This window comes from Cajanus cajan, chromosome 3 (genome assembly GCF_000230855.2).
Source record: "Cajanus cajan strain Asha chromosome 3, NIPB_CcT2T_4, whole genome shotgun sequence".
In the NCBI taxonomy this organism is placed as follows: Eukaryota; Viridiplantae; Streptophyta; class Magnoliopsida; order Fabales; family Fabaceae; genus Cajanus; species Cajanus cajan.
Genome location: NC_138519.1, coordinates 62,540,714 through 62,612,802, shown reverse-complemented (window position 1 = coordinate 62,612,802; position 72,089 = coordinate 62,540,714). Strand labels below are relative to the sequence as shown.

The 72,089-nt window shown below is 34.4% G+C and overlaps 5 protein-coding genes and 1 long non-coding RNA gene across 7 annotated transcripts; 2 read left to right on the top strand and 4 right to left on the bottom strand.

The window, feature by feature from the left end:
- Nucleotides 1–17,885: 17,885 nt before the first annotated feature.
- On the bottom strand, nt 17,886–23,031 carry LOC145955826 (uncharacterized). The gene is made up of 4 exons (XR_014432558.1): nt 22,591–23,031; nt 22,027–22,515; nt 21,507–21,920; nt 17,886–21,367 (listed from the first exon to the last, which is right to left on the bottom strand). It is a non-coding gene; the product is annotated as an uncharacterized LOC145955826 (long non-coding RNA).
- A 2,264-nt stretch (nt 23,032–25,295) lies between these two features.
- On the bottom strand, nt 25,296–26,828 carry LOC109790123 (GDSL esterase/lipase At5g45910). The gene is made up of 5 exons (XM_083071971.1): nt 26,591–26,828; nt 26,387–26,476; nt 26,019–26,167; nt 25,631–25,904; nt 25,296–25,537 (listed from the first exon to the last, which is right to left on the bottom strand). Exons 1-5 carry the CDS (start codon nt 26,826–26,828, stop codon nt 25,296–25,298), a joined length of 993 nt encoding a protein of 330 aa, XP_082928097.1.
- Nucleotides 26,829–36,413: 9,585 nt separating this feature from the next.
- LOC109790125 (serine/threonine-protein kinase VIK) lies at nt 36,414–44,112 on the top strand. Its single transcript, XM_020349230.3, has 11 exons — nt 36,414–36,799; nt 36,899–36,973; nt 37,072–37,188; nt 37,892–37,986; nt 38,090–38,210; nt 38,314–38,393; nt 42,325–42,384; nt 42,577–42,698; nt 42,788–42,873; nt 42,966–43,081; nt 43,670–44,112. Exons 1-11 carry the CDS (start codon nt 36,533–36,535, stop codon nt 43,794–43,796), a joined length of 1,266 nt encoding a protein of 421 aa, XP_020204819.1. The 5' UTR covers nt 36,414–36,532; the 3' UTR covers nt 43,797–44,112.
- Nucleotides 44,113–46,417: 2,305 nt separating this feature from the next.
- LOC109790124 (transmembrane emp24 domain-containing protein p24delta9) lies at nt 46,418–49,192 on the bottom strand. The gene is made up of 4 exons (XM_020349229.2): nt 48,816–49,192; nt 48,488–48,697; nt 46,984–47,060; nt 46,418–46,724 (listed from the first exon to the last, which is right to left on the bottom strand). The coding sequence occupies exons 1-4, from the start codon at nt 49,029–49,031 to the stop codon at nt 46,580–46,582; spliced, it is 648 nt and encodes a 215-aa protein (XP_020204818.1). The 5' UTR covers nt 49,032–49,192; the 3' UTR covers nt 46,418–46,579.
- Nucleotides 49,193–53,288: 4,096 nt separating this feature from the next.
- LOC109790120 (rhamnogalacturonan I rhamnosyltransferase 1) lies at nt 53,289–61,693 on the top strand. 2 transcript variants are annotated; one of them, XM_020349224.3, is made up of 9 exons: nt 53,289–53,752; nt 53,880–54,172; nt 56,473–56,540; nt 56,622–56,710; nt 56,799–56,961; nt 58,099–58,388; nt 58,744–58,948; nt 60,652–60,775; nt 61,173–61,461. In XM_020349224.3, the coding sequence occupies exons 2-9, from the start codon at nt 53,920–53,922 to the stop codon at nt 61,220–61,222; spliced, it is 1,242 nt and encodes a 413-aa protein (XP_020204813.2). In that variant the 5' UTR covers nt 53,289–53,752; nt 53,880–53,919; the 3' UTR covers nt 61,223–61,461. The 2 variants fall into 2 exon arrangements, with proteins under 2 accessions (XP_020204813.2, XP_020204812.1); XM_020349223.3 differs by having other exon boundaries at nt 53,291–53,752; nt 60,652–60,809; nt 61,173–61,693.
- On the bottom strand, nt 61,636–65,810 carry LSMT-L (Rubisco methyltransferase family protein). The gene is made up of 6 exons (XM_020349226.3): nt 65,186–65,810; nt 64,785–64,813; nt 64,434–64,645; nt 63,712–63,837; nt 63,011–63,415; nt 61,636–62,191 (listed from the first exon to the last, which is right to left on the bottom strand). The coding sequence occupies exons 1-6, from the start codon at nt 65,668–65,670 to the stop codon at nt 61,973–61,975; spliced, it is 1,476 nt and encodes a 491-aa protein (XP_020204815.1). The 5' UTR covers nt 65,671–65,810; the 3' UTR covers nt 61,636–61,972.
- Nucleotides 65,811–72,089: the final 6,279 nt, after the last annotated feature.

The window sequence follows — 72,089 nt, the reverse complement described above, 5'->3', positions numbered from 1 at the left end:
ACACAACTTCTACCTGAGACAGATCCATGTTTACCTCACTGGAATTTACAGGAACTAAAAAACTTATCTCATAGAATCAAAAAATAAATAAAATAAAAAAATAAAAATAAAGATAAGATAAGATAAGATAAGATAAGATAAGATAAGATAGTAATACTTAGATAACTTAACATACAACCGTCTTGGATATATCTCTACCCTCAACTACAATATGATCATATCACACCCTAAGATCAATCTCACTAACCACATGACATTCACCAATTGATTCCTAAGGTCATCTATCCACATTTCAACATACATGCATATTAAATCATATTAGAATACCTACTTCAAACAATCGATATATATCATTCCTAAGCATGTACGAATCAATCATCATTTACTCCATATAGCATGTACATGAACCAACTTTACCACATAACATCATACAACCTTAAACAACCTCTCAATCCACATGACATCTCAGAATCATGACAAAAATCAATTTTTATCCTTGCATTGCCTAACGATTCAAAAATATCATGACACCATACATATCCCTTCAACAACGATCAAAGAAAATGATACCTAGAGAGTTATACTCATCCAAATGATCTCAAACCTATCTTAAAAGAAAGCTAAGAGAATAAGCTACAACTCCTATGAAGACATAAGATTCTAAAAAGATCATCTTCTTAGCTAAAAATGTCAAAAACCGAAGCAGATATATTCAGCGCTTACAGCTAGACCTTTGATCATCAAAGTAGCAATAACTGGAGTTCTAGACCTCCGTTTTACCTGATTCTAGTTCCATTGGAAAGATAACATCCAAGGCTACAACTTTTGTGAAGACCATAAAATCTAAATCTGTCAATACGGTACTCATACTTGCACAACAAAACTGCAGCGAAAATATCCTCTACACCAAACAGCAATAGTGTATCAATATATCTAAGGCCACAAAAATATATACCTCAACCCTTCCAAACTCACACCTCAACTTCATATTCAAGCTTCCCACTACAATCCTAAACCAAAAAACTCACATATTTAGCACAACAGACTTAGAAAATAAAACTCACATGCTACCTAAACCATAAACGGTTAACATGTCAGCACCAACTCTCAAGGGAATTACCAACATTTTAACCTCTCATCAACGATACCAAAACTCCAATTCTCAGATACAACCCCCTTGGATTCAATCGCTACAACTATAGATTCCAGAAACTCCATTAACCATAAACTCTCGAAAAATCAATGTCTCACCCAAATCTAAGGTCCCAATAGTTTCTAGTTGATTAGCATAATATCTTGTCTACTACTACTCGCTCATATGCTTGCAACACAATTGATACCACCCAACCACTACTTCTTACGTAAGCAAGAAGTATTAAACAATCCAGCACTCATAAGAATGAAGAAGAGTAGTCATAATGATATTAGCTAATATTATCTATCATTCCTCTAATTACAATATAATCTAACAGTATCAAACTCAACAATATCAATACAAGGAGATCATCATCATCATCATTATCAAAGCAAAGCATCATCAAAGTACATAACAAAAAAAACACTGTCAGAGTACACAACAGAATCATGATAAGTACATAACTCACGGCCGATTGGATCGACTTGCTCTGATACCACTTAATGTAACACCCACTACTCCAACATATATATATATATATATATATATATATATATATAATAGTAATAAAAAGAAATATCTTATTGGATAAAAAAAATATTTAAAATTGAAACTACAATTCCAATAATCATGTGAGTAGAGAATTCACATTCATGTACTTAATCCAAATAGAAAATAAAATTAAAAGAATAAAAATTGAATTTTCCAAAATATACACTTTCATGAAACATAAACAACATCATATTCTAATTCTATCTATGTCCCGATGTCACATGTCCTATCAGAGAAAAATCCCACATAGAAGCCTAAGATCCATCGTCCACATCCTCAGCCTCACGCTGCTGATGGTCTCCTGTATATCAAACAAGAGAAACAACACAAAAGAAGGGAGTGAGAAACATCTCACTCTGACTCACGATGTAGGAATGAACACCGGATAGCCAAACACAAATAATACAGTTACCTCATAGTTCAATCAACAACAATAGCTTATCCAATCATCCAAGTCATACAAATAGTAATTTATCATCATTTAATAATAAGAATGCACATGCATGGACACGGACTACATATTATCATGCATGTGGCGCCAGTAAAACATTACATGGCATATTGCCGCTAGCAATACACGAAGAGTAGTCTAGGAGTACATGTCAGGTCACACCCTCTGCGCACTCTCACTAGAAGGATATACTACCAGAGTCTCGTCGGGATAGCTAAGCCGCGCAAGATACATTCTATGCACACAATGGGCGAGACTGGGACTTCCAAATCGAGCTATCCCCAAGGACTAATCCACAAAGCTTTTACACTAGGAGGCCTTCTCTGGCGGTCTATTTCATATCGTACCCTTAAAACATTTATGCAAATGATGCATGTCAAACAAGACTCTATGCATTAACACATCATCATATTTCATGTAACATTATCGTTATTCTCGCTTATCATATTTCATATTCATGTTTCGCATCATGGTTACGTAATTTTCAAAATTTCAAGGCATTCATAAGCATTTTAATTCACAACAACACTCACCCATTTGCAAAACCAAACACATATTCACACATCTCTTTTAATAGGGAATATAACGGAACAGACAGAAGGCAAAACAAAAATATTCCTATTTTGCCTGTTGCTCATAGGGTTCTCTCAAGAACCCATAGAGCGTTCCAATTTATGCAATAAACATTTAAAATAAGACAATTCACGTATATAATTATTATCACAATTAAATTTACTCATACAAACACCAATGCACTCCCTTAGGGTTTCCTATAGGAACCCATAGGAGCACCAAATTCTACAATCATAGCCTAAACAAAGTTTCTATTCATACACGCATATTAATTAAGTAATTGGAACATACAAGAAAAATATGACATGCAACAAACACAGGATTGGGGGCCAATCCCACTATCCAGCATACAATCCCACACCCAGAGCGAGGTTTCTCACTCCCCCCTTACCTCGATAAATAGGGGTTGAAACTGAAGTAGGATCTCCTCCTCCGGGTTCCCCTTGGTCTCCCGAAAGTATAGAAGAAAAAGGTCAAAAGTGAAAAAAATGTGTTTTTCTGGAGTGCTGGAACGCATTTATAGGTATCAGGATTTGGCCAGAATGGCCCGTTCCGAATCCGAAACAGCCCGTTATGGGAACATAGAACATGTACAAAAGCATCTCCCAGAACGGCATGTTCCAAAATCAGAACGGCCCGTTCTGAGTCATTACTTTGTTCTTTAAAATCACATCCGGAATGGCCCATTCCCAAAGTGGTACGACCCGTTCTGGGTTGAAATTTTACCCATGCATGCTCGAGTTGGAACGTCCCGTTCCCAAAGTGGAACGGTCCGTTCCGTGGCTATGAAAATCCAGAATTGCTAATTGATAAATAAATAAATAACATATATATATATATCAAATTAAAATAAAATATTAAAACAATTTAAAACATGATTTTCTTCAAATAATAATTATAAAAAAATATCATAATTAATAATATTATACAAAATAATTTTCGTAAATGATTATTATTAAAAACCCTTAAAAATTCAATGAAACCCATTTAATTAATCAAAATAATTATAAGGAAATAATCTTCATAAATACAAAAATAAATAATAATTATTCGTAGTATTAGTAGAAAAATTCGGGGTGTTACATTTTCCATAAGAAATATAAATTTTTCGATAGATTTATATCTGTCAAGAATTACCGACTGATAAATCTGTCAGAAATTTAAATTTAAATTTTTTGATAGATTTGTATCTGTCATAAATTATTCGTCAAAAGTATAAATTTTCCAACGAATTTGTATCTGTCAGAAATTATCCATCGAAAATATAAATTTTTTGATGGATTTATTTCTCTCAGAAATTACCGACAGATATATCTGTTAGAAATATAAATTTTCCGATGGATTTGAACTCGTCAGAAATTATCCGTCAGAAATATAAATTTTTCGACAGATTTGTATCTGTTAGAAATTATCCATCGGTAATTTGCATTTTTCTTGTAGTGTGAGAGAGTGGAGACGAGTGAGATTGAGAGGCAAGAGTTGTGTGAAAGTCAATTATATATAGGAGTGTTTAGGGTTTCTTATGTTTGATATGTATCATATATAAATAAGGTTATTTTTGTAATTATCTTATAAGTAAGAATATGGGGCAAGAAAAAACCCAAACCTGATCAATGTGAGTTTTTCCATCAAAGTCGAGGGTTCAAACAAGTACTCATGGGGTCAAGTTTGATTATGTGTCAAGTTTTTTTTTTCACAAATAGTAATTATTTTTCATTATTAATATTTTTTTATCATTTTTAATTTTTAAAAAACATTGATATTGTTTAATACTAATTTCATTCTTTAATTAGAGACAAATTTAATGTTTCATGTCTAATATTTGCTCTATTATTGCACCTTTTAAAAATTAAAATAAAGTTCTATTAATTACTATAATATCATTTCAAAATTTTGAAACTTGCACAAAATAATTCATTCGTACAAAAATGTATTAACAATTACACCATAAAAAAGGTAGTTTAAACAATCCTACTATAAATTTGTCCATAATGTAAATAATGTTTCATTTAACAAAATGTAAATAAAACTAATCAAATTATTTTAAGATACTTTAACAGTAATACTAAAAAGTATGTAAACTTAATATTGTTATAAAGTATTCCTCACGGGTAATAAAAATAAGTATTTTTGCTATCATCTAACAAAGTGTTAATAAAATCAATCAAATCTTTTTAAGATGCTTTGACAGTATTTCAAAATAAAATGTAAAATAATATTTTTATTAAATATTCCTCTTGGGTAATAGAAATAAGTTTGCTATCATCGCTAGAAAAAAAAATTCTTGTTTTCCATTTAACCCTACTTTCTTTTCAGCTCTTCTTCCAAGTCTTTGGGTATGTTAATCAAAAGGGTGACACCAATTCTTAGCTCCATGAGAATAATTACTTAAAAAATTTGTAGTGTTATGCATGACATAAAATATTTGATAGTTTATGTGAGAGAAGAAGACAAAGTAACTTGATATATACTCTTAAAAAATAGGTAACTTTCTTTAAAATGTATTATTCACATTGTAAAGATGGGTTTGATTTACTTAATTTATTACATTTGGAAAAGTATAAGTTCCACTTTTTTAAGAATTTGAAGCTGAGTCTACAGTCCATATTTCCTCTTTACCACTATGAATCATAAATGTGATAGCCGTATCTCACCTAAGAAAATAACGCCATAGCTATGGGATTATGAAAAGTCGAATATCCACTTTCTTATGCGAAGACTTTATTTAAGGTCAACCTATTTTTATTTTGTGGCCATTACTATATAAAGATTAGCCACTATTGCATTACTCCTACATTAGTATATAATCTGTCAAACTGTCTGATAATAGCGCTGGTAGATGAGAACTTTATGTTTTTTTTTTTTCGTGTAAATCATTCCACCATTTGCTAGCAAAAGTATCGATCCCACAGGAGTAACATATATAGGTTAGTGACAAGCTAAGGATACATGCATATATTAATAATTAGTGTATATTTGAAAGTTCCCCATTTTACAACCTTAACGAAAGCAACTTGTAGTTTTTGGCTTAATTTATTTTGTGCACTCCATTAATTCCTCAATCCCCATCTGAAACTATTTTTCTTCCCTACGAATGGTTAACCGCCAAAATGCAAAATGCCAATTGTTGTTAGAATTCTGAGTAAGCACAGCCAAGTCTCTACAGTATAGTAAAAGGTTGTCGATTCTCAGAGACTTGTGAAGTAGAACTTGATTTCTATTATACTAAATTGCTACTTGTTGATTCAAACTTTGAATGTTCACGAATGTTAAATATTTGATATGAACTGTAAATTAAACTTAAGTAAATAGAACCAAATTAAATTTAAAGAAATGCATATGTATTAAGCTGTTGGGATTAAATTTCATCAATCTCCCTCCTATGTATTCTTAATGATTCTTGCAAATAATTCCATTATTCATTACCATTGAGTTCTCTATATTCATTCTGAACCAATTCCTTGTCATCAGAAATTCTAAGATATTTAACTCAATGAATGATTTCTCACTTCATTCAGTTAAACGTCTCACATTAAGAATCAGAACTTATTGCAACTATCAGTTCCAAAACCATTCCTAGCTTTCAAAACTAATAGGTGATTCATTTCAAAACTATATTCAGTAGACGTTTTCCAACCAAATTCTAAATCCAAGATCAACATTTAATGATCAGTTTATCAAAGCATTAAGAACAAAATCCAAATCACTAGCACTAAATAATAGATGTAATATATATATATATATATGAATCAAAAAAGAATACATAGGAGTTCAATGATTACATTCAATCCCAACCAAAGAGTTTTAGCTCTCCATAGTAGAAGAGATAACAAGATGGGTAGAAGAAAGAGATTGATCCTAAGAACTTTGTTCCCACAAGCTCTAGGGTGTTGCATTTTGTGTGTCTTCCTCTGTTCTCCTTTTGCAGAACCTTCGATGCCCTTTTTTTTTCTCGATCCTTTTATATGTGCTGGAATTAAAATAGAGCAAGCAGGAGAGAGAAGAAACCGTTTTCGCCTGGGAAATACTGAGCGAATTGGAGAATCTTTCATCATGAAGAAATCCAAAGGGTTGAGCCTTTTTCATCCCTTGAGCGCCTGGGAGACTCCTTCATTCTTAAGTATTCCAAAGGGCTGAGCCTTTTAAATTCGCTAAGCGCCTTAGAGGTCGAGATTGCTCCTTCTTCAGTGGCCAAATCGCTCAGCCCTTTTGAGGTGTTAAGCCCTTTTTCCTCTACTCCACTTAGGTTGCTTGCAACTTAAAAGTGCTCAACCCTTTAAAAGGGCTGAGCCGTTTGCTTCTAGGAAATTCTTTTTGTTCCAATCTCCAAAATCTACAAAACAAAAGGGGAATTTTGATCATAAAAATCATCACTCCATACAATCACTTCAATTAAAGGCCCTTTTTGATTCTATTTATTTTTTCCATAATTTATCACTCTATTCAAAAAGATTATGCTAGATAAGTGTCCTGATTCAGTATTTTCATTAGACAAATTTGACACTTATCAATTGTTCTTACCATAAAAAGGCCAAATGATGAGATTCATGCAATAAGATCAGCTATTGAAGTTATTCTCCCAAATCAGGTTGATTTCTTCTTCCTTTAGAGATAGTCGGGGTACCTGCAAAAAGGATTTCGAAGATCAAGTTAGTCATCCAATATTGTCCAACAAAACTTATATTTACCTGTCCTCTTCAGTTATCATCCGTTTTCTTTTCCTATATAATCGTCATGATTACAGTTAAGTTAATTACTTAATGTTGTGATCTAAACTCAGTTTCAGTGTGCCGAGGTGAGTTTGCCTCAATCATTATGTTGTGGACTCGGCCTAACTATATAGAGATTCATACCCAATATCCTTGTCCAACTAAGTTGTATTAAGCTCGATCACCTTATGAACGAGGTTAGTATATAAGCCCCCCGAGCTCTAAGCGATGTAAGAGTGAAAGAGGTTAATGAAAAGACACATATAATCAAGTTTATTAGAAATTATGCCCTATTTAGTGCTATGAACACCAAGAGATTTATCATAACTTATTTAATGTTATGGATACCAAGAGAAATAATGATTAACAATGTGTACCTTCACGTTTTTTCCGCATTAAAATTGTTGGATTTTTAAAAGGTGACTTTTCATTTTTCAGGATAGTAACCTTGCATCAATGGGTGCAGCATTTGAAGGGTTATTAAAATGTCTATATATAGGTGTCAATAAAGCACCACTCATTGTCCCTATCAAATTTTCGTTCTTCTCAAAATTTTGCTACTCACCATTCTGATTCCAACCATTGCCAAATCTTGAAGAGTCGTGGTCGTATCGCTTTAAGGTTTATCCATTTCACAGGTAGCAACTATCAATATCTTTCCATTTGGTATCTTATTCTGATTGTAAGGAGGAAAAGTAGTAGTAATCCCCCTTCAGCATCTCTTGCCCCTAGATAAACCTAAACCAATGGATAAAAGTAAGAACAAGGTCGAGAAAGAAAGGGATAAAATACCATATGCTAGCGTTAATGAGGTAAATACACGCAAAAGGGGCAAAAACAACAGGAAAGACTCGCACCCTAAAATCCTTACAACTGGGTAAGGATGGGTCAGAAAAGATGTTGGTAAATATGGTAGAAGATTTAATAGTTTAATGGACGTGAGTGTATTGTAGCATAGGTTAAGGTTTTGCCCTGCCCCCTTTTTAGAGCAGATTGTTATTGAACCTTGTTTCCCAATCAAACTGATGGAAACATGCCAATGCTAAGAAGACCAAGAGGTGATACATTAAAGCAACCAAGAGGAATGAGATGATTTTGAAGACCTTTCATACAATTTATATATAATAGTTCTTGTATAGGTTATTTTGCCTTTGTATTTGTAAGGCACCTTCTTTCATTTAATATATGACATTCCTTAAAGAATTTAGGGTAGGCTACTTGGAGACTTTTGCTCCATTTGATCTTGTGTTAAACGTCATTCATTTTGTATTTTCAGTAATAGAAGTGGGGTGACATATAGTAAGGAATATGGGTGCCATTAGTAATTGGGCCAGAGTTGGGCCTAGGCCAAATTTTACATATTAGGCTTGTTTTGTTCCATATTTTCCAAGAAATTGATTTAGCTAAGTCTCACCATCATTTAGTGAACCTAACTAAACCAAATCCAACTTTTTAGAATTGGAAAATTATGGAACCAAGCACCTTGGCCGCCCATCCCTTATCTTGGCCGGATTACTTAGCCTACATGGCATACTTGGGAAGCTTGTGCTACAAGCTTCTAACTTAGCTTGCTTCCCAAGCTTCTAACTTAGAAGCTTGCTCCACAAGCCTTCCAAACCATGGTGGCCGGCCTAGTTAAGCCAAACATGGTTCTCTTGAATCATGGTTAGTTTAGCTTGCTATACAAGTCTCTCTTGGCCGAATTCCTTAGTTTGCATGGAACACTTGGGAAGCTTGTGCTACAAGCTTCTAACTTAGCTTGCTTCCCATGCTTCTAAGTTAGAAGCTTGCTCCATAAGCCTTCCAAACCATGGTGGACGGCCAAGTTAAGCCAACCATGGTTCTCTTGAACCATGGTTAGCTTAGCTTGTTCCACAAGCTTCCTTCATTCACTTATATAAACCTTCCTTCTACATTTGTAATCACTTTTGAAGATTTATGATAAATAGAATTCTGAAAATTCTCTCTCTGTTCAAGAGCCAAACCGTGGAGAATAGCTTCTCCCCTAAGCCTCCTTCAAAAAATTTCCTTTTTTATCCTTGGTTCCTCAAGTTTCTTCTACTTCAAGGAAGAAACCGAACCACTTATGTTGCTTCAAACAAGCTTTGAAGCTTGTAACCTTGCTTCTGCCTTTGAAGAGTCAATCCTCAAGAGCTAGATTGGACGAATAGTTGGAGCTTGAAGAAGATCATCAACCACTTCTCCAAGTACTTCCATCACAAATGGGTGTTTTTAGTAATGTAACATCGCCCCCTTGTGTATACATGTACCAATGTCTTTTTAAGGATTTAGGTGTGTTAATTCCCTTTACTTCCTTTGAGTGTGACTTTCTAAAGAAAATCAACATAGCTCCTAGTCAATTGCACCCAAATATATAGTTGGGGTTTTCTTCGTGCCTACCAAGTATTATGTTCGATTCTGAATATCGAATTAAGTCTGGCAAGGTTTATGTATTTTCATCAGTTGAAGATTGGTAAACCACCTTTTGGTTGGGTGTCACTAAGTGGGAGCTCGAAGGGAGTACTATTTTAAATCTTCTCCCAATCTTATAAAAATTTTAAAGAAGAAATTTTTTAAGTATGTTATGTATGTGAGGATCCAAACTCGGATTCAATTTTTCATTGGAACGGTGAGCCAAAATTTCCCTTCTATTAGCAATCACAACCATTGAAGTTCTCCGGTTCAAAAGGCTTAATTTTAACACCCTCCGAGGAAAAAGATATAGAAAAATTACAATTATTACCTCTACCCTTAGAAAGCAAAGTTGTCTTATCGCTTTCTTGATCAAAAAATCCTCGAGACAAATTAGAAAGTAAGTAATGGTAAAGTTGTTTGTAGTTGAGTAATAATTTTATTTGATTAATCATATGATGAGTTACTTTTGATGTTTAGAGATCATGGGGAAGAGTAAGTGAGGTGAACTAAAAGCCAAGTTCAACACTAGAGAAATAGAAATTCCTGATGCTGATTACCCTTCTCATAAAGGGATAAAATAAAGGACTAATAATCGAGTTAAGGATAAAAAACAAAAAACTGACAACCAGGTTATGGAGTCAAATCGTCAAGGTGAAGTGACTACAAATTTTTCCGATATCCCGAGTCCAATATCGGTCATGAAGATACGAACATGGAAAACATCAACGAACTCGACCAAGAAGCAGTAAGTATTAATATTACCTTAAGTTCATATGTAATTTTGCAAAAGAATATAATTTCTAATTTATTATTAATTATGGAAAATCTTGAAATCGAAAGAAATGACTACTCTTGTTGGTGAATTCAAGAATTTAATGTTAAGTCTGCAAGCGTCAATTGCTCAACTCAAGTTTTCATCTCCATCAACACAAGTAGGACCATCTCAAGTCGAGCAATCTTCTAGGCTAAGAACAGTGCACCATAGGTATGACTACAATCATCCTCTTGGCAAATTGGACCATATAAGTATGTCTCTTGATGTTACTTCACTTTTGAACACCAAGCTTACTATGGAAGCCTTCTATAAAGAGGATTTTTGCATACATTGTTGACAAAGCAATGATCAAAAAAATCGATCCTTTGCAAGGGTTGGATTCTGTGCAAGTGTTTCTACAAAGGTCCATATCTATAGTTGATCATTGGAAAAAGAAGTGGGAAAAGAATGTTGCGCAAGTAAATATATTGAAAGTAGAAAAAGCTCGGTTTGGCACCCTAAATGCTTAATTAATCGATGTGAAGAAGAAACTAACTGAAACAATGAAAGCTTTTGACATATCGGTAAGATCTAACAAATCCTACTCGAAAAAGGTGGAAGAGCTCTTAAACAAGCTTAAGGTTATGGAAAAAGAAAAAGAAGTGCAGGGGAAAGAATACGTGGAACTGGAAATGAAGATAAAAGAGAATAAGCAGAATACCCAAAGTCTGCAAGATGAAATTCAAAGGCTGAGAGAGTAAAATAAAGCTTGCCAAGATGTGATAGCTGCTTATATGAAAAGGATTTTTGATTTAGACAACAAGAATAAAAGATTGAGTAAGGAACTTTTGGCCACATAAATTCATGTCATTGCTAAACATAAAAAGGGATTTTTGAAAGCACTTTGTCAAATCAAGATAGTTTCTCTGAAAATTAATCTTCAAGAGCTTCATGCTGATAAGGATGTGCTTGATGGAAAATTAGTTAATGAAGATGATCTTCCAGAAGATGTTAGTAGCGAAGAAGGAAGCGAGGACCATGCTGGGAAAGATAAAGAATGATTTTATGCTTGTTATCACATTTTGGATTTTCTAGGAATTGTTTTTTGTAAGATTGGAAATGTTCTATATTTGTTTATCAACTTTTCATGATAGTATAATGATATTTGATTTTGTGTTTATTTAACAAATGCTCCTAATTATTGAGTGGATAAAACAATTAAATTGGCTTCATAATAAGGAGAATGAATTTCAATTTGATTATAGGAGTTATTTATGAGAAATTGGTGTATATTCAGCTAAGTTTAAAATCATTTGCAACTTTGTATAATTCAGGTTAACTCTTTGACCAATTAGGAGATAGGTTCAGACTTGGCCAATTTATAGTTAATTAGGAGGTTGGCTTAAACTTGGCCAACTAGCTTAAACTTGGCCAATTTATAGTTAATTTGGAGGTTGGCTCAAACTTGGCCAACTTATAGTTAATTAGGAGGTTGGCTCAAACTTGGCCAATTTATAGTGAATTTGGAGGTTGGCTCAAACTTGGCCAACTTATAATTAATTGGGAGGTTGGCTCAAACTTGGCCAACTGGCTCAAACTAGGCCAATTTATAGTTAATTTGAAGGTTGGCTCAAACTTGGCCAACTTATAGTTAATTAGGAGGTTGGCTCAAACTTGGCCAATTTATTGGGTAAATTATTTAGTCAAACATTTTATGAAAGAAACTAGTGGGGTATGAACAAGTGATTAAAAGAAAACATGCACATACATGTATAGATCCGAGTATATATTAAAATCAAAAAAGGGAAATGCATATATATGTAAGAATGTATGTAATTTATATCCCTTTTCTGACTCAAGGTATGCCTCATTAAAACCTCTTCAACCAAAACCCTTATTCTTCAATACTGGGAAAAAAGATTGAAGTAGGAAAAAGAGTACATTATATGAGTTTACATATTTAGCTGTAATAAAATTTCAAGTGGGTAGCATTCCAAGTTCTGGGTAGAACTTTGCCACCCAACTCGGTCAATTTATATGCACAATTCTGCAAACATTCCAAGATTCGAAAAGGGCCTTCCTAATTCAATTCGGTGCAAACTTCCCTGCTGATGTGTCTTTTCTAGCTTCTCTAGTAGACCTCCAAACTAAGTCTCCTTCATGAAAAGATCTTGGTTTCAATTTGGAATTGTACCTTCTGGAAACACGTAACTTAAAAGCTTCTTCTTTGACCTTGGCATTCTCTTGAACTTCATCCAAAAGATCGAGATCATTTCGTAATCCTTCTTCGTTTTGGACCTTGTTGAAAGTTAGCCTTTGGTAACTAGGCTCACCTACCTCGACTGGAATCATGGCATCTACCCCATAAGTTAACTTGTAAGGGGTTTCTTGGGTTGTTGTTTGTGGTGTACAATGATATGCCCATAACACACTGGGCAACTCCTCAACCCAATTACTTTTAGAAGTCCCCAGCCTTTTCTTTAATTCTTTGAGAATGACTTTATTGGCTACTTCAGCTTGGCCATTTGTTTGCAAATGTTCTACTGAAGTCACCTTATGACTTATGCCAAGTTGGCTAAAAATTTGTTCAAAATTTTTATTCACAAACTGTTTACCATTATCAATGACAAGTGCTTGAGGCAAACCATATTGGCAAATGATTTTCTTCCAGGTAAATCTTTGGATATTCACCACTGTGATTTTTGCAAGAGCTTTGACTTTGACCCATTTTGTAAAATAATCAATTCCCACTACCAAAAATTTAAGTTGACCCTTAGTTATAGGAAAGGAACCAAGTACGTCCATTCCCCTCCAAGCAAAGGGCCAAGGTGACTGCATCGAATGGAGAGTTGTTGGTGGTAATTTATGTAGATTACCAGATTCTTGGCAAGCTTTGCATTTCTGTACGCATGTCTTGCAATCTGACCTCATAGTTGGCCAATAATAACCATCTTGGATGATTCTCATTGCCATTGACCGAGCTCCAGAGTGCATCCCACAGATTCCTTTATGGACCTCCTCAATTACATAATAAGCCTGATCCACATTCAAATATCTAACATCCAATTCCTGTTGCCAAGATCATTGGCCGAGATGGGTTTATCATCATAGCATGGAACAATATTCGTTTCTTGAATGATAGTCTTTGTTGATCGGGGCGTTTAGTACTAGTCAACATGGATAACAAGTTAGCTCTGGCATTCTTTTCCTTAAGAATATGTGCAATTTTAAAATCTTCCAAATAGGATGTGAGTTGAGAAACCATAAGATTATATCTTTGGAGTTGAGGCTCTCAGGTTTAATAGTTTCCTCTAACTTGTTCTGTAATCGACTTGGAATCACTACAATATTTGAGCTTCTTGACACCAACATCTCTGGCCAACTTTAGACTGGTCAATAAGGCTTCATATTCAGCTTGGTTATTCGTGGCCTGGAATTCAAACTTTATGGCAAGTTCAAGCACCATATCATTTGGCCCTTCAAGAATAATTCCAGTGCCACTACCTTTGATATTAGATCCATCGACATGCAAGGTCCACCAGTGATCTTCTAGTTCAAGAGCAGGTGTAAGCTAAAAAAAATCAGCAAGGCATTGGCCTTCAACGACCCCTGACTTTCATACCAGATCCTATACTCAGATAGTTTAATTGACCATGTAATCATGCATCCTACCAAGTTAGTCTTCTTGGGTATCTGTTTGATCAGATAGTCAATTTTGACTATTATTTGATGGCTCTAGAAGTAAGGGCGAAGTCACCGAGATGATATCACCAACGCTAATGCCAACTTCTCAATTATTTGATATTTGTTCTCAGTGTCCTGCAAAACACGACTAATAAAATAAATGGGATTTTTTTTTTTCCATTTTCCTGGACCAATGTAACGTTAATAGCATTATTAGCTACGACTAGATATAACAAAAGCTCAGCTTGATGACTAAGTTTGGGTAAGATTGGTGGGGTAGATAAGAATTTTTTGAAATTGGAAAATGTTTGCTCACATCGATCATCCCAATGAAATCTTTTGGTTTTTTCAGTAAATTGAAAATTGGTTTAGCCTTTTATGCCATCTTGGCGATGAACTGAGACAATGAAGCAAGTCTCCCTACCAATCTTTGTACCTCTTTAAGAGTTTGTGGACTTTTCATGCTTATCAATGCTTAGCACTTATCTAGATATGCTTCAATTCCTCGACAAGTGATCATAAATCCCAAAAACTTCCCACCATGTACCCCAAAAACACATTTTTTGGGATTCAATCTCATATTATGTCGCCTGACCTGTTGAAATATTTTTGCTAAATCTTGAGCATGTTTTTCAATAGACTTGGTTTTAACGATCATGTCATCCACGTAGACTTCAAGATTACAACCAATCTGGCTACTAAAGACTCTATCCATGAGCTTTGGTAGGTGCCTCTTGCATTATTGAGTCCAAACGTCATGACTCAATAATAGTAGTTAGCTTGCTCAGTTATGAATGTTGTGTGCTCTTCATTTGGTCGATAAATCAAAATCTGGTTATAACCAGAGTAAGCATCGAGAAAGCTTAACATAGCGTAACTCGAGGCTCTGTCTACTAATCTATCGATGCTTGGAAGAGGATATGTGTCTTTGGGACAGGCTTTATTCAAGTCAGTGTAATCAACACACATGTGCCATTTTCCATTTGACTTCTTAACCATGACGACATTGGCTAACCAGGTCGTGTACTTAACTTCTCTGATGAAATTGGCGTCCAAAAGTTTTTGTGTTTCGATTTTCACAAAATCTCTTCTTTCTCCTCCAATCTTCCTTTGCTTTTGAGATATGGGTTTGGCTTCCTTGCAAATTGCCAATTTGTGGCAAATAAAATTAGGCAATCTCGGGCATATTTGCACTACACCAAGCAAAACAATAAGCATTTTCAACTATAAGTGCCATGATCTTACTCTGGATTTCGGGTTGAATTTGCTTTCCAATCTTAGTGCATTAGTTTGGCTGCTTTTCGATTTGAAACTCAAAGAGCTTATCCATAGGAGAAAATGTTTCAATTTGATGTTTGACAGGATTAATCTTCAAACTTTTAGCATAACACTTTCGTGCAATCTTTTGATTGGCTTTGACAGTTACCACATCACCATTTTCCCCGGGGAATTTCATAGCAAGATGGGGTGTTCACACAACTGCTCCCAACTAGATTGTGATGGGGTTAAGAATGAAGCTGCAACTTTAGCAATGTCATTGATGGGGTGCTACATGTAGAAATCCTAATGGTCCAGTCAATATCCACAAAGTAATGACTAGTTATGAAGGATGATATATATATATATATATATATGTATGTGTGTGTGTGTGTGTGGAGAAAGTGCCTTGTGGTTGTATATATAAGCACTGAGTGAGGTGAGATGTTTGGTAGTTTAGTGACATCACTTTGTTGTGTACTTTCGAAGGATTGTCGTCACAAGGTTGGCATGCATTGTGTGACACACATTGTGTGTAACTCATGATGGTTAAGAAAACATGGTTGCATCTCCCTTTATGTACTAGTGAGACACTAAAAACACTATTTTCATCTGAGTTTTAATTTGACAACCAAGCAAAATGATCAGAACGGTAAGTTTGGAGGTGGCCAAACACTAACTCCTAAATTGTTAATTAAATATAAATTCATTTTATTATTTAAAAAGTTTTTTTTAAAATATATAATTAAATTTTTATCAAAATACACTTATTATTTTTTAGTAAAACTACACTCAAATGAGATATTTTGAATTATTCATTTTTTATATAGATTAAATAACATATCTTATAAAAAAATATTGCTAAAAAGATATAGTAGAATAATATTTTTGTATAATTATATTAGAATTACACTAAGAAGAAATGTATATATTTTCATATTCCATAACAGTCCAAATATACCGAAATAAGAGGATCAAAAAATTTGCACATGTGTGAAATTGTGCAGTTGATGATGGCTGATTTAAAAGAATTAATTTGTACTAGCTATACCAACAAGATGTATTTACTTTATGATAATTCATACTAAAGAACTTCATAGTTAAGCGTATTTGACTTGGAGCAATGTATGGATGAGTGATCTTCTAGGAAGTTTCGTAAAAAAATGTAAGAGTGATCAAGGACAAAGTACAATAAAATGTTTTGTGTTGATTTGTGGGGTCAGTTGTTGATCCTGAAAGTGAATATATATCTTAGAAAGGGCTACCCATGCAGGCTCTAACTGGTGAAGATTATGACCAACGAAGAGTTGTGTGAAGTGTAATAAAGTGAAATTGTTAAGACATCAAATCTGATGTGTAACCCCACATTTATTATTTATTTTATTAAAATATTTAATTTTATCAAAACATATAAGATGAACCTAAATTTATAGTAAAATTAAATTAAATTTGTAAATAGAAACATTTATTTTTTATTGTACTTTTATTTCAATATTTTAGTATAAATGATTTTATATTATTTTTTAAATATTAAATCTTTTTAATATTTTATTTTTCATGTGTATACGTTGAAAATTTTGTATGACACAAAATTAGAAGATAATGAAGGTTTAATGTATTGCAATATAAAATAAAAATATAATAAAATAAAAAAATTAATATTAAAAGCAACTCCATTGATAATTCTTTCAATATATGGTAACTCTACTAACATTTTATTATGGGTCACTCAATCTTGTAATGGTTTTGACACAAATATTTGCTAATTTCCTCCACAAAATATGGTGGATAAAAGCAATTAATGATCTCATTCAAAGATCTAATTAACATCACATATAGCTCGATAGGCCTAAAAGTATAAAATTCACCAAAAGAGAGAAACACTTATGTCTTACAATCAACACAATTACACCTTAGATATACATGACGCCTATAATGAATTTCTTCTACAACTTGGAAAGTTCTAGATCCAACATTAGGAAGGACTTTTTTTTTTTTTCTTAAAGTCCTCCAATGTGTAATGGTTTCATCTGTCATTACTGAGCACACATTTAAATTTAATTCTATTGATATCTTGTAATTTTTACATCATAATATAAAAATAATAAGTAGAAAATTCATGTGTAATACAATAAAAGAAACAAAATATAAGCTCGAGTTGCGTGAAATGTGAAATGCACAAATGAGTTTTAGCAATATTCATAAGTGGATAAAATTTAATTTTTTATTTGAAGCAATTCCCATGGAAGATTGTCAACATTGTCACATCATAATAGAAAATGTAGATGATAGTTAGAGACATCCAATCAGTGTAAAATTGTTAAAATTTAAAAAAAAATTATATATGAAAAATGCAAATAGCACTTACATTTTCATTACATGATGATCATGGACATCTCATTAGGATAAAAATATTTTAAATTGAATTTAAAGGAAAACGCAAATGTCACTTTCAATTTCAACATGTCTACGCCTACATGATGTACCTATGAAAAAATGCAGGTGCTATTCGGAATATTACTTTATACAAACGAGGCTTGTGTTTTCTACAACAATGTTGATGGGAGCCCAAACCAACAAATAAAGGCTGAAGAAAATGAAGAAAAGCGGGCCAAAAGAGTTTTAAAAAGGCCCACATGGCACAATGACTATGTGTTTTAAGAAGAAAAAGATGAATTTGCCTCCAATAATATGACGTAGCAATATCTGTTTTCATAAAATATTAGTATTAAAGTGGAATATTGTAATTGGGCCTACGTGCTCAATCCAGTAGGGTTTCCTTTCAATTGTTTGTATTTATTCAAACTGGAAATGAATGAAGAGGCAGAGAAATTATTCCCAAAAGTTAGATAGCCATAGTAGTAGGGAGACTTGGTCTATCTCGAAGGAAGACCTGTTACGGAATTCTATCATTGTTCCTAACAAATTGGTGCTTTCATATCTCCTCATGCCTCCTCGCAAGAATGTTGATGAGTCCTTGGCAACCCTCTCGGACCGTATTCAAGTTCTCCAACAGCAGCAGGACACTCGATTTGAGAACTTCCAATCCTTAATGGATGCTAGGTATGACTCTATAAACACCATTCTTACAACCATTGTTGAGAAATTAGCCACCCTCCAGCCTTCCCCCTCCACCATTGACGTTTCACCCCACCCAACTCCTCTCCCACATCCCCAACCTACCCCTGATGGATTTGTCCTTCACAATCCCACTTCCTCACCTACCGTCAACCCTTTTCCTATTCTCCAAATTTTTTTTCTACCTTAAACCTTCCACCCCTACCTCATGCTACCCGTCCCCCTTCCTCATCTATTACTACACCCATTCGTCCACCTAAATTACAACTTTTTCCCTTTGATGGCTCCGAACCCCTTGATTGGTTATTTCAAGCTGACCAATTTTTTGCTTTTCACCATATACCACCTGATCATCGCTTACCCATGGTGGCTTTCTACATGAAAGGCGATGCCTTGACCTGGTTTAAATGGATGGTCCATAACCATCAACTTACGGATTGGTTCTCATTTGAAAGAGCATTGGAGTTGCGTTTTAGTCCTACAGAGTTTGAAAATTTTCGGGCTGAGCTTTTTAAACTCCGTCAACACACTACAGTCGTTGAATATCAACAGCGTTTTGAGAAGATTTCAACTAGGGTTTTTGGCCTTCCCCCAGATGCTCTTGTTGATTGTTTTTTTTCTGGGTTGTTACCGGAAATCCGACGTGAGCTTGCCATTCTCAAACCAACATCTATTTCCCAAGCCATTGGTTTAGCCAAACTTATTGAAGCCAAAATTAAGGATGCGAAGCTCAAAGCCTCCTTCAACCGTTTACCTCCACCTTCCCCATCACCACCCTCTCCTAACCCTCCTCCCTTACCTATCAAACGCCTTTCTCCAACCCAAATACAAGAAAGACGTACCCAAGGTTTGTGTTATAATTGTGATGCAAAATACCACCCTGGCCACAAATGCCAAAACCCTAAATTCCTTCTCCTTATGACCGATGACCATTCGGAAGACCCAAACCCTTCTGATCCTAGCCCCCCTGATATTAGCTCCTCCGCTGACCCACCACTTATAGACTCCACTGACCCCCCACTTATAGACCTTGCCCCAAATACTTCACCAGCTATCCTTTTCCAATTATCTTCTCAGGCCATTTCCGGATTACCTTCCCCTTAGACCCTTCGTTTTAAGGGTTCCATATTGGGTCTACCAGTTTCTGTCCTTATTGACACGGGCAGCTCACATAACATTCTTCAACCACGCATTGCTCAACACCTTCACCTACCTATCACACCCACCCCTCAATTTCCAGTTATGGTTGGTAATGGTTCTCATATTTATTGTGTTGGGTTATGCTCTCAAGTTCCCTTATCCTTACATTCACACTCATTTACCATACCCTTCTACCTTCTACCCATTCAAGGGGCTGATGTCGTCTTGGGTATTGAGTGGCTACGTACCTTAGACCCAATTATCTCCGACTTTTCCATCCCCAGTATGTCTTTTACCCTATCTGATACTACCATTACACTTCGTGGGACACCAAATTCACCCCTACCCCCGCTACATACCAACAGCTTTGACACCTCCTCCACACCCAATCCATAGCCTCTTTTCACCTTTTATCCTTTCAACCAATTGATCACCATACGACCTCTACCCCTTCCGACACTTTTCCTATCACACACCCTCTCCCTGATTTTCATCACCTACTTCAAACCTTCTCCCATGTCTTTACTACCCCCACGGGTCTACCTCCTGACCGGCCCATAATCATCATATTCCCCTCATACCTAATGTTTCTCCTATCAACCTGAAGCCTTACCGTTACCCTCATGCTCACAAGGAGGCTATGTCATCTATAATTTCAGATATGTTGAACGTTGGTATCATTAAACCTAGTTGCAGCCCCTAGTCTTCCCCTGTCATTCTTGTTAAGAAAAAGGATGGGTCTTGGCAATTTTGTGTGGATTATCGGGCTCTAAATTCTATCACGATCAAGGACAAATTTCCTATTCCCACTATCGATGAGTTGTTGGATGAACTCGGTCATGCTTCGATTTTTTCTAAGATCGACCTACGCTCTGGCTATCATCAAATAAGAGTTCACCCCCCAGACACTCACAAAACAGCCTTCAGAACTTTCGATGGTCATTACGAATTTTTAGTCATGCCTTTCGGACTTACAAATGCTCCCTCTTCCTTTCAGGCAGCCATGAATGATTTATTTCGCCCTTACTTGCGCAAATTTGTCCTAGTTTTCTTTGATGATATATTAGTTTTTAGCTCTAATTTAGAGGACCACTTAATTCACCTTAAGTCGGTTTTAGAGTTATTAACTACTAATCAGTTCTTTGCCAAGTATTCTAAATGTGTTTTTGCAGAAAAATCCATTGCTTATTTAGGGCACCTCATTTCAGCCCAAGGAGTCCAGCCGGACCCTGAGAAGATCCGAGCCATCCTGGAATGGCCCCTACCGCGTGACCTCACCACTCTTCGCGCCTTTCTCGGCCTCACCGGCTTCTATAGGCGTTTTATTCGCCATTATGCAACTATTGCAGCGCCTCTCACGGATCTGTTACGTTCTTCTTTCTCTTGGGATACAAATACAGATAAGGCCTTTATTGCATTACAACAGGCCATTGCCCACTCCCCAGTTTTAACCCTACCCAATTTTGATGCCCCTTTTGACTTAGAAACTGATGCATCCTCAATAGCTATTGGTGTAGTCCTTTCCCAGTCCGGCCATCCGATAGCCTTCTTCAGCAAAAAGCTATGCCCTCGTATAGCTGCCTCTGTCTATGTTTGAGAGATGTTTGCCATTACGGAATCTGTAAAAAAATGGAGACAATACCTATTAGGCAAGCCCTTCAGAATCATTACAGATCAAAAGAGTCTCAAATATCTTTTAACTCAAGCAGTGCAAACGCAAGAACAACATAATTGGATGATTAAGTTGCAAGGGTATACCTTCGATATCCTATATCGGCCAGGCCGTGAAAATATCGTTGCAGATGCTCTTTCCCGTTGTCACTCGGACGCACCCTCCACTTTCAGAGCTCTTACGTCACCGGTGCCACACATTCTTGATACTCTTCGGAGTTATTATAGTTCTGATCCCATTGGCATTGCTCTTGTGGACAAATGCACCTCAGACACAAATGCAAGGAGTCACTTTCACCTTCAACAAGGCCTCCTCATGTTCAATAACAAAATTTTTGTACCTGATGTTCATGACCTCCGTCGTTCCCTGATCAATGAATCCCACAGCTCGCCCCACGCAGGTCATTCAGGTTTTAAAGCATCCCTCGCGTGGCTCAGCACCTCTTTTTTCTGGCCTGGTATCTACAAGGATACAAAAAAGCTTGTCCAATCGTGCCTCACCTGCCAACAAAACAAATATTACCCAGTTAAAATGCAAGGTCTCCTTCAACCATTACCCACCCCTGATAGAGTTTGGGAGGATATAAGTATGGATTTTATAACTCACCTTCCTAACTCCCACGGCCACACGGTGATTTGGGTGATCGTCGACAGGCTTACCAAATTTTCTCACTTTCTGGCCTTACCCACCAAGTTCTCTGCCCCGGCTCTTGCTGCCCATTTTTCGGTTGAGATTGTCCGCCTTCACGGGGTGCCTAAGTCCATCGTTTCAGATCGTGACCGCTTGTTTCTCAGCCACTTTTGGCGTGAACTTTTTCGTCTTCAGGGAACCCAACTCCGCTTCCCGTCTGCTTACCACCCGCAGTCCGACGGCCAAACTGAGGTGGTAAATCGCTTCATCGAGGCCTACCTTCGCTGCTTCACTGGTGAGCATCCTCGCCGCTGGTACACCTTCCTCCATTTGGCCGAATATTGGTTCAACACGACTCAGCATTCTGCTATCGGAATGTCTCCTTTCCAAGCACTTTACGGACGACCCCCACCAACCATAGTTGATTTCATACCTGGTCACACCATGACCTCCGACCCTTTTTCCCTGCAACAGCGTCAAGTAATACTCAAACAACTGAAAACAAATCTGAAACGTACTCAACAACAGATGGAAGCTTACGCCAATCAGCATCGCCGTGAGGTGTCCTTTGTGCACAGTGATTGGGTTCTTCTTCGGTTACAACCACACCGTCAAATATCGCTCCGCAATCAGAAACAGCACAAGCTTTCTCGCCGCTTTCACGGACCCTTTCAAGTGGAGCGTCGTATCGGCACCGTCGCGTACCAACTCGCGCTTCCACCGGAAACTCGCATCCACCCTGTCTTCCATGTATCACTCCTCCGTAAGTTCAAGGGTACACCACCGTCGACCACCCCCTCTCTTCCCCGAGACCTCGATAACCCACCGCATGATCCTTTTCCTTTTCTCTCCCATGATAATGAAACCCTTGAAGCAAACACTACTCTCCCTCGTACCTCTTTCCTGGAAACTCCGCACAACATTTCACCTACCCCTCTTAATGATGCATCTGCAACACCGCGCCAACTAAAGCCCTCACTTTCGTCCACGTGTGTTCCAAGTGGTAACACCCCACCTACTCAACTGACACATCATTTTGCACCATTGGATTCCCTTGTGATCCGTGACACCGTCCACCTACCTACATCTGCATCGTCCATTCAAATCTCCCACGGCACCACTTCTCATCATGCACCAGCCACCCGTGATTTTGAGGACTTTGTGGGCAAAGTCATTTCAAATGGGCCAGGTATTGATGGGAGCCCAAACCAACAAATAAAGGCTGAAGAAAATGAAGAAAAGCGGGCCAAAAGAGTTTCAAAAAGGCCCACATGGCACAATGACTATGTGTTTTAAGAAGAAAAAGATGAATTTGCCTCCAACAATATGACGTAGCAATATCTGTTTTCATAAAATATTAGTATTAAAGTGGAATATTGTAATTGGGCCTACGTGCTCAATCCAGTAGGGTTTCCTTTCAATTGTTTGTATTTATTCAAACTGGAAATGAATGAAGAGGCAGAGAAATTATTCTCAAAAGTTAGATAGCCATAGTAGTAGGGAGACTTGGTCTATCTCGAAGGAAGACCTGTTACGGAATTCTATCATTGTTCCTAACAATTATAATTTTAAAAAAATTATATATAATTTTAAAAAAAATTATATATAATTTTAAAAAAAAATTATATATAATTTTAAAAAAAATTATATATAATTTTAAAAAAAATTATATATAATTTTAAAAAAAATTATATATGAAAAATGCAAATAGCACTTACATTTTCATTACATGATGATCATGGACATCTCATTAGGATAAAAATATTTTAAATTGAATTTAAAGGAAAACGCAAATGTCACTTTCAATTTCAACATGTCTACGCCTACATGATGTACCTATGAAAAAATGCAGGTGCTATTCGGAATATTACTTTATACAAACGAGGCTTGTGTTTTCTACAACAATGTCATTTGTCATTAATAAGTCAAAATTAGTGATATTAAAAAAAATATCTTCATGGCATGAAAAAGATAAGGTTGAGTACTGATCATACCACTTTGGTAATTTGTTGCAAAACATGCTAACTAAGAAAGTTGTTGACATTAGTTATGAATTTAGAAATTTTAAGTTGTGGGTGAATTATGGCAATAAGACAATACTTATAAATAAACTTGTAACATTCACTTTAAAAAAAATGCAAATATATAATATGTTAGAATTATTTTATATGATTTTTAATATTTGTTGTTATGACTATAATTAGTGTTGTCACAATTAATTTAATCTACACATGATATTATTTTTTAAAATAAGAGTAGAATGATATAAAATGATATAAAAAAAATACTATATTTACATTTTTTTTAAAACTTTTAACTGATCTATCTAATACAACAAATAAAAATAAAAAATAATAATTTTCAAAAAATATGTAATATTCATAATGAAAATGTCATTCATTATCAAAATTTGACATTTTTTTAACACTCAAGCGCATACATGTACACATATACTAGAACATATTATGATATAGTGTATATATTATATAATAAAAAACTTTAAAAAATTAAGTTTATTTATATGCATGCTTAATGTTATCAAATTTTAACTTTTTGAAAAGACATTATTATATTATCTAAGGAAACTTATGGATATTGTATATATTGTGTGTAATTTCTAAAATACAAAGGTTGTAAAATGTTAGTGGGGCAATTAACCCCACAATATACTATGTAGATCTATCGTTGGTTGTTGACACCATTTAATTTAACTTATCTTATGTGTAAAGTAACTTACTTTCATAAACTACCCTTAATGGAACTTGATATTATGAATAAAATGATTCATTAGAAAATATAATCTTAGTTGAATGAGTTGGTATTTTTTGACCGATATCATTAAATATAACAAAATTAGTTGAGATTTGCAGCATAAATATTTTTTATACTCAAAACTCAAGGAATTTGTTATTTTGTTATTTAAAATATTTAAAAAATTAATACAAATCCCCATGGCTAAAGATAATAAATAATATATAGTATCATGGTGCAAATTTCTAATTTTTTTTATAAAAATAGAATTGATTGCATGAAGGATGGATGAACATTAAGAAAAAATATTAAGTGAAAACAATTTCCTATAAAGAGTTAGGAGTACAATTAGCACAACAACAACATAAGATCCCCATTCAAGCTATATGTCTTGATTGGGTATATTGGGTACAAAAATATTGTAAAAAAAAACATAAATATTAATTTTGAATTTATGAAAATAAGTAAAACTTCTCTTAATGAATGAGTCAATTTTAAACTAACTTGAAAGTAGGAGATTTAAGAGAGGGACTTGCAAAAGGGCCTTCAACTATTCCTTTTGCTATTAGCCTATAAGCAGCTTCAGTTAAGTGTGCTCCATCCCAATTTATATGTTTTGAAGGATCAGAGCAAACCGTTGAAGCAAAACTTCCACAAAATATATGTATATCAACGTTGTAGGGTTCACCTTTACCACAACATGCTTTAAAAGTGTCAATCTTACCAAAAGAAAACCCTGCATCATTAATGTACATAAATAAAGCATAAGATACAAACAAGTCATAATAAAATTGCTCATCTAATATAAGAAATTAAAAACACCACGTACCATATTGTTGTGGTGCTTCAAATAAACGTTTGGCACTACTGTAATAATCAAAATATATTATCTTAACATGGTTGTTTTTTTGTCTTAGTGTCTCTATGGCTTGATTGAGCTGCCAATTATAGTATTTAATGAAATCATTGTAAGCTGCTAAGCACCCAAATTGATCATATTCATCTTTTTTACCACTGTTCACTATTGTTAAGACAGCAGAATTACATCCAATTGGGAAGTTCCCTGGCACCACTATCTCTACTGCTCCTTCTTTGATTAATTCCTGACGAATAAACAAAAACAAAATTGATTTTCATATCAATCTAAAGCAACTCAGTCATATTCCTAATCAAAAGTTGAAGTCCACATTTTAATGCTTAAATTTGATATGACATACTGTCGTGACATTGATTATTGCTTCAATAATTAGTGGAACTATTTCACGAAGTTCTGCAATATTTTTGTATGATAAGATAAGTGCGTTAATATCATTTCCACCGATTTCTCCCACGAGAAACAATGAACTTCTAAAGTAATTATCACACTCTGTCATAGAATAGAATAAAATTTGTAAGCCATATTAGAAAAATAATCATGTATATAGTAGAAACATTACTAAAGGAACTTTGGTAAAACCTTGTTTATTTTTGCAAAGGGAAGGTTTTAGCTTCTTAAACCAATCAAGTTGAACACTTAATGAAATATTCGTCGATGGTGGAATGAGTTTTTTTTGTATGAAATAATCCATATTAAGTGCAGTTGCACCTGCAAATGCAAAATTTACTCCTTGCCTAATGTCTTGGCCTTTGGTGAGATTAAGATATGCTGACAGCATTGGCAAGCCATATGCCTCGGCTATAATTGAAACAACCATAAGTTAGTATTTTCTTGAATCACCAACACATTTTTTATGTTCCCTTCCTATCAAGGAAATTCTATTAAACGACCTAAAATACCAATGGCATATACCTATAAAATCTATGATTAATCGTCCATTCGACATACGTCCAGATGGATGTTTGAAGTATGTTGATCCATACGGGCTATTGCCATCCATAGATGGGTAGTAAGTAGCAGCATTTCCGGTGTCACTTATAGAATCACCAAAATTGAATATAGCTTCATAAGGGAGAGGATTGGCATTTGAAATAACATTTTCAAGAAAACCACATGTAAAGGTGATGCAAAAGATAATGATCATCCTCATGATGTTATAGTAAGCTAATAAAGGTGTAAAGGACGTTTGTGTATGTTTATGGGCACAAGAATATCAATTGGAATTGAGTATTATATATTGTCACATAAACAACTATTTCATCGTGTAATGTTACTGTCATTTTAATTTGACACCGTTTAACTATTTTGTTTCTTAAAATAAAGAGTTGCAAGTTGTATTCTCATGCATTTAACTAACACATATACATCCTTAATATATGTTTGTTACCTTTTAACATTACTTGTTTTGTTATTTTAGTCATTCTATGACAATATGTTATTTTCCTTTGACTTTTCATAACAAGATTCATCAACAATAATTAAAGGCTGTAGCGATTTTTGTATATGCATGGACAAAAGTGTCTTTATTCATCAAAAAATTATTTGCATCATCATTATAACTTTTTTATGGATCAAAGATTAATTGCACTATATTACTCAATTTAAAATTAGGGATAATTTTTTGTTTTTAAATTTGATTCCCAAAGAAGGATACACAAATTTAACAATTTAATGTGTTTCTTATACCTAAATTATACTATTTTTATTTTATTTTTGGTCTCATAAATTTTTTCTTTTTCTTTTCGTCACTCTTATTTTATTTTAAAATTTATAATATATTATTATTTTCCATTTATCACACTATTACATTTTGTTCATTTTAAATTAGTCACTTTGGAAAAAAAAATTGGTAGGAACTAAAAGTAATTTAGTTGTATATTAAAAGGAGAAAAGGCAAAAAACGTGGAAAATACTACATCTAAAACCAAATACGTTGGACCAAAATATAAATAAAAGAAATAACTAGGAAAATTTAAAAATTCAACAATTTTATAAAAATCAACACTAAAAAAATGTAATATTACATTTACTAAAACTATGTTTATACATATAATATATATTATTTGTGTAGTTGAAATTGTTATGGTAAAAACTTTATTGGAAGTGATAAGTCTTGAATTTGCATTTTGAAGATATTGATTGATAACTATATCAACAAAAGAACACTTTTGTATAAAAATCAAAAGACATATTCAAGTAAAACAACACAACACAAATAATTGAAGCTAGTCAAGATTATAATCACTACTTTGAAATCATTGAACTTGTCAGACAAGGTTTATGTGTGGGTGAAAGATGTAATTGTTTTTCTCTTACTACTGTAGACTGTGATTGGGGTTAAAAATAGAGATGCAACTTCAACATTGTCAATAATGGGGTGCTACATGTAGAAACCCTAATGGCCAAGTCAATATCCATGAAGTAATTACTAGTTATAAGGGACAAGATGTATATATGTGGAGAAAATGCCTTGTGATTGTGTATATAGGCATAGAGTGAGGTGAGATATTTGATACTTTAGTAATATCACTTTGTAGTTTATTTTCAAAGGAGTATCAACACAAGGCTGGCATGCACTATGTGATGCACATTGTGCATAACACAATGGTCAGGAAAGCATAGTTGCCATCTCCCTTTTCTTTGGGTTTTCAACACATGGCTAACATGCTTTGGTCAGACACAAAAAACATAATTTCCATCTATGTTTTAATTTCAACAACCAAGTGACATGGGCAGAGTGACAACCTTGGAGGTGGCCAAGCACTCGACACAAGTAAAATGTTAATTAAATATATTTTATTATTATGAAAAATATTCTTTTTAAATATTTTATCATAATACACTTTTTTTAGTTAAATTACACTTAAATGAGGTATTTTTGAATGATTTATTTTTATAAAATCATTCTCAACTAATTAAAATGTTTTTAATGAAGTCAATTACATATCTTATCAAAAAAGATTGCTAAAATGGATAATTGAATTACATTCAAAAGAAACACATATATTTTCATATGTCATGTGTAACAACTTGAACGCATTGGAATGAGAGGAATCTAGAGATTTGTATAGGTGTGACAATGTACAGTTGAGGATGACTTAAAGAAATTAACTTGTACTACCTATACCAACAAGATACATCTACTTTTCGATAGCTCATTACTAAAAAAACCTCATAGCTAAGCATGGATGGCTTGAAGCACCTTAGAACTGGGTGACCTTCTGAGAAATTTCCTTGAAAGTGTGCGAGTAAGGACAAATCATGTTGAAAAGTCTTATGCTAGTTTGTAGGGTCAATTGTTGATCCTAAAAGCGGACGAGCATCTCATAAAGAAATACCCACAAAGGGTTCTAACCTATGAAGAGTTTTAATTGGTGAAGGATTCCAATCAATGAGAAATTATGTGAAGTGTCATCATGTGAAGCATCCTAGAGTGGAGCCTTTGAGACATCAAATCTGAGAGATATTAGAAATTGTGTCAAAGCAAATCCTTTATCCCAACACAGTATGGTTTAGGGATGGATCAAATGGAAGTTGGTGGGCTTGTAATCGCTCAACTTTATTTAAGGTTGAGTTGTTTAAATATAGTTTATGTAATATGGATAAGGTTGAGAAAAAAGAACATAATGCCATAAAACTATTATATTATAAATGAACTATGAAGAAAATAATATCAATTTAACTAGTCATGCTTATCACTAAACCACACCACCATCTCTCCTGTGTAAGTTCTAAACCTAATTTATTTGTATAAGTTCTAAACCTAAATTATCTCTATTTGTAAAGAACAATGAAAGCATACCAAATTAAAAACAAATCAAAAGTTAAAATGATGATATTAAAAGTAGTTTCATAATTTTTTATTTATTCTTCATTGATTGTTACATGGAAACATCTACCAATTTCCAAAGTAGGAAAAATAAGACTCATTGTACACGGAATGGAAATCCAAAAGTAGAAAAACTATATTCTCCTCTTTTCATTCCTCATTTCTATCAAGAAACACATAAACCTAATGTTTTGAGCAACCCTAAACACTCATCTCATAAATTCCATCATGAAATATTAATTCCAACAAAATATGAGAAATTTAAAGAGGAAGAAACAAATAAAAATGGTGACCTAAATTGAAAATCTAAAATATAAATGGAACAAAATTTCAAAACAAAAACATAAAAGGAGAGAGCATTTATGTAAGCAAAAGCCATGGAGGAGAAACAAGTGAGAAATTTGAGAGACTAAGAAGAGAAAGTAGTGAGAAAGTCGAGAGCCAAAGAGGAGTAACAAACGGGAGAACAAAAGCTTGAAAGGAGAAATGAGTAAGAGATTTGAGAGTCCAAGATGTGAAACTAGTGAAAGTTGTGAGCCTAAGAGGATAAACAAATAGGGGAATGGAGATCTTGAAAGGAGAAACAAGTGGGAGAGTGGAGACGAGTGAGATTGAGAGGCAAGAGCTGCAAGTCAATTATAGGAATGTTTAGGATTTCATATGCACTACAAAAAAAATAGGATTTAATGGGGGTTAATTTTGAATTTAACCGGGGTTATAACCCCCGCTAAACACATTTCCAGGGGCAAGGGAAAACCTAAACCTGATCAATGTGAGTTTTCCCATCAAAGTCGAGGGTTCAAGCAAGTACCCATGGAGTCAAGTTTGATTGCGTGTCAAGTTTTTTTTTTCACAAATAATAATTATTTTTCATTATTAATATTTTTTTCTTTTTTAATTTTTAAAAAACATTGATATTGTTTAATATTAATTTTCATTCTTTAATTAGAGACAAATTTAATGTTTCATGTCTAACATTTGCTCTATTATTATACCTTTTTAAAAATTAAAATAAAGTTCTATTAATTACTATAATATCATTTCAAAATTTTGAAACTTGCACAAAATAATTCATTCATACGAAAAATGTATTAACAAGTACACTATAAAAGGTAGTTTAAACAATCCTACTATAAATTTGTCTATTTAATGTAAATAATATTTCATTTAACAAAATATAAATAAAACTAATCAAATCATTTTAAGATGCTTTAACAGTATTACTAAAAAGTATGTAAACCTAATATTATTATAAAGTATTCCTCGCGGGTAATAAAAATAAGTATTTTTGCTGTCATCTAACAAAGTGTAAATAAAATCAATCAAATCTTTTTAAGATGCTTTGACAGTATTACAAAAAAAAATGTAAAATAATAATTTTATTAAATATTCCTCTTGGGTAATAGAAATAAGTTTGTTATCATCGCTAGCAAAAAAATTCTTGTTTTCCATTTAATCCTACTTTCTTTTCAGCTCTTCTGCCAAGTCTTATGTTGCTTATTATTTTCTTTTCCAACTCTTTGGATATGTTAATCAAAAAGATGACACCAAGTCCTAGCTTCATGAGAATAATTACTTAAAAAATTGTAGTCTTATGCATGGCATAAAATATTGATATTTTAGGTAAGAGAAGAAGACAAAGTAACTTGATATATACTCTTAAAAAATAGGCAACTTTCTTTAAAGTTTCATATTCAAATACAATGTAAAGATGGGTTTGATTTACTTACTTGATTACATTTGGAAAAGTATAAGTTCCACTTTTTTAAGAATTTGAAGCTGAGTCTACAGTCCATATTTCCTCTTTACCACTATGAATCATAAATGTGATAGCCGTATCTCACCTAAGAAAATAACGCCATAGCTATGGGATTATGAAAAGTCGAATATCCACTTTCTTATGCGAAGACTTTATTTAAGGTCAACCTATTTTTATTTTATAAAGATTAGTCACAAAATTTTTATTATTGCATTACTCCTACATTAATATATATAATCTGTCAAAATGAGTCAGATAATAGAACTCTATTTTTTTTTGTGTAAATCATTCCACCATTGGCTAGCAAAAATATCCCACAAGAGTAACATAGAATTCAAAAAGTAATATTTATTTATATATTTATAGTATTAAAAATTTTATATATAATTTTAAAAGTATAAATATATATTTAATTATTTTTTACAAACTTTTATTACGATTACGATTATAAATGAAAATAAATTAGGTCAGACTATGTTATATTATAATTTAGTATGTTTGAACTTAACTTTTTTTTTAAAATACATGTCTTAAATATGACTTATTTATTTTATCATAGACATTTTTTAAATGTTTGTTTAAAACTACAATCCTAAAACTATATTTTATAATAATTTAATACTAATAAAAACATAAAACTAAATATCTTAAATTGTATAAAAATTAAGTTTAATTTATTTCTGATATAAATATATTTTTATATCTAATATAATTTTTTGGATGATAATTTATTTCAAAACATATTTTATTATAAAAATTCTAAATTGAATATAAATCTTCCAATATTTCCTATTTTGATTTTTTTAATTAACATATACAATCTTACAATCTTTAATATTTTAATTTTTTTAATCAATGTATACATAAATAGAAAGTACAAAAGTAAACATACATGCTGCAAATTTTATTTTATCAAAAATTAAGTTTTTTTAAAAACTTAATTTGTTATTAAGGAATATTCTTTGTTATATATAAAAACGAATCTCCTTTGAAAGTTTGATAAATATCAAATAAATGAACAACTCTTTTAAATTTATATTTTATACATATAATAATTTAAATATATACATTTATTTTATTAGAATATAATATTTGTTTTAAAATATATTATTTTATATATATATATATATATATATATGTAAAATGGTTGTGGAGATAAGTGTCCTCCACTCCCCTCCCCCTATACATAGGTCCGTCTTTTATTAGTGACAAGCTTAGGATTCATGCATATATTAATAAGAGAATTTCTACGGTACCCTCTATAAAAGATGGGTATCAGTACTGTTAATGATGTGTCAATTACGTGTAAATCCAAATTATTTATAATTTTTTAATTATTTAAAATTTACATCCACGTCAGTTAATATGAAGTTCACGTTTTTAATTTTTTTTTCGGAATGTTTGCTTCTGTGTTTCTTCCCTCTCTATGGGCCGACGAGCGAGACGGCGAAGGCGGAGACCACGATTGCCGGCGAGTCGTGGAGGAGGAGCGTGGCGGAGAGGGAGAGGACATCAAAGCGGCCGTGGAAAGTGACGGTGGCGCCGGGGGTGACAGAGGGTTGACAGAGAGTGACATTGGTGACGGTTCCCGAACCGGACAGGACGCATAGGCCCGTGTTCTTTCTATGGCCCCGTCGCCGGCGGAGGCGGAGGTGGCGTTGGGGCGGGTGTGGTGGTCCTCGGGCGTTTAGAATCATGTCCTCATAGATGGGTTTTTCCTTTTTATTTTCATTTTTCAGAGGAAGGGATTGAAATGATTCGGCAAATTTTATGGATAAATCACACTACAGATGTCAATAATTTGAGATATGCTATTTCTATGATGTTTGTTTGATTTCTCTAAATCCATTTCCTCTTGTGACTTATGATCCTTCTACAGACAAAGTAATTTGTTCAAAGAACTCTGGAGCGCTCTAGGAGATTCAGTACGAAATTTGAGGCTTATAGCAGTAAGTGGAGCCTCCAATCTGTTCTAATTTTTAAGGGGTATAAGCAACTTTTCAATAAATACTATTGAAATGATCCAGGCTAGCTTACCTAATGTTGGTGATTCAACAATATCCTCTATGAACAAAATGTTCTCTATTATGAAACCCAACCTTCAAAGCTTCAACTTATAGCAGGTATGCCTTTGAACATTCCCAAATTTTCATAAGCCAAATTTTGTTCCATCTTTCTATTAACAAGTCAATATTTGTCTCATAGAATTTTAAAAATCGAACCGGTCATCAAACCGGTTAAGGTACTGGGTCAGTGGGTCAAAGGTTGAACCGGTGGGTCACTAGTTAAACCGCATGACTTGATTTTTATTAAAAAATATTTATATTAAATATATTTTATACTTATAAATTTTAATAAATTCATATCTTATTTTAAATTTCAATTTTTCTATCTTATTTAAAATTATTTTTATTTTTATTTTGTAAAAAATACATAAAAAAATTACATGTTAAACGGTATATTAATACAAATTAAAAATATAAATAATATGTACATATATAATATGCTTGCAATTAATATCACAAAATAATATATGTAATATTTACATAGATATTGCATTATTAAATATATAATTTAAAATTAATAATATACTATAAAAGTTATTTAAGTTGTATATATTGCAAACAAATATATTAGAACAAGTAATCATTGTTATATTTAATAAGACTCCTTGCTTTTTCATTAAGAGATTCAATTTTCATTATTATTTTTGTGATTTATGATCCCTTAAAAAAATTTAAAAAAAAAATAAGAAAAAAAAGTGGTTGAACCGGTTTGACCCACCGGTTCACCGGTTGAACCGGAAAATTGACCGGTTCAATCCGGTTTGAAACGGGTCGACTGCATAACCGATCCAACTTCAGATTCGAACCGGCTGGACCACCGGTTCCTGGTCCAACCAGTTCGACCGGCCGGGTCGGTCCGGGTTTTAAAACACTGATTTTGTCTTACATAAACTCAAGTTAGATGGTCGTCCAATGAGTGGAGATATTGGGAGGGGAGTGGGAGACGGAGGGGCGAGGGAGAGGTGGGAGACGAAGGGGAGAGGAAGAGGTGGGAGACGGAGGGGAGAGGAGATCGTATAATTATAAAAATATTAATAAAAACTTAAAAATAAATAATATAAAAATTTAAATATAAAATAATTCTTATTTAAAAGGCTGACATGGCATTTAAATGATGTGTACATATACATCAGATACACATCAGCTACAATATCAAAACTCCTCATTTATCAGGGTATAGTAGCAACCCCCTATTAATAATGGGTGTATATTTAAAAGTTCCCCATTTTACAACCTTAACAAAAGCAACTTGTAGTTTTTGGTTTAATTTATTTTGTGCACTCCATTAATTCCTCAATCCTCATCTGAAACTATTTTTCTTTTTTCTTCCCTACGAATGGTTAACTGCCAAGATGCAATAAATGCCAATGAAGATAAAACCAAGATACTCACGGTGTTGCCTAATTTAATTCCACCTACGGTTGATTGCATTTCTATTTTCTCTTGCATATAAACAAAAATGGTTTATTTGCTTACCTAGAGTTTAGCATTGTTATTTTGCAACTTACTAAAGCTTAGCTAAAAAGAGATTATTCGGATTTTTTTAAAAAAAAAATTGCTATTGCCAAAAGTAGATATTTTTCGTTAGTCACTTGGTTTAGAATTGTGTTGGGATTTGGCATGTCACATGTGCATGTCAAATTGTCAATTTAGAGAAGGAAATATCTTTTAAAGAAAATATAAAATAAATATTTTAATTAAAATTAGTTTATCTCAAATTATTCAAAATTTGACTCTTGTATTTAAATTTCAAATGGGTATCAATTTATATTAAGAAGAAAATATTTATCGTATTCACAGTTTTTCATGAAAATTTATTTATTTTTATTAAAAATATTTTTTACCAATATTTTTAAAAAAAGAATTTACTTTTTATTTTTGTTAAGTTGGTTCATATATTTTTCTTTTTAACTCTTCATGTGACATAATTCAGTGAGAAATAATCATGGTATAGAAGTCCGACTACAGAAACATCACAAGTAAATTATTACGGTTGAAAATTCGGATACGTGAAACTTGTGAGTCTATTTCTGACATTTCGTACTATTTCTTTTCTATACCATTTAGAGGCAAGTCAAAGCAAAATCATGTCATATTTCACCCAAAAGAAAAAGCTTCACCGAAAGGCCATGACATGTCAATCCCACCGGACTGACCAGAAAAGTAGGCATTCATATTATTCTTTTGTCCCTTCCAGAAAACAATTACACACTCCATATGCACTAATCCATTATTAATTAATATAAAAATAACAATTTATGAAACATTTCTCAATAGTACTCTAATAATTATATATATAGATAAAATATTAAAAAATTTACCAAATTATTTATATTAAATATAATTTTTTTTATTTTTTTTATTTAAAAGATATAATAATCTATTAAATAATAGAGGTCAAAAATGATTACTTATTTACATATATTATAAATTATTAATTACTTTTTTAGTTTTTACTTTTTAATAAATAATTATATTCTTTGATTATAAAAAATATTTTTATATTTTTTTAAATAATTATTTATAATTTTTAATATTTATGTCCGTGTAACTATTAAAAACACGAAAAGCTTTAAGCCCTTTTTAATCCTTTATATCACCCTTTATAATTTATATTAATATATAAAAGGGATATCATTTTTTATAACTACCTTGATTTTCACTTTTTTTTACTATTATACCCTTTTATTTTAAAATACTAGAAAAAATATTTTTTAATCAAATATTGTGTCTGTGTATATCTAATATTAATATATAAAAAGGATACCACTTTCAATAATTACTTTTAGTTTCTATTTTTACATGAACCATTATATCTTTTATTTATTTTTTAATAATTACTTTTTTATGAGTAATTTTTTTTTAATATAATATAGACACTAAATGTCTTTTTTCTATTAATATCTATAATCTATAATTATTATAAAAAGAATATAAGAAATGTAATAATATTTAGATTTTAGGATTTAGGTTTTTACGATAAAATTTTGCAATGATTTGAAGCGGTTAAACGGTAACAACGATGAAAATAGCGGTTAACGCGTAATGCCCCCAACGAGATATTAATTACGAGCGAAAGAAGAAATGGTTGAGTTGACACTCAAAATATCGTTGTGCAAAGGACCAAGTTATAGAAAGAAGAAGAAGCAGAAGAAGAAGAAGAAGAAATTAATAATTAAACGAGGTTTGAGTTTGGAGCGATGAGTTCCGGTAGCAGTGATAGCAAGGAGAAGGAGAAGGAGAAGCAGAGGGTGAGTCGCACGTCGTTGATTCTGTGGCACGCGCACCAAAACGACGCCGCAGCGGTGCGGAAGCTCCTTCAGGAGGATCCTTCGCTCGTCAAGGCGAGGGATTACGACAACCGCACTCCGCTCCACGTCGCCTCCCTCCACGGCTGGATCGACGTCGCCACCTGTCTGATTGAGTTCGGCGCCGACGTCAACGCGCAGGATCGTTGGAAAAACACTGTAATACTAATCACAATGCTTTCTCCGATTGATTGTTGCTCTTATTTTCTTCCTTGTGAATTGAGTGAGTGAAATTTAGGTTTTGGTTGTTGTGGACAGCCTCTGGCTGATGCCGAAGGCGCTAAGAAGAACAACGTCATCGAGCTTCTGCGATCGCATGGAGGCTTGTCTTTTGTGAGTTTCTTTCTGTGTTTGATTTTCTGGTTTGTGTTGTGAACGATGATGGTGATTCGTGCGTGGAATTGGGATTTGAATGGTGATGGATTTTGCAGGGGCAAAATGGAAGCCATTTTGAGCCCAAGCCTGTTCCGCCGCCGTTGCCGAACAAGTGTGATTGGGAAATCGACCCTTCTGAGCTTGACTTCACCAACTCCACGCGAATTGGAAAGGTGCCTCTCGCTTCTGCGTTTCTGAGTTTCGTTCGATTTGGTTTTGGTCAACGGGTTTCAAAGCTTGCTCTGTGTTTTGGTCAACTCTTTGTTCCACTACACTTTAGTGACTGTTTCTTAGCGTACACATGGATTCGTTGTGCTGTGCTTTAGTGCCTATAGTTGCGAGTTTGATGGGTTGTTGTTGCTTAAAGTTATTCGTCATCGAGGATAGTCGTCGGATTTCAATTTTTTATTTATGGCTGATTGTGGGGGGAACAAAACCAATTTTCATCTCACACTAATTTGTTTTATAAACGGATTACAGTTTAACACTAATTAGCAGTCTATTTCTCATCCAAAATCTATTAAATTTTGAAACCTTTTTCCTTTCCAAAACAATTGTTTTTTTTTAAATATAATTATAAAAATAATAATAATAATAATAATAATAATAACAACAACAACAACTGAGAGATGTTTTCTACTTTTCTTATCATCTTCTGCTTTCTTCAAATACTCTATTTAAGTCGTAACTTTTAGAAAGCAGAAATGTGTTCAAGAGGCAAACACTCTTAATGTACTCAATGAGTGCTCAAGGGACAAACAAATTTTAGAAAACAGAAAACTGTTTTTAAAAATAATAAACAAACATGATCTTAGTTTTTTTTTCTTTTTTCACTGGCTTAATTTGTTTTCTTGTATGTGTTTATGTTACATGAAGGGTTCTTTTGGTGAAATTTTAAAAGCCCTTTGGCGTGGAACACCAGTTGCTGTTAAACGTATTCTTCCATCTCTTTCAGAAGATAGATTGGTGATGTGAGATTCTTTCTTTCGTCTCTAGCATTTGTCTTCAAACCCGTTGAATATTTGGATGGGTAGTTATGTCTGTTTATTTATTTTTTTGTAAATTTTTATACAGTCAGGACTTCAGGCATGAGGTCAATTTGTTAGTGAAGCTTCGACACCCCAATATAGTTCAGTTTCTTGGAGCCGTTACTGACAGGAATCCCCTTATGCTAATTACTGAGTATCTAAAAGGGGTATGTGAATAAAATATAATTCCTTCAGATTGAGCATTCTACTCCTAGTTTTTGATCTAACAAACTTATGCTTTAAATTGAACTACTGTTACATTCATATTAGGGTGATCTTCATCAGTACCTCAAAGAAAAAGGTGCACTTAGTCCTTCAACAGCTATCAACTTTTCCATGGATATTGTCAGGTATGGTGTCTTACCATTTTTTTTTCTTATTTTTATCATAATAAAAAGAAATTAAGTGAAGTACATAAGAGGAAGATAAGAGGAAATTATCTTACCTATGAACAGTTAAAGCACATCAAAAACAAATTAGCCCCAAAGTACTCTCCCATTATCTTTACATCTGTTATATGACACCCCGTCAGTTTGTTAAAGAACTGTGACATTCTCCAGCCACAGCATCTCCGCAAGGAAAGCATTCTTCAAAAAAGTTGCACTTTCCCCATGCTACTTCTGCCTTAATAGAGTGATTAAAAATATAGAGGTGGATAAACCTACTGCTAAAAATATTTCAAAAGGCTATTTTCAAAACTGCTACCAAGCTCTTATAAGTTGGAATCCCATAAAAGGGGTATTTGTCCATCGTATTATGCTTTTTACTGCTCACTGCTATTCATGCAGCCAGATTTGTATCTTGATGTCATTTGACTACGAATCCACTATGTCTAACACTATCTAAGAGGGGTACGTGAATAAAATATAATTCCACAACTATGAAGATTGACTCTTTACCACCTTTGCACCTAGGTAATCCTAAAACAAAATTTGTTGACGAATCTACCCCCTTTTCAATGCAAAAAACATATTCGTAAAGTCACAATCATTAGTATACAATACTTTCACTTTCACATGCTCAAACTCGAAGCAACTTAGCATTCATTGTATAGATAAGGGTGTAGCATCTTGATAATGCATTCTGCTCTAATATTTTCCTTCCTTAACAATCAAGCACACATCCTCAATTATTAATATGATCATCATCTAAACTCTTACCGTACACTAGGATATTATCAAAATAGACAATAACAAACATTCCCATGTAAACTTGAAACACATGAAAGTACTGCTGCATTACTAAGATCAAATGTCATGACTAACCCCTCAAGTATATTTAGTATCAAAAGCAAATTTTCATTCACTTCCCTCTCTCATTCTAATTTGATAATATATCCACTTTTCAAATCAATTTTAGTGAAAATACAAGAACAATTTAAGTCTTTAAGCATATCATCTGACATAAGAATAGATTGTTTATACCTTATCAAAATGTCATTGTTAAACCTGCATTTAACATTTAACAAGGATTCATGCTCTTTCTCACGTGCTTCTTTAGCAATTCTTCATCTCACAGTTCAATTTCTTTTGTCTCCTCTAAATTACTTCCACGTGTTGGTCTGTTAGGAATAGTAAATTTGGGAACAAAATTAATCTGATGCCTAATGCCTAATGCCTCTAATAGGTAGCAATTCTCTAAGGGTCACTTCAACAGATATGTCTGCAAACTCCTGCAATAGTGAAACGGCCACACTAGGAAGTCAAGTAATAGAATCATTAGTAGAAACTAGTAAAGTAACTCTCCATCTCAGTCAAACACTCTTTATGCTTTCCTTTTTTCTCTTTTCAAAATCTTTTTTTTTTTTTTTCTCACATGGGATCAGATTTGTCTCATTTTTTTTCCTTTTAGAACTGTCTATCACTTTAGAGCTATTACTTTCACTCTTTTCTTGCCTTTAACTCCCAATTTCACTTTCCTTTTATAGTTTCACTTTTTTTACCATAGAAGAGTTATGCACTTCAAAATTCTACTCAATTTTCTTTCTATGCTCCAAATATGATTTAGAATCACTTCTGAATTTGAAAGTTGAAATCTTCTGTTTGGTATATCCAAGATTGCTATCAACTTCATTTCTATGTATTGGAGCAATTATGGTATTCCTCGTTTCTCTTCTACTAGTACGACCCCTTCTACGCTTGAAACCTTCAGCTTCACTCTCTTACTATTCAAAATCCTCAAAGTGTCCCCAGTCCCCCCTCTATATTCAGGATATCAGCTAACTTGCCACCTTCCACGATAATCCATTTATCCATCCTGAATTTCATTTTGAGCTTACGATTCGCTTACCCTGTCTATGCAATACTTCCTTTATTTCTTCTAACACAGTATTCATGTGCTCTAATTGTTGATGCATCGGTTTCAAGATCAATGAATCATCTTCTTCTTCCATGTATCTTGAATTAGAAATCAGGATAAAATCTCTGCATAAAAAGTTAGTGAACAAAAAGGAAGTCTCACAATAATATTATCATGTGTATGTACCAAATAATGATCATACACATTTGTTCACTTCATTTGGCTTTTACCCTCTTATAACGTCACACTCTATTGACTTTCACCACTCAATTCCTTCAAAGGATAGCTCAAATCTCACTAAACGAGATCAAGAAGAGTAAAATTACAGCAGCAAGTTTTCTGAGAAATCAAGAGGATCACTAGACAAAAAAAATATGAGCACATGCAAGAACTAGAAAGGAGTAACATTCAAATCACTAAGACACAAAAGGGCTTAGGAACAATCCAAACACTATTATGGTCTAAAGATCCACATAGCAACAACAAAAATTGTTTTTTTTTATGTATTTTTGTTCTCATTTTGTTTGTTTTTTGCCTTCTCTGTTTCCTTTTTTTAGAATGCCAAAGTAAAAGTGAAACAATTCAGAATTATAGAAAGGTAGGGAAAAAGATATGGATGACCAATGTGTAATCAAATCTAGAATATCTAAGAAGGATATGAACAAGAGATGAGTGTGACTACTTTATGGTAACAAACTAACAACTAATAGATGAGGATGTATAAGCAAGAAGAGTTGATGACGATATCTAGTAATAGAAACAAGAAGAAATGATAAGGAGTATGTGATAATTAACTAATAAGTATAAGAAAGAGATAGGTACAACTATGTGACAAACTGAGAACTAACAGATAAGGATGTAGAAACAAGAAAATAATTGATGAATTGAATGAATAAAGATCCAATGCACAAGTGATAAAACAAATGATATTCAGCCAGCAAGTTCAAAACAATAATTTTTTCTTTTTTTTTTTATTCTTTTTTGAAAATATAAAAGCACAAAACAAATAATATTCAGCCAACAAGCAGGAACCTCCGATACCAAACTGATACAGAAAACAAGATGGATAAAAGATATGTGGACACAAGAAAATCTTGAATTGAAATCTGATTCCGACTATGTAAGAGTGTAATTCCTAAATCCCACAATAATGCTAACCAACGAATCGAAAATGATTAACTTTGACCCAATGAGAATTTTTGCAATCACGGAATCAAAGGAGGCGAACTTATCATAAAAATCTACACAATTCTTATTAAAATTCTAGTAGAGTTTTACAACCCCCAGGAAGAAATGAAATTCTCACCAATGGAGGAGACAATCCGAAATTTCTTATTCAAAGTGATGTTCAACTCCTAAATTCAATGTTTTTCTTACCTTATACAGGCAAAACATAAAAAAATACACTTTTGGTCTTAATTAAAGCTTAAAACATGGAAACTAACCTAAATCCAAAACCAACTAATGAAAAGAAGTCCTAAACTATTACAAGTCCAAAAGTCATAATTAACTAATAAAAGTACTCCTAAACTATCACATGCCCAAATTAGACCTTATTCACTATGAAAGGCTCATATTAAGTCTTGTTTCACTTTCAAACAAAGCCTAAACTACTCCATTTAGTCTTTCAAAGCTTTACTCAAGTAGACCCATGTTGTTCCATTGCTATTCATTACTGTTGTACAAATTTTAGCCACTAGTTTTTCAGTAGTCTCTTTAACTCTCATAGCCCAAGCTCTCCTCATTGGACCAACATGAATCACAAATGTATAACTTGTATTTGGCTCTGGATAGCCTCCTTTATCTATCAAATAATGTGGCCACTGTATAACTAAGCCAAATTCAATATTTCATAGCATCCTGTATTTTATCAACACTGAGATAATAGAATTAGGAAATTGATCTAGAAGAATTTGTCAACATTCAGCTTCACTTAATCTAATCAGTATGCTAATATATACACTGTGAATATTGTTTTTGTAGAGGAATGGCCTATCTTCACAATGAGCCAAATGTTATTATTCATAGAGACCTAAAGCCAAGGTAAGTTGGTTATTTGCAACCCATATAAGAAAATATTATTATGGATAACCTGCTACAAACAGTATATCATGATGCATTGCTTATAACAAATTGAAGAAACTAGATTGACAAAATTTTATGTGGTAAAAAACATGCAGCTGGAATTAAGAAGCCTTTGTATTATATGTTGAAGTTTATTTTGTGAAATTTCAGGAATGTTCTTTTAGTCAATTCTAGTGCCGATCATTTAAAAGTTGGAGATTTTGGATTGAGTAAGCTTATCACGGTCCAGAGTTCTCATGATGTATACAAGATGACTGGTGAAACTGGGAGCTGTGAGTATTCTCAGAATTTCTTTAAAATGTTAGTATCCATTCTTGGGCAAAACTTAATCTAATTTCCTTCTTCTTGGGGTTAAAAAAAGACCGCTACATGGCTCCTGAAGTTTTCAAACATCGGAGATATGATAAGAAGGTTGATGTGTACTCCTTTGCAATGATTTTGTATGAGGTAATTCTGCTCACTTTAAATACAGAATACAGAAGTTTTATGTGATATAATTTGAAGCTAGTTTTAATGCATGATATCTTTATCTCGTGCAGATGCTTGAAGGTGAACCACCTTTTGCAAGTTATGAACCTTATGATGGAGCAAAACGCGCTGCTGAGGGACACAGGCCACATTTTCGAGCAAAGGGTTATACCCCTGAATTGCAAGAGTAAGTCGCTTATTTATGATACATTTCTTTTATCCTGTTTTCTAGCACTATTATGAAAGCTAGTTATTGGCATGGGGTCACGCTCTCTTTGACCAAATGGTCCAGAGCTTGTGTTGTTATCATTCTTCTAAGTGGGTCTATGGTTGTTCAAACTTCAAACCTAATATATCTTTCACATAACAAGCCATGTTTGAGATATATATAACCAATTCTCAGCTTGCACCTAATAGTTGAGCTTTTAAGAGAGTACTCTCTCTGTACTAAAATTTAAGTAAAAAAACTATTCATGTATGGTGGATTAAAACATAAGGAAATCATAACTGACTTCACCCTATTTAATTTAATAATATTATATTGTGGCCAGTACGCTTTATTCTCTGATAGTCTGACTAATTATGATAGACTGTGAGAAAATTAAAGGGATGGTTGATAATGGTTATGATTTAACTTTCTTTGTTTGGGACCATTTAATTAGAAGTTCTGGAATGCTTTGTAAATTAGGCTTTTAGAAAGTAAACATTTATTTCGTTTAGAGCAGGCCTTGATCATATAAGTAATCTTATGGACTTTGGCATTTCATGTTCTTAGATTAACGGAGCAGTGTTGGGCTGCTGACATGAATCGGAGACCGTCCTTCATAGAGATCCTGAAACGACTTGAAAAGATCAAGGAGAATTTGCCTGCAGATAATCACTGGCACTTGTTTGCTTCATAAATGTCTAATAGCATTAGTTTGTTCAGAAATTCAGATGATTATTTACCATTACATTCTCTGGTTTGCTGCCGGATTTATGGACTGGTTGAGCCAACTGGAAAACCTGCGAAGTCAATACTTGTTTTCAAGTTTCAACTGTTTGGATTAATGAACAGAAAAGGTGATTTTGATTGCCTGCCTATGGTTTCTAGTTTTATTTCATTAAAGCTCTTGTTCCATTCAAGTGAGCATATGCAAGTTGTTGGCAAGTGTTAAAGCATTTCAAGTGTACAAACTAACTGAGGAAGTAGATCATTTCATGCTATCCTTTGCTTTATGTTCCATCTTTTCGTTTAAAAAATTATTATTAGTTCCCCCTCTTGTATTATGCCTTACCAATTCCGCTGGTATAGATGCTACCAACTTTCTTGGGATTGCACTTGGCATTGGTTTGTTTTTTTTTTGCAGATTTCACGTGAATTCATGTGAAAAAGATGTTGTGTTAAATTTATGACTGGTGTGAAAAAGCTCCAATCTTACGATGTCTTTATTTTCATGGACTATAAGAATCTTACATTTATACATGAATTTACTATAACTTAATTCATTATTTTACTCCAAAGTTTTTAGTGTACAACTTTTTTGGTAAGTGAAATACGGACCTTGTTCAATTACTATATCTCGGGAAATTTAGATACTCATATATGAACCCAATCTTAAAGAGTCCATGCATTCGCATGGTTTGACTAGTGATACTGTGATAGAGTCCATGCCTTCTAGTTCTATGTGGTTGTCGGTTGCTCGGGGAGGAAGTGAGTTCTGTGCTTGTCTGGTTACCCTCCAAAGACCATGTACATATTATCAAATTTTCAGGTCTAATTCTTAAAATTAACACAATAATTAGTACAATTTGCTTCAATAGAATTCAAGACCATCTTTGTTTTGTAGCCAAACTCACTCTCAATTGGGGTAGAATTCAGTAAGAAAGTGAACGTATTTGTTTGGCTAAAAGTTGAAACCTACTCTTTTATCTTTAGAGTTGCTCCATCCTTATAGTCTCAAATCATGTCCTCAATAATAATTTTTAATTTTTAATTTTAGAATAGCCTATATATTTTATTTATGTATTCTTGCTAGTTGGCTCACCGATAAGAAATAAACCTCTTTTGATTCTTTTCCACTGTATTTTCGATTGATACTATGTATCAAAATAAATAACATTTCATTAAAAGGGAATTAGAATTAGAGCTTTGTATAGAAATCATTTATCAAAAACAAAATTAAAGAAATCAATGCTATAGGAACTAAAATTAGGGACCTAGGGTTTACTCCGCTGTAAACTAATTATAGCTCGAATATAGGTTTTAGCTCAATTATTTACAAACCTTTATATCTAACTTATTTAATTTATAATAACTAACACATAAATAATGTTTTAAGTTAACTGAATTTACTTTCAGTCTTAAATATTTTGGCTTTTTTGCACAAATGACTTGATGGGCTCCTTCTTTCCATGGTGTGTGCTTTGGCTTCCAAGGAAGAGCTCCCTCTTTCTTCACGGATTAGGAGAAAGGTAGATGGCTGGATGTTTTCTCAAGGGTAGTGAAACACAATATTGGAAAGGTGGAGGTGAAGGTGCGCGAAAATGGAAAACGGAAAAAGGAGAGGTGGAAGGTGTTTTAGTGTTCTTGGCTAGCTCTCTCCACCAGGGATGGTGGAGGTCACTCAAGGGAAACTCAAACTCTCTTTAGGGTAGAGAGGAGAGGAGGTTGGGCATGAGAATCCTAGAAGACTAAGGAAGGCTTTTGAGGTACAAAGACTCACTCAAAATGCATATATTCCAAAGTAGGTACAAGGTAGAGGGACTAGAGTACTTATAGAAAGAGAGGAGAGCATCTAGGATTTCTTGGGAGTATTTGGCCAAAAATTTCAAGTCCAAATGCATCCTAAATGAACCCTAGATGCAACTCAAATGAAATGGATTTCATCTCTCCAAAAAGTATAAAATACCCTTAGTCCTAGAAAATAAAAAATATGGACTTTTGACCTCACAAGTCAAGGTTAAGTCCCTAAATAAATCCTAAGACTAATTTTGCCCCATAATACAAAGGCTAAATAAAAATATAAAATAAAATCCTAATATCTACTTGTACCCCAAAATACAAGAGCAAAATATGGAAGAAAAGCAACAAGCTAAGGATAGGGCCCAAAATTCACACACATGATGATCATAGCTTTTGGTGTAGTGTGTTCTTCATCTTTCTCTACTCTCCTAGCCATGAACTTTGTGATAAACCCTATATGATGTCTCAAGAATGGTCCTCCATCACGACTTTTCTAACATGAAAAAATTATAATCCCTTTTGATGTATGAAGATTTTCGATAGTGCTTTACTTTGTTTCTCAATGAAGTTTTTATTTATTCACTCAATTTAAAATTAAGCCATAATGAATTTAAAAATTGCAAAAATTATATAATACCCAACCTTAACTTATGTTTAAATAACATTTTTATTTTACTAATTAAACCATAATCAATATGCAAAAACTACATTTCCTTTGAAACTCGTGTTAGCTTAATTAATGGCCTTTTATTTAAAACAACAAAACGAAAAAGACCTTAAGATTGAAGAACGTCAGCATTTCCTTTGAAACATGTTGCCAATTGCCATAACTTTGATTTGCGTTAAACAACGAAATATTCTGAGATTATACTGACTACCATTATGCGTATCCACTCGATAAATTAATGCCGGCATATTTTACAAGAGTACATAAGAAAATTGTAAAAACTGTCACAAAATTTAAATCAGTTTCTTTTTCTCGAAGAAGCTCTTCAAGTGCCATAGTTGCAACCCAGCTACGGATAAGCATACAACGAGCGAAAGCAAACTCAACCAGAACATTCTGCTGTTGGTTGTTCTATTGAGTTCCTGCATTTCTTCTTCTCTGCAAACTCAAAAGCAAAACAATAGTAAGAATAGTCCTTGTTTCAGTATCCCACATCACAAAGTATTCAGAGTTTCTCTATTGAAAAAAAAAATCTTTATTTCCAATAAAGAAACTCAAAAAAAACTCTTTTAAGCTTTTATTAAAAAAGACTCTTGATCATTTACAAAAAAGAAAAAATAGAAATAACACTCCTTATAATTTCCCATGCCGATGTATTGAATTACGAATTTTCAAGCCATTCGTCATTGCGACATACCTTTCTCGAAGATAAAACATTTCTTCATGAATGGAAGAAACAGTATCCTGCAACTTTTTTAGTTCTAGCTCCATTACCTGGATACAGGTGAATGAAATCAATGCAAGAATTTCGTATTTCCTTTGATCAAACATTATGTCAGCAAAGATTACATTTGCAAAGAAATTGATAAACCAAAGAATCATGAGTTTGTTGATGCCTCAAATGACAAATGGGTGGAAGTCATGGGATGGGGAAGCTTTGAGTAGGTTTTGATTTGCTCAAGAATATGGCTTAGATTTTAGTGATATCAACAGAATTACAGTAAACTCCACAAAAGAGATGTTGAGGGTGAATAATTCCAAAAGGATAAATAAATGAGTTTTAGCAATCACTCATGAAAGCCAATTTTGTCAACAGATAAAAAATGTTACAGAAGCAAACAAAATTTTGCAAGTACAGGGAAAATCATTTACATACAAATGACATTTGCAAGGACTATATGTGGTTACCATTCAATATATACATACTGCCAAGTTCACCATAATTAGAAATATAGGATGGCCTGTAAGGTTACCATGATTAGAAATTCACCAGTAAGGGTACTCTCTAGTCCTAATACTTTAGATTGAATCAGACACTACTCGATTAGATTAGATTAGTAAATCTCGTATATGATACATTCCCTCCAAATTAGTAATCAGTAATATGGGGCTAAAGCTAGGGTGCGGACTAAAAGAGTGCAGCCTTCAATTTCCTTGGCTGTATTCGAGTAACAGAATCATGATCACTAAGCAAAACTTGATAACCAAAACTACTAGAGCAACTTGTTTATCAATTTGAAATTCACCCAAAAGCACATACATGCTAAATCCAGGAACACTCCTAATCAAGGTTTTAAATTTCAATCCTCAACTACAATTGCAGCTACAATACCATTGATTTGGAGGCACAGCTACATCAGCTGCAATTTTCTACAATTTCAGTAAAAATTGGTAATCAACTAATCAAGAACCAGATCAAGTACCCTGTAAGATATCCTAGCCTCAACTAATATTGGCATAGGACAAAAGCCACATAGTAATACTGAATTTAGTTCAAATCAGATATCCTTAGAAAACCACAAATGCAACTAACAACCAAATCTTGCAAACCGCAATTTTCCCCCCCAAATTTTCAGCAGCAAACTAAATGGAACCTATTAGAACCACTGGGGTCAACCTAATGGTATTCGAGATATTACACACAAGATCTTATTTTCAAACTTAATAGCCGTCTTTGTAACATCATTTTTCTTAATGAAAAAGATAAAAATAAACCCTATCATAATAGAGTTCACCAATCAAAATACCCAAAATTACCCCCACCCCAACACATGAACACACCACTATACACAACAACCAAATTAACTGCGTGATAGATCATCATCTAGAGGGTTAGTTAAGTGACATATCAAATTAATTGTGCGATTTATCTAGAGGGCTAGTTAAGTGACACATAGTAGTGTAGTGACTAGTCTACTCACATCAACTTGGCCTTTCTTCGCAACATTAGACCAATCCTTGGCTGCCACACCCGTTTTCCATTCAAAATCCACAGTCAACGTTGAGGCGGGGTTGTGATCCACAGCCCAAAAACAAGTCATGTAATCTCCAGCCTCCACTGCCACGAACGCAAACTGCCCGTTTTGAACGCGATCCCCGTAGTGATAGTTGTTCCCATAAGACGAAGTCACCTGAAACAAAAACAAAAGAAATCAAACACACAAATACCCATCAACCAAAAACCACAGAACACGATCCGATTCATCACTGGGCACGAAAAAGTTGGGATTTTTTTATCTTTTGCAGTACCCTGACGGTGACTCTGTGAGAATCGGGCAAAGGGTAGCCCTCGCTGGGATTAACGATGAGGTACTTGCCGACGGTCATGGAATTGCTCTTGATGTCTTCGGAGATGCATTTGGTGTGGCCAGATTGGAGTTCGAATCGGAGGGATTCGGTGGAAGAAGAGAAGAGCACGAAAAGTAGAAGAGAGAGATGCAGAAGGGGTTTCAGTTTCACCATCATAGTGAGAGAAGAATTAGGTCAGCGGTGAATAGGTTATGGGCGAAGAAGGTGGAGAAGAGAGAAAACAGATTAATAATAATAATTATGGTAATTGAAGTTGCCAACCAAACAAGGCGCAAAGCCAACTACTACTACTGCTGAAGCTTGCACAGTGCACACTGCACAGCAATTGTGATTTGTCAAACCTTGGATCTTACGTGGTCGTTTCTCATTGGAAGATACACGTATCATATTCATGGGAGTGAATCGGAGAAGAAACGAATCAGATGGGAAAGTAATAAAATGATATTAATAAAAAATATATGGTATGTGATTTTTTTTTCTTCTTCTTTTCATCTGTATAAAATGAGAGCAATCAGATCCAAATCTTGAGTATAAGATATCATACGAAAATGTAAAATACTAAAAATAATTATTATTAAATCCACTATAGTGATTTTGATAAATAGAGATAAGAAATATAAAAAAAAATTATTTGATTATTTAAATAAATATAATAGTTATATAAAATATGTTTTATATTAATTAAAAGAGGAGTATCTTAATAAATATTATATTTTTAATACAAATTATTTATTATTACTTTATATATATTAGCGGGAAAAAAAACTTCATACTTTATTAAAATAACAAACAGGTAGTTATTATTAATGGAATATCCAGATATATTAGTGTAAAAAGTTAAAATATAGGTTAAGAGTATAATTATTTTTCAAAAGCAAATATCAAAAGCGTATAGTTCTTCTAAACTAAGAGTGTATTTTAGATGATAAAATTAAGTCATAATGTTGATTAAAAAAATCAACGATCGAGAATGGTAATAAATAAATTTTTTTTCTAAAATCAAATTTAAAATTAATTATATTATCATTGACTTTTTATTTAATAATTATTATTTCACTTTATTTTCTAAAGTGTAATTTCTTTATTTTAAAAGAGTCAAATTCATCGTGGTTATATATTACTATAAATTATAGATGTTATAGACATATATGAGGACAAATGGTGGATGATGGAGGATTATCTTTGGAGCTTCATGTAGGACTCATCACTAGATCCATGGCTAGGAGATTAAAAGAAGATAGGGGAGCTAACACCCTAGAGACATGCTTCTCATGGCTAAAGTATACTAATCAGTCTCCTAAACCTTGTTAGCATAGAATTTATTTTTATGCATATTTTGCCCTTGTCTTTAACTTCCCATTTTTACCCTTATATTTTGGGGTGTCGTAGTTATAGGATTTATTTTTACTTGTATCTCTCATTTACCCTTGTATTTTGAGGTGCTTAGGACTTAGAATTTATTTTCTTTGTATTTCCTATTTTGTCCTTGTATTTTGGGGCACTTAGAAATTAGGGCTTTATTTCCTAGGTAATATAAGTGTTTGGCCATGACAATAATGGGTCTTTTGGGCTAAGAAGAGCATTGACCCAAGTGGAAGGGCACCTAGGTTGCATTCTCCCATCATGCACCTAGATGTAGTCAAGCTTAACCCAAAAAGCTCCCATTTTTAGGGTAAATGGACGGAACCTTCTAGGGATCATTTGAGTGTCATTTGGAGTGCATTTCCTTCTCATTTAGGGAAGGAATGATCACCCAAAGATGACCTAACTGTCACACTTCCCTAGGGTTTTGGTGTCACCCCACACTTATAAATACCCTAGGTATTGCTTCATGTAATCACTTTGGGTGTTGAAAATAGAGAGAGCATTTGTGCCTTTATATCATTCCTTAGTCTCCCTTGGTTAATTCGGCCACCACCATACCTATCTCCTTCCTTGAGAGTAAACCCTAGAAGTGACCTTCATCACCCATGGAGTGAGCCAAACCTAGAGTACCTTTCTCAAGCCTTTCATCAAACACCTAACCTACACTCTCCATTTCCGTCCATTCCTTGAGAGACTTGATCCAAGGAGTCAAGGTGTCCTCTCATTGATCAAATCTCTCCATCAATGCAAGCTAGGATGCCATCAGTGGAGTAGCTTTTTAAGTGGACCATGATTTATAACCACTAGATTAATCTCACTTGATAAAATTTATTTACACTTGATCATACGGGATTAATTTTTCCTTCTCTAATAATTTTATCTCAACAACTCTTGAACATAAAGGAGGGGCCTCATGAGTTCCCCTACCATCAATGCCCTCCCTCCCAAGGGTCACATGGTGACAACTTCAGTGGAGAAGGGGAGCTTGTCAGAATTGGTTAGGTGGAGGAGAAGCATCACCTCAACATCTTGTTAGCATGAAAAATTGCAGTTGTTTATGACACCTTTTACCCCACATACTAGCATAGCATATATTTCATTAATAATTGAAAAGAGTTTTCAAAATAATCTTACCGGATAAGATAAATTCTCATGGTAAAGGTATCATATTACGAATGATGACAAAAAAAAGTTAAACAACAAGCAAAACTAAGATACAAAGAGTAATTACAATGAACTAATATTAAATCGTAGTATAATTTCACTTGATCATAAATAACTCTTAGTTACTGCTCGATATCATAACTTATTAGAGTAACCTTGGTATAAGGTTTAAACCTCATTTCCAACCTCATAATCTTCATGATGAACCTCACTTGTAACCATACACCATAAACCAACAAAAGAAAAAGGGAGAGAAAAATATCTTACTCGATTATCGGTGTAAGCTATGGTTGGTAGCAACACACATTAAGCATTACATGTGCATTTACATTCATAGATCAATAAATAGCAATTGCACCTTCCAATAATTACATAGTTCAAGATAGGTAATATTTACAATTCACATTCATTCACTGTATAATCAATATGTTCATGCAATGGATACAAATACTCTAGACTATATGCATGTGACACTAATAAAATGATTTAAATTGTTACCTGAAGGCCCACTTAGAATAGTCTATGAAAACATGTTAGATCAAGTCATTACAATATTCTACATTGAGAGGATATGCACAAGGACACATCGAGATAGTAATGTTGTGCAAGTTAAAGATTGAGACTAAATTGTTTTACAAGCAAAAGTGGAAACATGAGGATACGGAGGAGGGATACAAACAGGGATAGTGTCACTAAGAGAGGTTAGGTTTAATGTTAGAATTGACTCTAAAAGAGGTTATTTCTTCTTTTTATTTTAATTCGTTAAGATCAAAAGACAAATTTCTCATGAAAGAGAGAATCAGTGCCAATATACAATCAGGTAACAAGTTTAACTTTTGATGATTAATTGAAGTTTATATTTAATCACACAAGCTAGGTATCTTCGCCAAACTAACATGAAAGCTACATTTTACTTTGAGATAATTTTTCTTTTGATTATATTTTGTTATAATTTATTTTCCACACTTTTTTGAACGATATTTATTTCAATCATTTAGCGATTTATAATATTTTGTTGAACTTATATGTATATTTATATACATTTGAAGTTTCTATCATTAATGCATAATATTTTGTTGAACTTATATTCATATATATATATATATATATATATATATATATATATATATTTGAATTTTTTAAAATTAAATATTTAATTTTTATGCTCACATTTATCTAACTTTTTTAAATGATAATTAAGTGTATAAATTTAATTTATAGTAATACACCCCCTCTTATTTTTATTTTTATCTCTTTGTCCTTTTAAAAACTTATTAATACATTTTTTAGATATAATTATTTTCATTAAATATTATTACATAAGTGCATCATATATAGAAAAAAATTGAGGAGATTATACTATTATTTCATGAGATTTTGTGAAATTACATTAATACATTGTTATTTTAAACAATATAATATTTTTTAAATAATTAAAAGGTTAATATAAGGTTTAAGTAACGTTAATATAATATTTTTCAAATAATTAAAAAGTTATTATAAGAGTAAAAAAGATAATAATACTTGTATAATTTTATGAAATCATTCTCTAGTGTAATTTACTTACAAATAAAATTGTTCCATGTAACATATTATCATTTATCACTAGATCTTATCATAAATTTGAGACTTATTTTGGACTTTTTTTTTTCGTAACCTACCAATTTCTTAGTCCTAAAAACTCAAAGCTGCCTTTATGAATCTAAAAATAGAAACTGCCTTTATTTTTTGTCACAAAATATTATAATCATATCATACTTTAGTTTTTAGTTAAAAAAATTCTCTAAATTCAATTACTTCACTTAATGAGATGAGGGAGAATTCTCTTTAATATGTGGAAAATTTTAATTGAAAAGTTAATTTTATCCTACATCAAAATGCAGCATCACATCTTCACATCCATGCAAAGGTTGATCAACGGGTGTGTGAGAGAAAATGAACATTTTTCTAGAAATAGAAACATTTCCATTGAAATTGTCGAGTGGGAAAAAAGAGAAGAGAAGAGAAGTGAGAGTCAGATAAAGAAATAAAATTTTCCCGGAAAGGGGATTAGAAATGTATGAATCTTCTGTGTTTGAATCTTCTGATTCGATCGTCCCTCTTAGATCTTTACCCTTTCTTGTTCTTCCTGTTTTCATTCTCCACAACAACATCTCCCGTTTCTCCTTTCCACTTTCTGTCTTTGATTCTTGAATTAGACCTTCAAATTCTGTTAAACCAACAGGGGGGCAAAAAGATCCTATTTTGAGCCTCGCCGGCAATTACCTGCTTCAAATTCAATTCTGGGTCGGTTTCGATTCCATCCACAAGTGCGGATTCACTTCGTTGCAATGTTATTTGTGTCTGAGGTAGGTCTTCAATTTTACTGTTCATGACATGCTCTGTTTATGAACAAATGGCTATCCTTGCGTATCCCTTGTTTTTGTTTTTATGAGTTGATTTTGTTGTTATGGGATTGTCGGAAACCGTGTGAAGGTTATGGTGATGACGTGGCAATGAGGTGTGTGGCAGAAGAATGGAGGGTATTCAGGTGAGGTGCGATAAGCTTCAGGGTGCTGTGATTCCGAGGAGCAGTTTTCGGGTTTGGTTCATTCGAGTGTGTTCAAGCATTGTGCTGTGGACATGTCTGGTTCAGCTAGTGACAGTGAGTGAACTATGGCATTCCCATTTCTTTTTGGGGATCACTAATCGATTCTATCACACGACTCAACGTCCACTCCAACCACAAAATGCACTGGTTCAATCGTCTCCCCCTTTGCTTCCCCCAAGTAAGTTTTTTCTTTGCTTCGAGTCAGTTTGGATACAAGCTAAAAGTGGTCTTAGAACTTTTTCTTATTGGAAAAAGCTATTTATTTTCAATGAAAAAACTCTCAGAAGTATTTCTAAATTTGTATCTAAACAAACTTTCATATTTATCTATATTTGCAAAGTTATTGTTTGCTTAAGTACTCATGGATGTGGTTTGGACTTTGGAGGTATGTAGCTTTGGTCTTGTGATGCAACCTTATATGCGATGTAATTGAGCAATGAAATCTATATTGTTGACTTGGCGTTATATTTGTTGTGAGGAGTAATGATCGTGCTTAGCTGAAAGTTGGTGCAGAATGTTTGTGTTGGTAAACCCTTCTAGAAAAGAATGTATCTATTTTGGGTTGGTGTGTGCGATCAGTTAGAAGGAAGAATGAAAGTATGCTTTCAACTTCAGATGTAGATATCATAGCGAGTAATGATTTATGAGGTCAATATTGATTGGTTGACATTTACCATCATGTTTTGTGGACTCCTGCCAAGGAAGAATTGCTTTATAGTTTATGCTGTTAATGGCCTTAGAAAACAACAATCAAGTTATATTCTTCTAGGTGGGGTAAGCTACATAGATCAACCAATGCCATTGTCTAACTGAAAACCAGAATTTTGGGAAATCTAACCTTTTAACTCTTGTTCTGTAGTCTACCGGCTATACCCCTATTTAATTATTTTCTAGTTGTTCTACTATTCTCATTGAAGCCTATGTTGGTTTTCTTCTGACATTACCAAACCACAATAGGCCGGTTTCCATCATCTTCTCCTCAATATGTGCTCTACTCCAACATTCTCCCAAATACATTCATGCCTTCTATCTTTTCTTGTATGTCAACTGATCCGCTTGATATTCTCATTTCATCTACACTTATTTTTGGCTCTTGTTGATACTTCACTGTCCGCCATTCACCACGACACAATATTTATGATTCTATGGATGTTCAGTATATTTTTCCTTTAAATTTGATGGGCATTTTGTGATCTCAAATTATACTTGAAGCAATGAAGCATTTGTCCATTTCTTTACCGAGCTTGAATCCTGTATGTGATATCTGCACCAATCTATATGTCACTGCACGGAAATTGGAAAGCAAATAAAACTGTAACTATAGATTCCCTGCTTTACACTGGCATCTTTAAGACATGCTTGCTTGCATGTAGGGATTTGGCTCCTCTAAAGCGAGGGATTCATTTTAGAGAGAAAGGTGATAAGTTATGGCCATTAATTGAGAAATCAGTGGTTGAGAAATTTTGTGAAGGTTTTAAGTGCCCCTATCACACCTCCGCTAAGAATCATAGACAACTGTTCTCACCATTTGAATCATTATCTCCCTTGCTGAAACCCCGACCATGGAGACCTTGCCGTCAAAGCCAACAAAAACACTCATTGCTATCCTATTTATCCGAACTTGTATATTTGATCCAAAAAAAAAATAAAATTAAACTCACGACATTTTGACAATATTTCTCTAGTGTTTAATCTATTGGATCAGAAATTTAATTGGAGGCCACTTTTTTCTATAATATCGTGAGCATTGCCTTTTCTTTTTCAGTGGGATGGTTTCTCATTAGAAATTTTGTCAAGGTTTATGGTGGAATTTGGCTATAGCTGGCTTAGCTTGGCCTTTGATGAGAAACAATTCCTTGTTGAATCTGTGTTTGATTCAATACCTTTGCCTTTTCATCATTTCGGCCTCTCAGTGGTGTGAGTGGTTGTTTATGGTTCTCATTGTTGTGGGTGTGGGTGGTTCAGGAATGGTGCAAAAGCTTGGGAGTAGAGAGAGAAATTAATGGGAGAGGAGCAAGAAATGAGTTTTTTTTTTAAATAAATAAAATAATAAATTACTGCAATACCTAAATAAATTTACTATAATAAAATAATTGATCGAGGATTTTGTCCAAATATTTTGGTGTTGATTGCTAATGCACTCCAAATAAAGAAAAGGTATGAGCACAAACTCCATATATTAATTGTGAAATATTTGTATCTGATCACTTGAGGCAGTTTGCTAGTGACTTGTAGGTTTTCTTTTGGATGTTAATAATATTGCTAGTTGCCCAATTGTTTCAGATGGGTTCCCATGAGCATCCTGGTTGCGCCCTATCTTTTGATTTTCAATAGTGTATTCTTAATTATCGAAAGGACTATGTCAATAAGTATAAGTAATATAAATCAATGCATATAAATGGATGGATTGGTAGTAGGGCTATATCATTCTTATGCATTTTGGTAAACACTAAAGCCTTGTGACCTGAAACCTTTCAGGAAATTATACAAGTAATGGTTTTCTAAGAGTGTCCTGCAATGGGGGCTTGAATCAAATGCGAGCAGCGGTATGTACTTCCTATTCAGTTATTTCTCTTTCCTATTCTGTGATAAGCTTAAATGTTCATTTAGCAGTCTCGTCATTTCAGATTTGTGACATGGTGACAGTTGCTCGATTTTTGAATCTCACATTGGTTGTTCCAGAGCTTGATAAGAAATCCTTTTGGGCAGACCCTAGGTATATCATTTGTTTTGAGAATTTCGAAGTATTATTATCTAATTTGACTTCCTTGTCATTTTAAATTTTTGTAGTTATCTTTTTGCAGTAATTTCGAGGACATTTTTGATGTGAGACATTTCATTGATTCTCTAAGAGATGAAATTCGAATAGTGAAAAGAGTGCCCAAAAGGTTTAGTAAAAAAAGTGGATACTCCACCCTGGACATGCCTCCTGTTAGCTGGTCAAATGAAAAGTATTACTTGGAGCAGGTCAGTAGATTGTATTAGTTGCATTTAGGCTAAAACTATGAGCTGTATGTTAATCAGGCCTTTTCTTTAAGGTTTTATGCAATTATTGATTAACGAATCTTCACCTTAACTTCTAAGACATTGATATTTATCATCTTTGGATTGTATGCTCTAACCTTTCAGTCTAAGGGAAGGCTATGTTTTGTGTTCTGGTTGCTTTTAAGAGGCTAGTTTCCTGTTACTTGACCCCCTGCCTGATTTATATTTGAGGATTTAGTTTTACTGTAATATACAGTTCTATTTTTCCAGTATCCTAACATTTCCCTAAATTGCCTTTTGTATATATGGGAGTTTTAGAGAATATCTTAGAACAGATAATATTTATGATTGTTGGCATGTAATGATCATCTTATTCAGAGTTTTATTATATGTAGGAAAATGTCAGAAATTGTATTTGCCAAATTAAATGGGAGTATACAATATTGTGGATATTTATTCTGAATCATACTTTTGTTACTGATTGCTAGTATGTTGTAGAATTGTACTCTTGATTGTGTTATTAGATGCACACATAGACTAAAAAGTGGTGATCACTTGTATATAAACTTGGGGTTCCACAAAATTGCTAATATTTTCTCTACTAAATTACCACTTTACTTTTTTACACCTGTCCATCATGGGAGGGTGAATGGGGACAATGGCTAACTAAGTATTTTCTTCCATCTGAGAACTTTTCTTTTGAAGTTATTGTTTCTTATTATGAATGTCCATGAACTTTTTTTGTTTATTTGATCATAATAATTACATAAGAGGAATTATCAAAATCATAATACAGGATAAATAAGACAGATGTTGAGGGTTGTATTGGTTGTAATTATCAACATCATAATAATTACAATTGAATGGAGATTTGCAACTATCAATTGAATAAATATCTGTATATAAAAGATTACAAGTTAAAGAAATAGATGGCTTCTAGTATTTTAGCACATTGAATGTGCAGCTTCTGATGTAGCAATAGCCACTTCCCAAATAGCACTTAGTAATCAAGTGTGTGAAAGTTATAATATTATACATTTTCTTATATTTTTCTCCCTTGCTCATTTTGAATAGTACATGTCTTGAGTTTGATTCCATGCTGTTGACTCCACACTGCAGATTCTGCCACTTTTTGAAAAGCATAAGATAATACACTTCAACAAAACAGATGCACGTGTAGCAAACAATGGTCTCTCACTTGATTTACAGAAACTCAGGTGTCGTGTTAATTACCAGGCACTTAAATTCACTCCTCAAATTGAGAATTTGGGCCAAAAATTGATTCGGATACTTCGTGAGAATGGACCTTTTGTGGCATTGCATCTGAGATATGAAATGGACATGCTGGCATTCTCAGGTTGTACTCATGGTTGCACCAATGAAGAGGCCGAGGAGCTTAAGAGGATGAGGTATTTTATATTTCATGTTTCATGTTTTGTAAATATATTTTATGTATTTGTTGTTTTCTCTATCACGTAGCTAAATTGCCATTGATTCTAAAAAGTTAATTAGGCCTCCTGTTCAATCATAATAGAGACCTGTATGCTAGTTGCTTGAGATGGTGGAAGCACCGTCTAATTAAAGGAGAGCAGTGGATAGTTCATGAATCACATGATATGTTGGATTTGGCATATTTTTAACAATTACATATTAGTTACCTTCACTTCATAAAATATAAATATTCCTGTGACCAAAGTTATTTGTAATGAGCTGACATAAGAGGGATCTACCTCATAAAATTTTGATCTTGCTTGTGTGATTCAGGTATGCATTCCGTTCCTGGAGAGAAAAGGAGATAGTGTCTGAAGAAAGAAGATCACAGGGTCTCTGTCCTTTGACACCAGAGGAGACTGCCTTAATTCTGCAAGCCTTAGGTTTTGATAGGGAGACACCAATATATATCGCAGCTGGTGAAATTTACGGTGGTGAACATAGATTAGCACAACTGAGAGCTGCATTTCCTAGAATTGTGAGTTCACCATTATCCTCCTCCCCTTCTTTTCTGTTTATAGTTTGGTCTTTCTATATTTGATAAAATCAAGATCCTAAGTAGGGTTAGGAAGGTAGCTAAAGAACATAAAACATGGGATCGTTCTTTTAAAAAAATTAAAATAAAACATGGGATCATAAAACATCAGAAGTTCCTACAAAATTCATAATGCATGTGTGTGCATATAAATTCATATATACAACTGAGCGCATGGATTGACTGGCGTGTGATTGTTTCACATAATTAGTAGCCTTGAGTTCAAATTTTAGATATGCAATTGCATTAAATATTTGGAGAGAAAATTTTGTTGCTCATAGCAGTCCTACTCTACCCGAGCTAGATTGCCTCATGTAGAGGATACCCTTGGTCTTACAATATTATGTATATTTATGTATGCATACAAAACATCATATGTAAGAAAAAAGACTTTAAATCACTGCAAAGCACATGCTTAAACTTATTTATAATACATAACTCAACTTGAGCTAGATTGCCTCATGTAAAGGCTACCTGTGGTCTTAAACAAACAAAATAATATATGCATACAAAACAGCATACATAAGAAAAAAAGACTTAATCACTGCAAACACTTGCTTAAACTTAATATATAATATATAAGGTCATATATAACTCATAAACTATTAACAACTTAAGTCAAAAACTCCAAACACAATCTCAGCTGAACCACAGAACAAAGGAGAGAAGAGAGATGTACAAGGCAGAACCACAAAAATGAAGAGAAGAGGAAGATGCAGTGATGCATAAGGAAGAACCACAGGCACAAAAGAACTAGGAGAGTGGGGAATCTGAAACGAACCAAAAAAGCCAAAAAAAAAAAAAGTAATTTGGGGCTTTGGTAGTGGAACTCAGTCAAAAATGGGTTGCCCATGGGTTTTCTGGTTTAATGCTTCGTTTGGATTATGAATGAAATAAAGAGGGAAAGAAATATCAAGGACAAAAATAGCAGAGAAATAAAATGGAAAAAATGTTTTATTTGGATGGATAAAAACAGGAAGGAAATATGTAGAGAAATCTCTCTCCATTTGTTTAAAAAAGTGAAAAGAAAAATGAATTTTAAGAAAAATATGTTTATACCAATTAAAAATTAATTTAATCTACTATTTTTGAAAAAAATTATGCTATAAAAATATTATTTAATTTCTTAAGCAGCATTTCATGCACTGTGTACAAAAATAATGGGTAGAAGGAGAGAACATATAATATGGTGAGACGCACAGATTTTTACAACTTCCCAACTCCCCTCCAAACAAAGGAAATACCTAATATCTCTCTTTAAATCCTCTTTCCTAAATCCCTCCCTTCCAAATCACCCTAAACAAATGCAGCATAGGGTGGGATTGCACGACCACATCGATCCTATGAGTTTTCTTGATGATCCTGCCATTTCAGCAAAAGAACGTGTTACAGCTTTGATCAGGATAGTTTGTTGTGGCAAAGATTGTAAGATCTTTCGAGTTGACATGCAATTTTAACTACCTTGGATATAATAAAATGCTGTAATGGATTATGGGGGATTATGCAGAAAGCAAAATTGTCCATTTGCAGTTTACATCACAAATATTATGACAGATTCAAGTTTGAAAGAAATTTCATATCCTTTACAAACCTTATCTACACATATTCACTGTTTCTGCTCATCTCAAAATTCTTTTGACTTTTAGGTTAAGAAAGAGACATTGCTGGGCCGTGAAGAGTTGCAGCAGTTTCAGAATCATACATCACAAATGGCAGCATTGGATTTTATGGTTTCTGTAGCCAGTAACACCTTTATTCCTACCTATTACGGTAACATGGCAAAACTTGTAGAGGGCCATCGCAGGTGTGCAGGCTCTCTCTTGTTAGTTGCAATTTGATTTTGATTTTGTTTGGATAAACTTCTCAAAAAGTACATATAGAACAAAATACAAAGGTAAAATGGATTAAGCTCTTTTCATAAACTTGAATTAACTTATATATAAAGTTAAAATAAGCTTTTGAAGAAGTTAAATGAAAAAAAACTTCTATAAATTAGTTTATACATAAGCTAATTTTAAGTTATGGAAAAAGTTTAGTGCAATTTGTCTTACTTTCTTTTTCTAGAAGTGTTGAGAAATTTATCTAAACAAGATCTTTATATAAAATGCTAAAAGCAGCCAGCTTTAATGAAAAAAATAATAGAAAATTCTAACTAGTCCTCCTGCAGGTATTCTGGTTTTAAAACTTCCATCTTATTGGATCGGAAAAGGCTTGTAGAATTGCTTGATATGCATCAAAATGGAACCCTTCCATGGAATGAGTTTGCAAATACTGTGAGACAGGTTCATGAAAAGAGAATGGGACAACCAATTCATCGCAGAGTTGATGTAAACAAACCAAAAGAAGAGGATTATTTCTACGCCAATCCTTATGAGTGTCTCTGCGAGGGACCAAAGTGTGATGACTTGCTAGGTCCTCCTAACTCTAGTCAAACACGATGAATACAAGTTATCAAATGTATAAAGGCACTCCTGTTCAACCATGAGTTTGAAAGAGGAAATTATGAATGACCTTTATAAATATGTACACGTGAATTTGTAGAGAACCATGGAAAAGAAAGTAAAAGAAAAAACAAAAAGGGAAAAAAGAAGGAAATATCAGCTTCTGTTGAGGCATGCAAAGATGTATGATTTATCTTCAATTTCACTCTCAATCTATTTATTTATTTATTTATTTTTCCAAATTTGAGTACAGTGTAGTTATATATAACAATAGTTTCATGTCACAACCTTAAATTCGGATCAGGCATTCTAAAGTTCATTACATCTTCCTCTTTTACAAACAATAAAGTAATAGGTTGTTATAAAGGGGGAGTCAAAAACTTGATTCTGATACTCTTCAAAGATCAATTGAACATGGATTTGTCTTGGAAGCCTCCTTTTGTGAGTTACCAAGATGTAATGTTTTCTCGTCCTTTGAAAATGAAGACAAAAGCGTGTCCTTAACGGGTGCAATTGCTTCTGCTTCCTAGAAGAATTTTCCAAGGTCACCAAGGATATCACCATTTTCCCCGCAAAGTCCGAGGTCCTTGAGCCTCCTTTCTTGATAATATTCTAACTGGTCCAATTCCAATTCTTTCTCCTTGAAAATCTCATCAATTTGCTGCAGGAGCTTCTTCTCCCCTTCTCTGATTCCAACTGCTATAGCAAGTCTTGAATCTAGCTTTGTTTCTTTCAACTTTTGATCCTGCCATTCACTAACTTTGTTAAGTTATTTCTTGAGCTCAATCAGCACCAAAATTCTCAAAATTTAAGGTGCATAAAGCCATATACGGATATACCATTGTAAAATGTCATTTAATTCCTTAAAAAATGTCAGTTATGATAACCAAACCTCATATTGATTATCATCATGAAGGGTGGGTCATATGGAGAGGGGAGCATGCTTTAGTGACCTAAATTTCCTCTTATATTATAAATTAAAATATATAACTTAGAGAGTAGTCTTACTCTCCTCACTCTTAATTAGACATTTTTAATGTTTTCTATCTTCTTTTGTTTTGATGTGCATTTCACACACTATCTCATAGTTAACCCAAAAAAATATTTCTCAATCATTTTAAACTACTATTTTTTTAATCTTTATTTGTATACTTAATTTTCTCAATAATTTATATCTTTTAATCTACTCTCATTTATTTTTGTTTTTAAAACAAATTTCAAGATTTTTTATTAAAAATATCTAAGTTAATAACCTTATATTATAATTTAAATTATATAATTTTACATAGAATTTTTATTTATTTATTATATATTTTAATTATAATATAATTTAAGAAAAAAAATACACTCACCTCCCTTGTCATCTTCTTAAATGACACTTGCACCACCTCTGGTTTTTGAGCAAACACTCTGGTTGTCTATTTAAAAAACTAGAGGAGTGTGTCGTTTAAGAAAATCTCAAACAAAGTAAGTGCAATTTTTGCTAAAATTTATATTAAAAATTTATAAAAATAAACACTTATCATTTGAGAAACATAGACTAAAATACTAGTTAAAATCACACCTCTTCAATGGTTGTATGATAACCAGCGAGTGCAGTTTTGCAGGTCTCTCTAACCACTCTACATATTAGCTCTTCATTGTCACGGCTCACAGGCACTTCAAGATGGCCCCAGATGGAGTTTCTAAACAGTGACTCCAATAGGAATGCATCAGTGCCCCCAACAGCTACTAGTCTCAGATATGGAAGCAACCCTGGTGGAAGGGGCTGGTTGTGGAAGATGTCAAAGTATGCTTTCTCACCAAAACCACTAGACTCAGCAATGTCTAGTTTGTCATCATAAAAGGGGTCTGACTCAGATATCTGCAGTGTCAATGTATATGCATTCCGATCTGCATTTGGTTCAATGAAACCGTAGTCCAAAGCCAACTCAGCGTTGCTTTTGTTTAAATCATATTGGATATATACCTGAAGAGAAAAGTTCCTTACATTGATAAGTCAGTGTAACTATATTATGATTGTAATTTATGTTACCAATTGCACGGTTGAAAGAGGTAGTTTGTGCCTCTGAATACAACATGGATTGACGTTCTAGTGAAACTTTCTAGCACTTATGCACTTAGTTAATATATAATATAAGCTTCTTACATACAATGATGTTCCTATAGGCGAAAAGGCCTTATATGGACATAGATGGAATTCTAAGGGTATGTTGTGAAAAATGAAACGTGAAAAGAGAAAAATAAGAGGTAACAACATTTCACCTGATCTCCAGCCTTGAGAGAAAGGGGGCTCCTAAGGGAAAATAGGTAATCCCAGGAGAATAGGCCTGCTGCTCCTTTAATTTCATAAGCATGATCTTCTGTAGTTACTCTGGCACTATGGTTTATCTGATCCAGAAATTGAATTTGGAGAAGATAGTATCAGCACAAAAAACAAGTAAAATGTCTACTTTAGTAGTAAATTTTTGGTTTTGTGTACTATCAGTATCTACTCCTTTGACAGTTTTTTTTTTTGGGTTTTTGGTAAACCATAGTATCCTTAACCGAAAGTTAAGAACGAATCCTCCGAGATACTGGGATTTATTTAAGAGTTTGACTTTTTTTTAATAAATATTTTTTCATATATACAGACAAAAGATCCAACTCTTGACCACATGTTTAAGGGACGAGATTATCTATTGACCACACTTTGTTTTAATGGTTACTCCTTTGACAGATAATCCTCTTAAATTGATAGTTTTTTTTTTTTTTTTTTTTTATCTGAAAAAATAACCATACATGCGTGGTGTGATGATTTTGATGAAAGGAGTACAATCTCATAGAGTACTGAAGACTTTTTCCCACACTAGGAATATAACAGTAACAGACAATTATTTATCTATGTTCATGTTTATCTCTCTTCTCTCTTTTTCGGCAGGCATTGCTTGTAGTCAATCCTGAGTGCTTTAGTGTACAGAAAGAGAGAAAATGAAATAGGACCTTACCAAGTCAGCTAGGGGAATCACAACTAGATTTTCATTGCGAAGTCGAGAAAAAGCCCTTGATCTTAGAATTCCAAACGCCCAGAAGAAGTCATCAAGTGTAATAGGGGAAGGGAAAAGGTTTTTGTTAGGGAGTATAATTTCTTCTTCCAATCTCCTAAATTCATTCTGCACATACTCTTTCACACTCAGTGTTGTGTTTAGAAGTTGAGTCCCTACACAAATCAGTTCAACCAGTGAAAAACTTAAAAAAAAAAAAATGAAGCACGTTAGCAAAGAAACTACTACAAATCACCGTATTTTTTTTAATCATTTATTTACATGCTGTTGCTTTAAAACATTGACAAAGCTAACCTTGCAACTCTGTGAGCTCCTCCTCTGACCTGCACTGGAATAACCAATTACCAACTGAATCAACCAACCATATGAAAACATGTAACAACTCAAATCCTCATTAAGAACATGTTTCGATAAACTTTTACAGAAACACTATTAGGAGAGAAAAATATGAATGAAAATCAAATAAGTTTCACTACATGCTAAAACTAGTTTATGCATCAAGCTAAAAAATGAAATTTTTTAAAAGTTAATAAGAAAAAATTTCTACAAAATAGCTTAAGTATAAACCAATTTTAGTTTATGAAGGAGTTTATTTTATTTTTTACTTCCTATTTTACTCTTTTAGAGATGTTTTTAGAAAAGTTTATCCGATGAGCACTAAACATGTTTCACAAGCAAAACCAAAAGAAACCCACCAATATATAGTAGAGTCAGTTTCCTTTGGCAGAACAGCAAAGTAGTGCTTCCAAATAGAATCAGCCCTTGACCTCTCTCTTATCAAAAACAGTGCAACAGCCAACCAAGGCTTCAATCCACTACACACTTTCCCAATCTCTGAAGCTGCCACAGCATCAGGGTTAATCCAGAGCCTCTTGGGGACCTGCAAAACAACCTCATTCCTAGAAATATCTTTGAGTGCAACCAGTCCTAGGCCTTCTGGCACCACTCCAGGCTTCACTGGGGTCTTGGCAGAGACAACACCTTCTTCCTTGAGCCACTGCCAGAAAGTGTCAACTGCTGGAGGCACTGATATCTCGGTCCCTAAAGAAGCCACACAGTTGGCAGCAGAGAGATGGGGCCTATTGAGGTGAAGGGGTGGCCCTTTGGCTGCAGAGGGGAAGAAGCATTTGGTGTGAAAGAGAAGAGCAGAACCTGAACATGCAGAAAAAACACTAGCCATTTTTCCTCTGGTTACTGCTTTTGTATGTTGTGTAGTGTTTGTTGTGGTGTTTCTCAAAGGTGAGACTTCGATCTTCTCCTTCTTGGTAGTTTGTGGATAAGATTCTTCTCTTCTTGCTGCTTCTTCGAGCCTATCATTCACATTCAACAAATCACATATTCAACATTTTTATTTAGAAAAATCCTACAACATAAACTAACATTTTTTGGAAACTTAATTACACTTTTAGTTTCTTATTCCACAAATTGTTTTTTATTTATTTATAAAAGACAAATATTTTTTAATAAATTAAGTAATTATATATATATATATATATATTATTTGATTAAACTGTTTATTTTAAAAATAAAAAGTCTGCATTTTTTAAGAAGTAATTTCTATTTAATTTTTAAAAAACAAAAAAAATTATAATCATATTTTATAGTTTTAAAAAATCAACTAAATTCAACATGCGATTTTGATATCTAAATTTTAATTATGTAATTTTATTTCTAATTTTAATTATATAATTTTATTAAATATGTAATTTTGGACCAATTCTTACCTATTTCGTTCAATAACATAATTCTTTATATGACATTAAAAATTTATATTTTATAATATTTAAATTAAATTAAATTTTTTATTGTTTTATTTTTATATCATAAAAATGGGTGAAGAAATAAAAATGAAAAAAGTAAAAAATGTATTTTAATTTAAATATTATATCCTTTAATTAATCTCAAATCATAATTAATATTGCAATTTTTTTAACCAAATCAATATTTAAATTCTAACAATTAAGAATGTAAAACTATGAATTTTGTAAGCTTTATTAATTTTATTAATTTTGAGCGTTGCCCTACTTAGTTGTTAATTGTTGTGGGACTCTGACCATTTTCAAATCGAAATTGAGTTTTTGTTTTTTAGGAAGTATTTTAAGTAGAGGTTAGATTGACTTCTCTCAAGAAGAGATATAAATATTTTAAGACATGACTTTGATATCATTTCTGAAAGAAAACTAGACAAAAATTAGAAAAAGGAGCTCATTTGAAAAAACCCTTTCTTCTCTAATTCTTTTGGAAATTATTAAAAAACGTTCTTTGAATTGTAATGAATAGTTGAGTGGAGATTCATCAACTTGGGTTGGCAAAAATATCAAGGAATTCATCGCTTGACTAAGTGACCAAATATCAAATCCAGACTCTCGCAAATGTAAAAAATTCAAGTTGAGAGAAGATGTCTGTTAGGATATAAATAAGTCTTACATCGATAAAAAAAGAGAATAAATAATAACTTATAAAACACACACATACTCCAATAATTGATATGCCTTTTGGATGATGACCAAAAGCAAAATCGTAAAGGCTTAGGCCCAAAGCGGATAATATCTCATCATTGTGGAGTTGTGTGTGAAATAACCTTATAAAAATAATCCTTAATTATAAAATATTCTCTCAGACAAATACTATAAAATAACCCTAACAATGGTATTGGTCATTAGAGTTGCAGGTTGGATTCAGTGACAATCAATAAAGACAAATTTTGCTACATGAAAGATTAGGTCTCTTGTTTGAGGGGGACGATTACTGGGATACAAACAAATCTCATCGATAAAATAAGAAAAGAAATAACAACTTATAAAACATACACATACTCTAATGATTGAGAGGCCTTTTGGATAATGATCAAAAACAAAATCATGAGGGCTTAGGCCAAAAAAAAAAAAAATTTCATCATTGTGGAGTTGTGTGTGAAATAACCTTAGAAAAATGACTCTTATAAAATACCTCCTTAGACAAATACCATAAAAATAACCCCATCAGTGTCTACCTATTTAGTACTTTTTAAATCCTTGAAGGAAATTGCCTTTGTGTTCAACAGAGAATACTCCTTGGTAATGAAATTTTTTTTTGAGTATCTTCTTCTAGATATTACCATTTATAAGATATTAATTTGTGGGAAAGTCTTCTCCATAATCTATTGGTAAAGGGGAAAAAAGTTACACCACACCCAAAATCTTATGCCTAACCACTACATCCATATATGTGTGTAGAAGGAGTATGTTCTAAGATTTTTAGGTAGAGTTGTCAAAATGGATCGGTCCGACACATTTGGCTTGACCCACCTCAATCCACTTTTGAAGTGGGTTAACCCAATCTGACCTATCAATCTTAATATCCAAAATTTTTTAACTCGGCCCAGGCCACCATGAATTGGTGAGTTAAACGGGTTAGTCTACCAACCCACCTAATTATTATTTTTTATTTAAAATAAACTCTAATCTAAAATAATCTCTAATCTAAAGTAAAAAAATTGTCAAATTAAGTATTGTATTGTCCGTACCGCGAAGCCGAGCTTCGAGCTCGGCATCACAGCACAAAATGAGGTCGGGCACGCGCTACGTGACGTCAGCTCGGCATTTAAGCAGATCATAACCGATCTCTAGGGATCTCACTTCAGACGGGATCCACCATTTAATCCTATCATATCTTATCTCAGGCCCAAGGCCCAAAGCAACCCTAATTCACACTAAGGTACGTGCATTACTTATACGAGATTCATACTCCCACAAACACTAACTTGAGCATCGGAGTCTCTTTTGCAGGTACCACCCCCATCTTGGAGCACTAGCGTACTCGTGAAGGAGGCTCACCGATCTTACCTGGCGGATCAGCTCTACAGCAGATTTCCGGTAAGAACATTTGGCGCCCACCGTGGGGCCGATCAAGACAGCTCTTATCGGCCACGCTTATGGTTCGCACCAGAAGCCATAGTAGACGCACAACAGACGACGCAAACCACTCAACTACCATGGATAATGAAACAACGTTGAGAAGATTAATCGACCAGGTCGAACAGATGCGGCAGCAACACGCCATCGACCTCCAAATCATGCGTGCCAAGCACGACACTGACCTAGCGGCATTGCGTACCGCTAATGAGGCTGACCTAGCAGCTCTGCGCGCGGAAAATAAGAGGATTCGCGCTCAACCCCAGCGGCGACACTCTGATCATCCCTCTGGCTCTCAACCCAACCCCGATGGAGCAATGCGAGCCGAGGTAGCCCAGGAAGCAGGATCAACTCCCCCACAAGGAGTGATCAGCACAATTGCAGGAGGTTTCGCAGGAGGGGGAGGCAGCAGCTCGGCCCGAAAAAAACACCTGCGCAACGTCAACCGCGTACAATTCACCACCTCTGCTTCGCACCAGAGCTCGCTGACGATCACTTTCACCGACGATGACTATGCCGGGGTCAACCCCAACCAGGATGATCCCATGGTTATCACCGTGGCATTAGCCAATTGGGAGGTTCACAAGACCCTGGTCGACCAAGGGAGCTCGGCCGACATCCTATATTGGCCAACGTTCCTCAGGTTAGACGTCCCCCACTCTTTCAAACAACCTCACACAGAACCCCTAGTCGATTTTGCAGGAAAAAGTGTTCACACTCGGGGATACGTGGACCTAATGACGACTTTCGGAGCACCTCCGGATTCAAGGCGGGTCATGGTTCGATACCTCCTCGTGGAAGCCGACACCTCCTATAACATCATCATCGGCAGGCCAACCTTAAATCAGCTCGGAGCGGTGGTGTCCACACCACACCTCACCATGAAATTCCCAGGGCATGATGGGAAGATTATCTCCGTCAAAGCAAATCAGAAGATAGCACGAAAATACTACACCGAAAGCCTGAAAATCGCCTCACTTGGCGAACAGTGCAAGAGCAACCTTACCGCCGTGGCTCACACCAACCACGAAGAAATCACTGACCTCGATCCAAGATCCGACGCTCATGAAGAGCGGCCTAGCCCCGTTGACAAACTCGATGACCTCCAGATTGGGGAACTCCCCGGGCAAACCACGAAGATCAGCAGACAGTTGACTCCAGAGTTGCGGCAGCAACTTGAAGTGGAAATCCTCAAGAATGCCGACCTCTTCGCCTGGTCTAGCGCTGACATGCCAGGCATAGACGCCGATTTCATCTGCCACAGGCTAGCAATACACAAGGAGGCAAAACCAATCGTCCAGAGGAAGAGGAAGGTTGGCGGCGAAAGACGGGAGGCCATCGTCGTCGAAACATAGAAATTGCTCAACGCAGGCTTCATCCGTGAAGTCAGATACACCACATGGCTGGCGAACGTGGTCCTGGTAAAGAAGAACTCGGGGAAGTGGCGTATGTGCGTCGACTATACCGACCTAAACAAAGCATGCCCCAAGGACTCATACCCTTTGCCGAGCATTGACAGGTTAGTCGACGGAGCCTCCGGACACGCCCTCCTCAGTTTCTTCGACGTCTACTCTGGGTACAACCAGATAATGATGTACCCACTTGATGAACTGCACACGTCCTTCATCACCGACCACGCCAACTACTGCTACCGGGTGATGTCCTTCGACCTCAAAAACGCGGGGGCAACCTACCAGCGGCTGATGGATAAGGTCTTCCATCAACAGATCGGGAGAAACATGGAAGTTTACGCCGACGACATGGTAGTCAAAACCACCTCGGCGACAGACCACGCTACCGATCTCGCCGAAGTATTCGCCCAGGTCAGGAAGCATAACATGCGCCTCAACCCGGAGAAATGTGTCATTGGTGTCCAGGGAGGAAAGTTCCTCGGCTTCATGATTACCAGCAGAGGAATCGAGGCCAACCCCGAGAAGTGCAAAGTCATCATCCATATGCAAAGCCCACAAACGATGAAAGAGGTCCAACGCCTGGCCGGACGGTTAGTCTCACTGTCCCGCTTCATTCCCAAACTCGCGGAGAAGGCGGGACCAATCTTCACTCTGCTAAAAAAGCCAAAAGATTTCCTGTGGACAGATCAGTGCGAAGAAGCATTCCAAAGCTTCAAAACCTTCCTCACAACTCCACCGATCCTACAGAGGCCGGATCACAACACCGACCTCCTCCTCTACTTGGCAGTAGCAGAAAACGCCATCAGCGCAGTTATCTTATAAGAACACCAAAAGGTACAAACACCTATCTACTTCATCAGCCGAGTCCTCCAAGACGCGGAAAGGAGATACCAAATGATCGAGAAGCTGGCATTGGCGCTCGTCACTGCAGCTCGGCGGCTCCGACCCTACTTCTAGAGCCACCAGGTGGTATTCAAAACTGACTACCCCATCAAGCAAATTCTGCGAAAACTCGAGCTCGCCAGAAGCATGATCGCCTGGTCGGTAGAACTATCCGAATTCGGTATCCAGTACGAAAGTCGCGGACCCCTGAAGGCCCAATGCTTAGCCGACTTCGTAGCCGAGCTCACGCCAACTACTACCGAAGAACCCCAGGTATGGACTTTGCATGTTGACGGGTCCTCCAACTCTAAAGGCGGTGGTGCAAGCATCATTCTGGAAGGGCCAAACCAAGTCACCTTGGAGCAATCCCTCAAGTTTGGCTTCAAGGTGACCAATAACCAGGCGGAGTACGAGGCACTTCTCGCAAGACTAAGGCTAGTCCGCAACCTTGGAGCTCGAAGAGTGAGCTGCAACAGTGACTCGAAACTCATGGTGGAGCAACTCAGTGGGACGTACTAGGCAAAGGACACTCTGTTGCAGCGGTACTTTCACACTGTGTCCCACCAGATCTCGTCCTTCGACGAATTCACCATAAAGCATGTGTCGCGAGAGCAAAACGCCCGAGCCGACCTCCTATCGAAGCTCGCCAGCACCAAAAGGCCCGGACAACACCGAACCATCATCCAGGAAACCTTGCACTCACCCAGCTTAGACGACAAGGTCGTCAACGTCAGTGACAACGAGGACCTAGGATGGATGGCAAGCATCTGGGGCTACTTGAAAGAAGGAATCCTGCCCGAGGATAAAGACGAAGCTCGGAAGATAAGGATGAGATCGGCCAAGTTCATCATCATCGGAGATGAATTATTCAAGCGTGGCGTTTCCTCTCCACTGCTCAAATGCCTGACTGTGTCGCAGGCAGCCTATGTCATCAAGGAAATTCACCAGGGAATATGCGGCATGCATTCCGGGGCGCGTTCAATGGCAACCAGAGTACTCCGAGCTGGGTACTACTGGCCCACTCTGAAGTCGGATTGCCAAAGCCACATCCAAAAATGCAAAGAATGCCAGTAGTTTGGCAACGCACACCGACAACTGCCCGAAACTCTCCACCGCATGATGTCGGCGTGGCCTTTCTCCCAGTGGGGAATGGTCATCCTCGGGCCATTTCCCCCTGCGAAAGGCCAACTAAAGTTCCTCTTGGTGGCGATCGACTACTTCACCAAGTGGATCGAAGCATGTCCACTCGCCAAGATGGCCACTGAGAACGTGCGGAAATTCACCTGGAAGAACATCGTCTGCAGGTTCGGAATCCCTCATGCCCTCGTCACAGACAACGACCGACAGTTCATCGCACAAGAATTCGAGGACTTCCTCCGCGAACTCGGAATCAAACACCTTTCGACCTCGGT

Coding starts and splice junctions, on each gene's coding strand:
- LOC109790123 (XM_083071971.1), bottom strand. CDS start 26,828: ATGAGGATGATCATTATCTTTTGCATCACCTTTACATGTGGTTTTCTT. Junction 26,168..26,386: donor AGTAAATTTTGCATTTGCAG/GTGCAACTGCAC, acceptor ATTCTATGACAG/AGTGTGATAATTACTTTAGA. Junction 25,538..25,630: donor TGAAGCACCACAACAATATG/GTACGTGGTGTT, acceptor TTAATGATGCAG/GGTTTTCTTTTGGTAAGATT.
- LOC109790125 (XM_020349230.3), top strand. CDS start 36,533: ATGAGTTCCGGTAGCAGTGATAGCAAGGAGAAGGAGAAGGAGAAGCAG. Junction 38,211..38,313: donor TTACTGAGTATCTAAAAGGG/GTATGTGAATAA, acceptor CATTCATATTAG/GGTGATCTTCATCAGTACCT. Junction 42,874..42,965: donor TTGCAATGATTTTGTATGAG/GTAATTCTGCTC, acceptor TATCTCGTGCAG/ATGCTTGAAGGTGAACCACC.
- LOC109790124 (XM_020349229.2), bottom strand. CDS start 49,031: ATGATGGTGAAACTGAAACCCCTTCTGCATCTCTCTCTTCTACTTTTC. Junction 47,061..48,487: donor CGAAGAAAGGCCAAGTTGAT/GTGAGTAGACTA, acceptor ACCTGTATCCAG/GTAATGGAGCTAGAACTAAA. Junction 46,725..46,983: donor ATGTTTTATCTTCGAGAAAG/GTATGTCGCAAT, acceptor TTGAGTTTGCAG/AGAAGAAGAAATGCAGGAAC.
- LOC109790120 (XM_020349223.3), top strand. CDS start 53,920: ATGGAGGGTATTCAGGTGAGGTGCGATAAGCTTCAGGGTGCTGTGATT. Junction 56,541..56,621: donor TGAATCAAATGCGAGCAGCG/GTATGTACTTCC, acceptor TCGTCATTTCAG/ATTTGTGACATGGTGACAGT. Junction 60,810..61,172: donor CTTGTAGAGGGCCATCGCAG/GTGTGCAGGCTC, acceptor GTCCTCCTGCAG/GTATTCTGGTTTTAAAACTT.
- LSMT-L (XM_020349226.3), bottom strand. CDS start 65,670: ATGGCTAGTGTTTTTTCTGCATGTTCAGGTTCTGCTCTTCTCTTTCAC. Junction 63,416..63,711: donor CTCTCAAGGCTGGAGATCAG/GTGAAATGTTGT, acceptor TTTTCTCTTCAG/GTATATATCCAATATGATTT. Junction 62,192..63,010: donor ATCATACAACCATTGAAGAG/GTGTGATTTTAA, acceptor AGTGAATGGCAG/GATCAAAAGTTGAAAGAAAC.